The following is a 60,948-nucleotide window of genomic DNA, read 5'->3' on the forward strand; positions in this document are numbered from 1 at the left end:
CGAGCAAGCGGTTTTGTAAGGGCGTCAGCAAATTGATCTTCAGAGGAGACATGAGCAACTCGAAGGGCACCTGATTGTACCTAATCCCGAATGAAATGATAGTCAATTGCTACATGCTTCATTCGTGAGTGAAAGACTGGATTGGAGCAGAGGTAAGTAGCTCCCACATTGTCACAATAGATGACCGGGGAGGTGGGAAGAGTAACACCAAGTTCCGTAAGAAGAGAACAAATCCAATTGATTTCAGAAGCAGTAGCAGCAACTGATCGATATTCAGCTTCGGTTGACGATCAGGCAACTGTACGCTATTTCTTGGATGAACAAGAAATGGGGTGATGACCAAGATAAACAATGTAAGCACTTGTGGAAGTATAGTCATCTTTGTTACCAGCCCAGTTAGCATCGGAGAAGGCATGCAAAGATAGTGGATTTTCCTTAGGAAGAAATAGTCCATGAGCCAATGTACCACACAAATACCGAAGCAATCATTTTGCAACATTCCAGTGTTCAGACATTGGACGATGCATAAATTGGGAGAGCTTGTTGACAGCATAGGCAATGTCCGGGCGCGTTAGACAAAGGTACTAGAGACTGCCAACAATATTCCTGTATTCGCTGGGATCAGTGAGAGTTGTACCGAAGTATAGAGATAGAGTATCATCTGTAGCAAGAGGTGTAGCCACAGGTTTTGCACCGAACATATTTGTCCTAGCAAGAAGGTCAGTGATGTAGCGACGTTGAGTAAGAACCATACCAGAAGAAGTAGTGAGAACCTTAATACCCAGAAAATATGATAAGGCACCAAGATCCTTCATCAAAAACCGTTGTGCCAGTAGATCAATGAAGCATTGAATAGAATGTTGATTGTTACCTGTGACAATAATGTCATCTACATAAATAAGGAAAAATATAGTAGTGTCACCGGAATGGAGAACAAATAGAGAGCTATCAGCATATGAGTTTATGAACCCAGACTGAAGGAGAAATTTACGAAATTCATAGTACCACGCTCGTGGAGATTGCTTAAGTCCATAGATGGCCTTCTTTAATTTTCAGACATGCGTGGGATTGTCTTGATCAACAAATCCTGGAGGTTGAGCCATGTAGACATCTTCCAAAAGATGACCCTGAAGAAAGGCATTATTAACATCCAACTATCGTAATGACCAGCCACGACTGACAGTCAAGCTTAGGACTAGACGGATTGTAGTAGGTTTGACAACTGGACTGAAGGTGTCATGATAATCTACTCCAGGGCGCTGATAAAATCCTTTGGCAACTAATCTGGCTTTGTACCTGTCAACAGAACCATCTGGAAGTCGTTTAGTATGAAAAACCCACTTACATCCTACAAGATTCTGCACAGAAGTAGGAGGAACAAGCTCCCAGGTGCCATTCCGAACAAGAGCATCAAACTCATCATACATAGCCTGTCGCCATTTAGGATCTTTGAGGGCTTGGGTAATGGTACGAGGTTCAAGGTCAGAGGATTGATGAAGAACAGCAGAAAGGTTCATTTTAGTGAGGGGTTTTTGAATGTTGTTTTTGGCTCTAGTGATCATGTGATGTGTGCTTTGGTGGGCGGGTTGAGAAGAAAGGATAGTAGAAGAAGGAGAGGGTGGAATGGTGTTTGGTTCAGGGGAAGAGCGATCAACTACTACAGGTGAGTGGGGACGATTGACTGTTCTAGTGTAGGAAGATGGGTTGTTGCACGAGGAATCTACAGGGGATGGCGTAATAAGTGAGTGGCCTGTCATGGGAAAAATTGTGACTGGTGGAAGCCATTGTGATGGATCATCTTGTGTGGGACACGGGAGATGGGATTGATGAGAGGCAAAGGGAAAGGATTGTTCAATGAACTTGACATGACGGGAAATGTATGTTTTAGAGGTAGACAGATCGTGATAGATATAGGCACTTTGTGTGAGAGAATAGCCAAGAAAAACACACAGAGTGGAACGAGAATCAAGTTTATGTTGAGAGTAAGGGCGAAGCCAAGGATAACACAAACAACCGAATACTCGAAGTTTGGTGTAGTTGGGTGGAGAGCCGAAAAGTGTCTCAAAGGGAGAAGAGAGATTTAAAGTGGGTGTGGGCATATGATTGATGAGATAAACAGCAGTGGCAAAGGCATAGGTCCAGTAAGGCAGAGGCATGGATGCATGAGTGAGGAGAGATAGACCGGTTTCAACAATGTGACGATGACGACGTTCAGAGATACCATTGTGTTCCGGTGTATGTGGTGGCGTGATGAGATGTGAGATGCCGTTGGTGGAGAGAAAGTTTTTAAGAGCTTGATATTCACCACCGTTATCGGAGTAGAGGGTGACAAGCGATGTTTGAATTGGTTTTCGACTAATGCTTTGAAGCGTATGAACACATCATACACATCAGATTTTTGTTTGAGTAGATAATACCACGTGTATCGTGTATAATGGTCAACAAAAATAACATAGTATTTGAAACCATCAATAGAATAAATAGGGGAAGTCCATACATCGGAGAAGATAATTTCAAGAGGATGAGAAGATGTCAAGGTTGAAGAATGAAACGGGAATTTATGACTTTTATTGCATGAACAAGCATTACAATTGCTTGGAGAGGAAAATGAATTTGACAATGGTAGAGAAAACTTAGAAACAATGTTTTTCATAATATCAAACGATGGATGTCCTAATCTAGAGTGCCACTCAGACGAAGTGGTCTTGACACTGGAGAATGCAAGTAACGGTGAGGAAGAGGAAGACGAAGCCAGCCACTCATATATGCCATCTTTAGGTTGACCCGTCAGTAGGATTAACCCCATGTTGAGATCCTTCACATGAAAAGTAGAGGGTGAGAATTCAATGGAAACATGATTATTGATACAAAATTGATAAATAGAAACTAAGTTATTTTTCATGGAGGGAACACAAAGGACATTATGTAATGTAAAAGTACGAGAGGAAGTAGGTATAGTGGTGGAACCGGTGTGGGTGATTTGAAGACCCGAGCCATCGCCGATCATGACGTCATCGGTGCCTTGGTATGGGCTGTGCAGAGAGAGATTACTCAAGTTGAAAGTCACATGGTGAGATGCTCCACTATCTAGCAGCCAGGTAGGAGTAGGATCAGTGCCAAGAGCAGCATGATTGGCACGTGGTTGCCATGGAGTGGATGGGTGAGGTCCTTGGTGGCCTTGTGGATGGGGAGCCGGTGATGGTTGATGAGATACGAGCCGAAACATGGGGCAGTGCTTGGCAGTGTGTCCTTGAACACCACAGGCTTTATAACGACCAAGATAAGGCTTGGGTTGGCGTTGATCAGTGGTGGTGGAATGTTGTGGGGAACCGGAATATGACGAGTTGGGGCACCAATTGTGACGATTCCTCTGTGCCATTGGATTTGTCGTTACCGAAAGGGAAAAAGAAGCAGATTGCTGGGACTGAAGAGAGGCTTCCTTATTGAGTAGTTTTTCGTGGAGTTCGGCAAAGGAGATAGGAGTCTCACGTGGATTGACAGCATCTGTAATGGACTTGTATTCATCACCTAGTTCTTCAAGAACCCGATCAACAAGGTCCTCGTCATCAAGCGGTTTACCGAGTAAAGCAAGTTCATCGGATCGAGTCTTGATAGCCTGCATATATTCATTAATGGATTTGGAGCCCTTGGTGCATCTTTTCAATTGTTCCTTTAATTGTTTGATGTGGCCACGAGATGGTGTTGCATATGTGGTGGCCAAGGTAGTCCATGCTTCACGTGATGTAGTGGTTCAGGCAATGAGTGGTTGCAGGGGAACAAATAGCACCAAAGATTAATTGATCTTGACATTTCCAAGTGGTATGTGCTGGATTTGGGGTTGAAACATCATTGACGGTGATGGTAGGCAGTGGAATCGGTTGCGAGCCATCGATAAAGTGATGAAGATCATACCCCTGTAGAAGGGATTGAATTTGAAGACTCCATGTGAGGTAATTTGTAGAAGAAAGTTTGGTGATGTTGGAAAGATTGATGGTGAGCAAGGGATGTTGAGGATCTTGAGTGTTTTGGATGGTGATGGGATCATTGGTGAAGGAAGAAAACATGTCGTATGCCATTAAAGAAAGAAAAATGATGAAGGCAAGGTTTTCTAAAAAAAAAGAAGGGAGATGGCCCAAGGATGGAGTTAGGCTCTTGATACCATGTTGAGATTGAGAATACAGAGAGGAAGAAATAATGGCTCGACTTTCTCTTTGATTAGGTTAGAAATATATACATGGGAATGGGTATTGGTTAGTTACCCAAAATTACAAAGATAATGGGAAGATTACCTAAAGTTAAGGGATTACAACTAATTACAAGGGATTACAATTGATTACAGAATATATGAAAATATATAGAAAATATTTACTGAAATCTTTCCTCTAATAAAAATTGGATATGTAAATACTAGTTTAAGAGAGGATGAGATATTCCATTGCCTCAGAAAAGTTAAGCACTCCTTTATGGAGGATCTGCAATCACATATTCCCACTGAAACAAATTGGAAATGTAGCATTTGTCAAGAAGAATATGTAGTAAGCTGGCAGTGTTTATAGAACCGTCAGCCTATAGAATGTATGGTGGCAGTCCAAACCACCGGGGCAGGATATGTTGGACGACAGCCTGATTGCCGGCCTAGTTATTGAGCCGGTAGTCATAACCACCGGCTTAGAGCCATTTGCCATTTTAATAAACCGTCGGCTTAGGTAAACCATGTAATCAAATCTTACACTTTTAACCGCCAGCTTAGAATAAATTGTCATCTAATTAAGCCACCGCCATAAATATATTACCCATCGGCTTAAGTGTAATGATCTGTCTAATGTGGTGGTTCCTATGACTGTCTGCATAGATTTTGTTAATTTTTAAATAATAATATCAGTTGACATCTGCTTAAAACTGAAACCTGAAACAAGAATTCAATACAATCATTAAAGAATGTTCACACTTTGCATTGCACACATATTACTATTAGTCTATTACAAGGCCACATCCTCCAACCGCGCTTGTACAAAAAGCTAGCCACATATTGATCAACCAAGGCAATCTTTCCATCAAATATATATAACTAGGATTAGATCAATCATGATATAAACTTGTAGTAGTTGGGTTGCAGTTTGTGGGAGGAGATTCCTTGTTGTTGTCTTGGTTCCTCTTCCTCCGGTCGAATATCTGAAACTTCCTAGTTTTGAATCCTTGATGTTATTTGTGAATCATTTACATTGTCATTTCAACACCTTCAGCTTCACTTATTGGATGAACTCTAGACTCGATTCTTTTGAAAGTATGAGAGCTGAGATCCTTTTGGTCAAAATGAACTCTATACTCTAGACTCAGTTATCTGAAATGCATGACATTGTTGCACGTGTTGGGAACAAAGAACAGAAATTCTAATTTGAAAACAAAGCCACTTCGAATTCAATTTTGTTCATACAAAAAGCATCAGAGGTCCAAATATATAGACTTACAGCTGAACTAACCTTAGCTAAAAATAAGCAACTAAATTAGAAAGTGGAAAAACATTGCTCACTAACTCAAAATAGTGCCTAACAATTTGGAAGTAACTCACCCACTAAGTCCACTAACATAATGCCTAACAATTAGGAAGTAAACCACCCACTAAGTCCACTAACATAATGCCTAACAATTAGGAAGTAAATCACCCACTACGTCCACTTAGTTTGAAGCACTATCAACACTCCCCCTTGCTTCAAAGCTTATTACTCCCATCTGCAGTCTGAAGTACTCATGTTTGGCACGTGGCAGTGACTTGGTAAGAACATCAGCTACTTGCTCATTGGTCCCACAATGCTTCATTGCTATTGTTCCTTCAGCAACCGGATTTCGGATGAAATGATAGCGAATATCAATGTGCTTTGTTCTGCTGTGGAAAGCTGGATTTTTCGCCATAGCAATGGTTGCCTTGTTGTCACAAAACACTTGAGTTGCCCCTTCTTGAACTTGGCAAAAAATCAGCTAACAATATCCTTAGCCAAACTGCTTGACAAATTGATGTCGTTGCAGCAACATATTCTGCTTTTGATGATGACAAGGCCATGATCTCTTGCTTCTTTGAACTCCATGAAATAGCACCCGAACCAAGGGAGAAAACATAGCCGGAGGTGCTTTTTCTATCATCCAAGCAACCTGCCCAGTCACTGTTAGTAAAACCCAAAAGTTTGAAATCTGATACTTTTGAGTACCAAATTCCAAAATCAACAGTTCCAGCAACATAACGAAGGATCCTCTTTGCTGCCCCGAGGTGATGCATTGTTGGAGTATGCATAAACCTAGAGACAACGCTGACAGGGAATGCTATATCAGGCCTTGTGTGAGACAAGTAGTTCAAACCGCCAATCATACTTCTGAAATACTTTGCACTTGCCATTCCAATGCCATCATTAGCTATGAGTGTCTCATTAACATTCATGGGAGTTGGAGCTGCTTTGCAGTTTAACATATTGAACATTTTCAACAAATCATTAGCATATTTTCTTTGGGAAATAAAAATCCCATCTGCACTTTGGTTGACCTCCAAACCAAGAAAATAATGCAAACAAACCCAAATCTGACATCTCGAATTTTTTCATCATGCAAGACTTAAATTCCTCAATAAGAGACTCACAAGATCCCATATAAATTATGTCATCAACATAAAAACACCACCAAAAAATCAGAGTTACCTTGCTTCTTCACATAAAGTGTTGGCTCATTTTTACTCCTTTCAAATCCATTCTCCTTAAAGTAGGAGTCTATTTTGCTATACCATGCTCGCGGGGCTTGCTTTAGGCCATATAAAGCTTTCTTTAACCTGTAAGCTTTGTTGTCATCGTCACTAACAAAACCTTCAGGTTGAGAAACATACACCTCTTCATCAAGTTCTCCATTCAAAAAGGTGGATTTAACATCAAACTGGTACACAACCTAATTTAATTGTGCAACCAAGGCTAGAAAGGTTTTCACCGTTTCAAAGCGAGCAACCGGAGAAAAGGTTTGTGTTTCTGGTACACAAACCTGGTACACAAACTGAGAGTACCTTTCGCCATCAACCGAGCTTTGTGTTTCTGTATAGTACTATCAGCATGATACTTTGTTCTGTACACCCACTTGAGCCCAATAACATTCTTGCCTTTCGGTAGATTGATCAATTCCCAATTTTCATTTCTTTCAATAGTCGACATCTCTTCTTTCATTGCATCCTGCCAAACTTGACTTTCTGCAGCTTCATCATAACAAGTGGGGTTAGAAACATACAAAGCAAAGCTACATGAAGCATAAATATCCCTCAATGATCTGAATTTTTTTGGAGGTGTTTCACTAGAGGAACTTGAAGATGAGGATTGCAAGCTTGTTGGAGTAGATGCGCTACTGTTGCTGGGGGGAGATGAGTAAATGGTTGAGTTGTTGCTACCAGCATATGGAATAGCTGGTTCTGGAGGTTTTGTCACAGGAGTTATACTAGCATCTTCTGTAACTTGTGGTGCTGTAGGTGTTGCATTGTCGTTGTTCTAGGCCCAAGTTTCTTCTTCATTGAACTTAACATCCTTGCTAATAATTACTTTGCCACCCACAGGGTTATACAACCTATATGCTTTGGATTGAGGGCTATAGCCAACAAAAATGCATTTTTTTTCATCAAGTTTGTTGGGGGTTGGAGAAGTAACCAAGGCATAGGCTATATAACCAAAAATTTTCAAGTGGCTTACCCGTGGCTTCCTGCCCTTCCAAGTTTCATATGGGGTCCGGTTCATGATAGCCTTTGTAGATGAGATATTGAGAAGATAAACTGTTGTTGCCACTGCTTCTACCCATAACTGATTTGGAACACCACTTGCCTTCATCATGCTTCTTGCCATTTCAACCACCGTTCGATTTTCCGCTCAGCCACACCATTTTGCTCCGGTGTGTATGGTGCTGTCAACTCCCTATGAATGTCATTTTCCTCACAGAAAACATTAAATTCATTATAGGTAAATTCACCACCCCTATCAGAATGGAGCGCCTTTATACAATGCCCACTTTGCTTCTCCACTAATTCTTTGAATTTCTTGAAAGTTTCAAAAGTTTCTGATTTTAATTTCAAGAAATACACCCAACTTACTTTAGAGACTTCTAACGGAAACATTTTATTTTGTGCCATCAGAATGTTAACTATTTTATGCCCTTTTTCTTATCTTGGACAGAACAACAACCATCATCAAACAAAATAGAGTATCCACCATCCATCAATTGCCCAACACTCAACAAATTATGAGCTAAATTAGGAACATATTGCACATCATGGAGGAGTTTTACATTACCTTGTGAGGTTTTGATGGCAATTGTACATTTTCCTTCAACTTGCATTTGCTTGTTGTCTCCGAGTCGAACTTCACTTTTTTGTGACTCGTCAAGTTCTTTAAAAAGAGACTTTGTTCTGGACATATGGTTGGAGCATCCACTATCCAGAAGCCAAACTCCATTGGAAGCATTATCAATAGGAGAATGAGCCCTGAATAGCTTACTCTCCTCTTCAACTTTCTCTGTAAAATTGGTTTGTTTCTGCTTGGTCCAACAATCTACTTCTTTGTGACCCAATTTCTTGCAATATTGGCATTGGATGGTGCTTTTGTGTTGGCGTTGATCACCAAATTGGCCTCTTCCTCTGCCGCCACCACGACCTTGACAACCTCTGCTCTGTCCCTGGCCTCCAGAATTTTCTGACTTTCCCTTGTAGGAAGACTCCCCCTTAACATGAAAACCCTTCTCCTCAACCTTTTCATAGGATATTCTCAGTCTAGTTTCATGGGTTAATAGAGAACTCATTAATTCATCAAAAGTATAAGTAGACAAGTCCTTAGACTCTTCAATTGCAGCAACTACATGATAGAATTTTGAGGTTAGGCTCCTCAAAACCTTACTCACAACAGTTTCATTGCTAATACTTTCACCATATGACTTCATATGATTAACAATCCTAGACACCTTAGATAAAAATACTTGCACAGATTCTTTTTCTTTCATGGCCAATGTTTCAAAATCATGACCAAGAGTCTGTAATTTAATAGTAATTACGTTCTTGTCGCCCAAGAATTCTTGCTTCAGAATCTCCCATGCTTGAGTGGAGGTGCTAGCTGCTGCAATTCTTGGAAAAATTTCTTCATCAAGGGCTTGTTGAATGAGGAACAGAGCCTTTGCATCCTTCTTACAGGTTTCTCGCAACCGTTGATCAGGCTCAGTTGGATTTGTGTCTTCAAATCCCTTCTCCACCAAGTCTCACAGCTCTTGAGACTTGAACATGGTCTTCATTTTGAGGCTCCAGAAGTGATAATTTCCCCCTTTGAAGACTAGAATTAGGGGCAGAGCAAAAAATTGGTTATGTTGCTTCCCATGACGGAACTCTCTTTTCTCTTACTTTACCCTTTGTCCAGATAAAGACCCAACCTGGCTCTGATACCAAAGAAATTGTTGGGAACAAAGAACAGAATTCTAATTTGAAAACAAAGCCACTTCGAATTCAATTTTCTTCATACAAAAAAACAACATCAGAGGTCCAATATATATAGACTTACAGCTGAATTAACCTTAGCTAAAAATAAGCAACTAAATTAGAAAGTGGAAAAACATGGCTCACTAACTCAAAATAGTGCCTAACAATTTGGAAGTAACTCACCCATTAAGTCCACTAACATAATGCCTAACAATTAGGAAGTAAACCACCCACTAAGTCCACTAACACAATGCCTAACAATTAGGAAGTAAATCACCCACTACGTCCACTTAGTTTGAAGCACTATCAACAGCACGAACCCGGTTGTACTGAACCTGTAATCCCATAGAGTATGTACTTCTGAGCATCCGAGCTTCTTCTCTTGTTCATAACTACCTTGTATTTGACAGCCTGGAACTGCAGACAATAACCATGGAAGTTAAACCATTTCTTATTACACCCTAGAGCTACAGAGTTTGTGAAAACTTGAAAATTTTCAGCTAAAGGAACCCATCTCTAGTAAAGTATTAAACATTACCTTCAGAAATATGGGCAGAGTAGGTACTGTCTTAATTTTCTTCCAACTGCAGGACTTTTTATCCTACTCATAAGATGAAGGGAAGTCATCTACAGCATTCCCATCTGGTGTTGAATGCAATTTTCAGTGCAAATTGGTTCCCAAAAAGTATCTCCATTGGCAAAGATAAAAAAAGGAAAATAGTAAGTAGTAGTGGAAGCACTATAATTAATTGAACACTTGATGCAGGTTTGGTGATTCCATTTTTATTCCAAGGTTTTTCTTCTTTCCTGTTTTATTTCCATCCTCAGGTTCACCATCTACCAGTCCAATTATGCTCTTACTTTTGTTGCTGGCTTTATTTGAGGATATAGGGATAGATTCTTTCATCATCGTCTCCTTGATGCAGTCTTACCAGTATCATTAAAATTAATCCTGCTACTGCTCAGCTTTTGTCACTGCAGCAGATCCTTGTTTCACCTCCATATATATGTGAGTTCTATTAACAGTAGACAGAAGAATGGAAATGATAAATAGATTAAATATAACTAAGTTTTTTTGAATGGTAAATTTTGACTGTATTAAAAGTATTTTCATCTCACAGGAACCAAAACAACTGAATGAAATGTAAATGTTGCCCATGAAATGGTGATGACAACAGCTGCAAACTTTCAAGTGTTTGTGGCTTCCACAAAAGCCCAATATTTTATAATAGACAAACGGGTAGAGGAATTACACAACAAAGAATGGATGCATGCTTATTTCAGTCGAAAGCTGTACAAAAAGCAACAAAGGAGAAACACTGATCCAATACCCATTGGCAGACACTGAGGTTCAAATGATGTCAATCTTAATATTGAGCTGGGCACTTGGCAGCATGGCTGCCGGGCAAGCACTCCAGAAGCCACTGGTTTAAGCAAAACATGTGATAGCTCTAGCTACAATCCAGCTTTCCCATCTCATTATCAGCATCATATTCTTGAATGATTTCCAATCTTAGTATGCTGCTACAGCAGCCATGCAGACAGGGCAAGCATTCTTCTGCAGAAGCCAGCTTATGAATGGCTGGACCAGGTCTCTAGGACGGCGGTCTTTGTCTCTTAGGCTAGCGTTCATGACATAGGGCGGCGCAACTATAGGTGGCGGCCAATGAACCGCTGGCTTAGGCCTATACCGGCAGTTTATAAGTCTATGTCGGTGGTTCAGCTAATGCCGGCTTAGCCGGTTTTTCTTGTAGTGAAAAACACCTGAACTTTTACATTCACTTTGGCTCATTCAGCTATTTAAATTTTTTTCTAATCCCAAACTATGCTATTCTTATTTATTTGAATATGATTCAATTAATTTTCTAATATAACCTTGAAGCCCTCTTGGTTGCTCCAATAGATCTTTACATATTTTTAGCTAGATTCAATTTTCAAATGAATTGGTAGAGATTTTGTTTTCCTAATAAATTTCTAGTTTCCTTTGGTTTTCTTAAATTATTGGGAAAATGAGTGGATAATTTTTATATTTTAAGATGAAGAGAGACATTCATATGAGTGAAATGAATAAAAAAAAACTTTATTTTCTATACCAATGAAATGATTCTTGTTATTTTAAATCGTATTTTTGATCAATTAGGACTTAAGAGAAAAGGATAAGAGAATTAAGAAAGTTTAAGTGGATATTTTGATAATTGGACGAATTCTGTCATTAGACTTAATGGTCAGGGGTATTTGTTGCAGTGTGAATGTTCAAAAAGGTTTTTTTGTTGCAAATGAAAGTTCAAAATCAAAACTATAAGAAAAGAGGATTCTATGAAAATGAAACCTTAATTAGGGGAGGTTTTTATATTTTATCCTATAAATTATTAAAAAAGAACAATGAAGGGGTATTAATCTTTTTCAAGGGTGGGTTGAAGATATTTTTAAGGACAAGTGTCAAAAAAATTTTCAAGTGCTCATTGAACTACTGATGGGATTCAGTCACTGCAACGCCCTTTCTAACAATTATTATAGCCTTGCATTGGAAATATCTCCCAAATAAAAAATGTTTCCAATGCAAGAAAGAAAAGTTTTGCAGTGACTGAAGCCGATTTCTGAACTTACAACGTAATGCTTACCTCATCCGAACCCGTTTCGATGACTCCATATTTCCATCAGCTCATTTGTTTTTGTCGTGAATACTCAAATATGACGTTTGTTAGTTTGTAAAATACTAATGGATACATGTGATTATGATTCAGACTGTTTGCTAGCCCTGGCCACTTAGGATTCGGAACCATCGGATTCGTGAAAAAGAGGGAATCTATGACATGGCAATCCAAATAAGATTATAATCCGACGGTTAACGTAGTGCAGTCCGATGTAACCATTTTCCCAGCGTCTCTGCCATTCTGCTTAATTTAGATTCACGCGGTAATGGTGTCAAATTAACACCAAAGGGAAGAAAACAACTCACATTGTACATACTCAAACAGTCACTGAAGGTGAAGGAAGGGCGAAGGACGAAGGTCCCCCCACTCCTCTCCCTCTCTCGCAAGTCGCATCTCATCTCCTCCGTCGCCCACCCTTTTAAATGTTCCCTACAGACAACATGAGATCAGATTCCAATAGCCCCTCTCCTTTTAAATGGCCTTAAATTCTCTGTGAATTTTCTCAGCCACCCACTATCCCCTCCCCTCTCTCCCTCTCGGACTCCAGACGAAAGAATTAAACCACCCGACCACAAAAAGCGCAACAGAAATCACCAAACACGCAGCAACAACCGATCGAGAACAAAACAAATACAGTCATGGAAGGGATTATCTCTTCACCCACGCGTTCAACCTCGCCATCTTCCTTACTCTTCGTTTGTCAAGAAACCCCACAGAAAACCCTTCAAGAACGACTTCGATTCCTCGTTCAAAGCCGACCGGAGTGGTGGGTTTACGCCATTTTCTGGCGGACTTCTAACGACAACAATGGCCACCTAGTTTTGGCCTGGGCTGATGGCCTTTTCCGAGGCACCAGAGATAGAGCCTCCTCATCTTCTAGATACAGCAACAGACTTCAATGTCAACAACAGAAACTAGAGATTGACTGGGAGCGAAAGAAGGTGATGAAGGGAATTCAAGCCCTTATCAACGACATCCCAGACATCGACGCCTCCGTGGATGGAGATGTCACCGATGCCGAGTGGTTCTACATGGTGTCCATAACCCGGTCATTCAACATCGGCGATGGACTCCCAGGCAAGGCTATTAGTTCCGGCTCTCCGGTCTGGCTGACCGGTGCCCAACAGCTTCGGTTTTGCAATTGTGAGCGTGCTAAAGAAGCTCTGGTGCATGGAATCGAGACTTTGGTGTATATCCCAATTTCATCTGGAGTGCTTGAATTGGGTTCTTCGGACACTATTGCAGAGAACTGGGGTCTTGTGCACCAAGCCAAATCCCTGTTTGGATCTGATGTTATCAGTCCAGTCCCAGTTGCAGTCTCACTCCCAGTCCAGGAACGAAGTCCAAGCCAAGGGGGTTTGATACCGTTTCTCGATCGAGATCTGTCGTTCCCAGATATTGGGATAATCAATGGGGAGAGAGGAGAAGGAATCCACCAAGAGAGACACCGACAAGAAGCGAGGACAAAGAAGAACGGGGAAACCACTACCACTATTACGATGACGACGGCTCCAGCACCACCAGCAACACACTCATCTTCCGTCGAGTCGGAGCATTTCGACTCCGATGCCCTTCTCATCACTTCGGCAGATATGGAGAAGAGGAGACCAAAGAAGAGAGGAAGAAAGCCAGGGAAAGGGCGAGACATGCCGCTGAACCATGTGGAGGCGGAACGACAGCGTCGAGAGAAGCTCAATCACCGCTTCTACGCGCTGCGAAGCGTGGTCCCAAACGTGTCGAGGATGGACAAAGCATCCTTGCTTGCAGACGCGGTTTCCTACATCAATGAGCTCAAGGGAAAAATAGAAGATCTGGAGGGGCGACTGGGTTTGGGAAGACACTCTAAGAAAGTGAAGATGGAAATGGATGATCATCAAAGCACCATTACCACCGCTACCACTGTTTTTGACTACGGCCAAACAAGATCTTCCTCCATTTATGGTAGTGGTGGACTTATAACCTCGATGGATGTAGAGGTGAAGATTCTGGGAACGGACGCATTGATCAGGGTCCAATCGGAAAATGTGAACTACCCGTCGGCAAGACTCATGGATGCACTTCGAGGGCTTAAACTTCAAGTACATCATGCAAGTGTGTCCAGTGTCAAGGAATTGATGCTTCAGGATGTTGTAATTAGACTTCCCGATGGGGTGAAGAGCGAAGAGGGCTTGAAAACAGCCATCCTTAGGAGGTTGGAGAAAGAGTAGCAGTAGTAGATTCTATCCATTAACTTACTGCTTACAGCATCTGTGTTTTCTTTTCCATCAGCCCTTATGTTCATCTTTTCCAACTTCTGTTTCTTCCCCCTTTTCGTGCCTGTTTCTCATCACTGTATATGTATGGACGTGTAATAAATTTAATAATAATTAATTAATTGAGAAAATAGAAATGGCATCTCTTGGATGAGTTCGGCTTGGGTCATTAAAATAACGGTTCGAATACCATTCGACTAGATATCATGGTCCACTGCCTGAACCTTCAATTTATCCCAAACATTTGATTAGATCCTTCCATTTCTCTAAAACATTTATCCCAACTTTTAGACCTAAAGCCCCTAAATCCACCATTAAACTTATCTGATAGCCCTGATCAACCCCTATCTACACTTTTACCCTTAGATCAGACTCAAAACCTCTAGAAATACCTACTTATAAAATTTCAGCTCAAGATTCTTCCGTTTATCCCTTTATCAAGCAAGGATTCCATTTCAATGCTTCTCGTTAGCCTAAACATTCAAAACCCAGATTCCCTGAATTTTAACACATTCGAATCTATCAAACCACACCATTAAACTCTGGGTACAACAGCACACTTGCCCATAAAGTTTCAACCCAAGATTTTTCCGTTTACCCCTTCATCAAACCAAGATTCTATTTTGGACCCTCTCATTGATCCAGATTTCTACGATCTTAACCCTTTAGACCGATCAGACATTACCATCAAATCCCAGACACTCAAAAATACCCACTTATAAAATTTCAATCCACAATACCATTGTTTGCCTTTTGGTCACACATAGATTCTGTTTCGAGGCTCTAGATTGACCGAATCAGATCTGGACCCCTTTGGCCCAGATTCCTTTTCCAGATCTGCCCGATCTGAACCCCTTTGGCCCAATCTAACCCCACCAATCAACTCAAAATGTCAAAAAACCTCACCCTACCAAATTTTAGTAAAAAATACCCTCATCTACCCATCAATCTAGAAAGAAATCCACATATAAACACTGTTGATACATTTCTATAAGTGTGAAATGTGGTGGCTCGTTAAATGGAAGGTGTAGCCAAATGTAATTATTCCTCAATCATATTTAACCCATATTGAATCGAAAGATTGGTGGTGCAGTTTCATGCTTTGGAAGATGAGGCGGAAGAGCATGAAGCCACTACTTAATTAGCATATGTGGAAACTTCACTTAATAGTGCATCACATGAAAATCTACATGTAGTCTAGCCCATACAGCACTGGGACAAGTTAAAAACAAATGATACGCAGTACTTTCATCTTCCATGTTACAAATGATGCATTGGCTATCAATATCCTTTAATATTTTGAGTTTATCTCTTGTAGATAGCCCATCTTTCCGATGAAAATTTGAAATTGAGGGAATCTTAAGATTCTAACTATATATTCGTGGAATTATATGATAAGAGGTAGATGGCAAATCTCTTGTGAAGCTTTTGTAGGAAGATTTTATAGTACAGAAGTGTGAATTATAGTGTTTTCAAAGGAGCTAATCATGACTAAGTTGTAGGATTATCAATGTGTTGGGTTGGGTTAGAACTGATTATTAATTGGGACCAAAAGATAGACCCAAAACCATTCTGATTAATACTTAGGTCAAATCTAACTTCCATCCTTTACTTGCCAATACAATGTCACACTTCAGGAATTTAGCCACAGCTAACGCAACTCAAATGGGGTTTAATCCGAATCTAGTCCATTAAACACCCATAGTTATAGGTATGGGGTATGGGCTCCCCCTATCCCATAGCCCTATCGAAAATAAGTAAAATACTAATTACCTATACTTTGGGGGTTAGTGACACTTTGGTCCTTAAACTTTAATTTGTAATAGGGTGAACTATACTATCCAACACTTTGTTCTTAGCATATTATCATTCCGCTGGTTTTGAACTTCATGAAACCATTTGCCTTCTTTTTTATTATTAGTTAGAACTAAATACTATGGATATAACTCTTTCAAATATCATCGATTTTCTTTTATGTTCTCTCTCTAGGGTATCTAGAGGTTTCCTCGAGTTTCTTCTTATCATCCACCTTCCATTGTCCATCTTCTGCCATTGGTCTCTTTTTGGGGTGGCTCCCTTTGGGGAGTTACCCTTCTCCCCTTTCTTTTCTTCCCACTATCTCCCTCTCTTTTCCTTTCTTTTGATTTTTCATTCTTGTCCCATTGCCCCATCTTTCTTTTCTCTCCATCATTCTTTTCCTTTATTCTTTTTGTTTGATTTTGGTACAAAAGGATGGCTCTTCCTTAATTTGTTTGATTTTGGTACAGTGGTCATCACTGCTGCTCTGGATTTTGCCATCCATGGCTGTTTCCCGATTATATTCCACCAACTTGTTGGTGATTACAGTTTTTTGGTGACAGTTGTAGAGTGGTAAACATGAAAGTACGAGTAGCTCTCAGTGTGGATGAAAGTTCGGGGATCAAATCATTACTACTTTTACAACCCCAAATTACGAGTGGGTGGTTAGTCCTCAGTAGTTTGCCCATTGTTGCCTCAAGAAAAAAAAATCTCGATGTAAGTGTAGTCACAGCATAGGAATATTGTGGTCCTCAGATGGTAATAGTATCTGCTCATCACAAACTGTGCCTCACATCGACCTCACAGGACATTTTCTACTTGTAAAATTTTAATTAGGGGAGATGTTCCAAATGCACGGCTGACACGTTGTGTGAGGTCGGTGTGAGGCACGCCCTGTGACGAACAGATCCGAACTCCCTCAGTTGGACGTAGAGTCATGGCTGAGGATCTACCATTTACCAGCCCCATATCAGTGCGAGTTCGGCTTCAGTCCAAGCAGCTTAAGTCAAGGCATAGTTTGCGCAAAAGGAGGACATGCCACACGTCCTCCAATTTGTGTAAACGTTTTAAGATTGCGGGGGGTTTCATGCCGTTAGCTTGCAAGTTGCAAACAGTCCGCTCCTCTCCTCTCCTCTCCTCTCGCTCAAGTCGCAGGTTCTCTTCTCCCTTTCTCTCCCCCCATCCACCCAACGACGACTTAACATTCTTTAACCCGGAAACCAATCGCTGCTCGGGTACATTCTCCTCTAATCTTGCACAAAGTGGGCAAGGAGGGTCATGTTTCTGTGTCTTCGGCGTTGTCTACTCCAAGCACTCAGCATGAAAAACATGACGGCATGAATGAACTCCAGCAACTGGCATGTCTCCACTTCTAACAACCCTGCAAGAACTCCAAGGTGATCTTTGAGACTCACACAATCCGCATTTGAATCCTTCCTATGGATTGCATGAAGGTGCAAAACATTCGGAATCCAACTACTCAAAAGCATCAGTGAAATCAATGTTGCTGCTAGCAAGGTTCAAAATATCGATGTATCGGGCGTATGGGTGTATCAGGTGAATCGATACTGTTCTTTTTAGTTTTTATTTATTTTTTTTCTGAAATCGGTTCAGGGGGCCGGTTTAGGTCTTCTCCACCCCTGACCGGTCAGACCCCCAATCCACCCACTATAGGGGCGTATCAGAGGGGTCCCAAAAAGATACTTTGAACCTTGACTGCTAGCACTGCTCCATTGAAGTGCTTCTCTTTGGGGAGTTGTAGCACCAAATTCAGAAAAGCCAGAAGTAGAATGAAACTCTGCAAGATTTTGAGCATATTTCATATCAGAATGATGAAACATGCTGTTCTCATGAACAGTTGGCTGATTAACACAGTTTCCAGGGGCAATGGCTCCATAATCTTCCCTACCCAGAGTTAAGGTCGAAAAAGATAGAGTGAACAGGCTTGGACATGAAAGAATAACGACGATGTGAAGAAGCATGTGCCTTGGTAATGGGCTCATATTCACTACCATCTGAATAGGTTGAAGTGGATCCTGCACTATACGGGATAGCTGAAGATCCTTCCATTTAACGGTGTAAAAGTTAAGGGCCCCTATGTTGGCTTTTGTTATACCTCTCAGTGTCACAAATACATAATCATCAGCACTGGCTCTTTGCACTGGTAGTGGTGTCCACTGTTCGGTCTGAAAACTATCTGATGGACTACTAAAATATGATCCAAAACCATCAGATGCAGAATAATGATGATGAGAAAATTGGTCACTTCTCATCCACTCTGCTTTTACTGTTAGATGAGATAGAAGACCCATATAGCTGAACAACATTATTTGATCCATATGGAAGACCTTCAGATTGGAACCTGTGATCCCATCTTCTGGATAAGGGTGGTGAAAAACTTGTATTAGTTCACCAATACGGTTCATTGGGACCAATGGACCATTCTCCACTGGCTGCATTGGATCCATGTGGCCTTGCAACCACACAACAAAGCGACCCCATCTTCATCAGGCATACCCTTACACCAGGTCTCATTGATCAGAGGACACTGAGTGTCGGTAATTAAACAGAGTCGAAGGAGATGGTGCTATGCAACAGCCGAAACTTTGAAGACACAAAGGGCTAACTAATGGGCTAGCTATGGGGTGAGGAGTAATCTTTAGGAAACTTTGATCTTTTTAATTAATTTCATCCAAGGAGTGAAGGACCAATTACTGCACGTACCTCTTGATAGTGGTCAGTAGTTCAAATGTCTCATAGTCTGGTTCAAATTGAAGGTTGATAGCGCATTGGACTTGGGTGGGAGGGAGACGGAGACCACATGGCATGACGGGCCCTGCATGCCTGAAATATGCAAAGCCCCGTCTTACAAGTTCAAACTTCAAAGGACTCTGATTAAGAAAATGCTTTGAGTAGTTGGATTCTGAATGTTTTGCACTTTAATGCAATCCATAGGAAGGATTCAAATGGGGATTGTGTGAGTCTCAAAGATCACCTTGGAGTTCTCGCAGGATTGCTAGAAGTGGAGATATGCCGGTTGCTGGAGTTCATTCATACTGAGTGCTTGAAGCAGATAACGTCGAAGACACAGAAACATGACCCTCCTTGCCCACTTTGTGCAAGATTAGAGTTGAATGTACCCGAGCAGCGGTTGGTTTCCAGGTTAAAGAATGTTTTTCATGCTGAGTGTTTGTCGCCGGCGGTAATAGTTGTTAAGTTGCCATCGGGTGGATGGGGGAAGAGAGAGAGGGAGAAGAGAACTTGCGACTCGAGCGAGAGGAGAGGAGCGGACTATTTGCAACTTGCAACCTAACGGCGTAAAGCTCCCCCGCATGCTTCAAATGTTTACACGAATTGAAAGACGCACGCGTGGCGCGTCCTTACGCGCGAACGGTGCATTGACTGAAACTGCCTGGACTGAAGCCGAACTCTATCAGTGCAGTCAAGTGGGGTTCAAAGTCCCACAGCACATCCCCGCCGTGTATTGCGGGGGGCTGATTTGAACTCAAATAGTGGAACGGGACGGGAGCCTCGTCCCACGTCCGATTGATTTCCCTCTCGCTCCCGATGGGCGAAAGGCGATAGCCGATAAACCATTTTTTTTGTTTGTTCTCTCCCTCTAATTAAGACTAATCTTATAATTGAATTCTTATTCTTGAAAGCAAGGCGACGCGAATTCTCTCTCTCATTCCCATCTATTTCTCCCCCCCCTTGTCAGCGTATTTTTTGTACTTCCCTTCAAATGCCCTTGCAATCGTAAGAAATCTCCCCAAACTGAGTGAAAGAAAAGTAGGCATCTCTCTCCTTCGGCAGTCAAAATTAGGTTATTCGCCTTCGTATTCTCAAGTCTCAGTCCTTTCTCTATTTCGTTTTATTTTCACGTTCAATCTCATTGAAGTAGCTTTACCGGTAAATGCTCTGGTTCTAGGGTTTCTGCAAAACTTGTATAAAAGAACAGTAGGGTTTTCAATTCGCAGGAAGCGCATCGCGTTACCAATTATATCCAACCTCAACTTAAAATTCGTCGAGGAAAACAGAAATAGATAGAGAGAGATAGAGGAGTTTCTGATTTGATGGAAGCTGCGGCCGGAGTTGCCGCAGGGCGTGGCAGTTCGCTATCAATGCCTTCTTCTCAGTCTGCCAGGAAGGAATGGCGGGCCGTTTCCGATCATCATTCTGTTCGGAATGTCGCAAATGAGGTTAATATTCCTTTCGTTCTACCTCTCCATTTTCCTGCTTTCTGTTTTCGTTCTTTTGTTGTTAAGTTGGACGTGATTATTGGACAGGAGTTGGAGCGGTCGAAGATGGGGCAATCCGATGAGAGAACAATATATGAGGTAAGGTTCATGTTCTAAGTACTAGGTTGCAATTTGTGATTCCTTTTTCTCTGTGTCTATGTGTCTGTGTATGCATGTTTAGGACTGAGCGCAATCATGTGTTATGCAAGGTGCAGCAGGGAACAGGGCCACTTGATGTTGACTTCTGTTCGATTACCGTGGATGGAAGCTTGGACAATGACATATTGCAGAAACGTCTTCATGGTGTTTCCAGACAGAGGGAACAACTGCAACAGATGGAAATCGAGCTTAGAGCTCAGCTAATAGCTAGATCCGAGATAACGGAGGTGCAGACTAGCTTTGATGCTCGGATCAAAGAACATACTAATGTTGCCGCCAAACTAAAGGTATTAGTTGTTAACTTGTTATAGACCCATTTATTTGCCGTCTACATGTGGAGATATTTATAAACCATTTCCCCGAAAGTTGGACTCAATTGGATAACTTGTTGCTTCTTACTTCTTAGCATTCTACATCACTCATTGAGGGAAAATCGACTACATATTTTATGCTGTTCTCCTTTCTTATTTTAAGTGCTATAGGTTCACGAACGATTTTTCTTGCTTTTATGCTACTTCCATGGACCTCTAAAATCATCTAAATGCAAGTCCAGTGCTGTTTATAATGGCTGTTGTTATTATCGTTGTTTCTGCCACTATTGTGACTTCATGAGTGAAGTTGTTCAAATTTTGTAAACGACTTGCAAAATGATATTCAGGGATTCTTATGCTTCTGTCACCAACTCAAATCTTGCCTTCATATACTATCTTATTTTCCTGCGAGAGGGAATATTATCATTCATTCCTCCCGTCTAATGTGACTTATTTTGATTGTGTAGGATCAACTACAAGAAAGGGAACAAACCATACATGAATTGCAAATGAAGTTGGAAGAGAAGGATAGAGAGTTACAGGCAATTAAAATTGACAATGAAGCGGTTTGTTGAGCATCTGATTATTTACTCCCTTGATTAACTTCCTGTCTGCTTCGAAGATTGATTTCTTATTTCCTGTCATTTTCTTATTTTTGACAGGCCTGGGCTAAGGAGGACCTTCTTAGAGAGCAAAACAAGGAGTTGGCAACCTTCCGGTATGAACTTGTGACTTTATGATGGCATAATTTCATTTCTACATTCACCAAAACCCACAGAAGCATGTCTTCAGCAGTTGCATAGCCCCCTGCCCCATCCCAAATGTTAAGGTCATGTTATGAAGTAAAATTATTTTCAAGATGATTTTCTTATATAGCGTACATTTTGATATGAAGTGGGATCATTATATTTGTTTGCAGGAGAGAGCGTGATAACTCTGAAGCTGAAAGAGTTCAACATCTCAAACAGATACATGACCTCAAAGAGCATATTGAACAAAAAGAGAGGCAGTTCTTTGAATTGGAGGAACAGGTTTTTTTACTTAGCTTTTTTGGATGCACTTCTGTTATGCTCTTTGGAATTCAATTTAACACGTTACATCAAGTGAGCTGTGCTTAGTGTTCCTTGCCATCCTTCATTGGTTAAACAATTAGGGATGCAAACTGATCAAATTGAATTGGGATAGGGGTATAGCAGGATTTGATTTGATAAGAAATGCATGGTGTCTGGATCGATTAGAATCCGGTGGATATACATATTTTCTATTCAAATTCAATTCGATTTGACAACGGAGATTCAATGCTTAACTGCAACTAGACAGACTAGATACATATTCAATTCTTTTTAACATTTCAAGTCAATACTCAAAAACTGCACCCAATGAAGTCACACAGAAGAAAACTCTGTTTTGCAGAAACCTAAAACAGAAAAATAATGCTTTTGAAACAAAAATACAGTAACAGCATCCAATTAACTCACTCAGAAGAAAACTCTGTATGCAGAAATCTAAAAGACTATAGCAGAAAAATAGTTTCACTGGTGCAAGAGATATGAGAGAGGGGGGGTGAGGGGGTGGGGGGGGGGGGGGGGGGGGGGGGGGGGGGAGAGGGAGAGGAGAGTGGAACCTGGCAACTTGCAGCCTGTGCTACATCCGGCGCCAGCGGTTCTATGCCTCCATTGTCATTTCTAAGAATTAATGAAAGCGAAGGGGAAAGATAATCAAAAGAAGTCTGATTAATTAACAGATCAAATTTATTTGATCTGATTCAATTTGTTTAGCATAAATGGATTCAAATCTGGCAAGTATCAGATTAAATTCGAATTTGAATCAGATCAAATCCAATTCATTTGCATCCATAAAAAATGCAATGGATGTGTCACTTAAGTTTAAGATACCTTTGTATGGCATTGTTTGGTTGGCTTTGTCAGGGATGGTGCAGGCATAGTTCTCAAGGTGATGCCTAGGCAACAAGGCACGCTTGGAGGCTCACCTCACCGAATTGCCAAAAAGTTTTGTAAATTGTGTTATAAAACGCCTTTACATTCTTAATTTTTTGAGATTATATTTGTAAGATAGACATTATTAACCTGAAATATTCATTTTTTGTGTTTATATACTAATTTCTTTTTATTATTTTTTATTTGTTAGGGTTTAATCAACACAAACATTGCTAAATGCTGTTTTGAACCCTCAAAGACTTCAAAACCTGAACCAATAAGTAAGGAGCAACTTAAAATTTTGTCTAATCAACACATTTTCTTCTTCCACATCTTCTTCTTCTTCTTCTTCCATCTCTTCTTTTTTTCTTTTCCTATAACAAAAATAGGGGTTCAACCGCTATATTTTTTGAAATTTCTTTTCTTTCTTCTTGTAAATATGTTGATTTTCTATACTTTAGCATGAAGTTTATACTTTCTCATGAAAATTATGGATAATTATTAAGGAAGTAATTGATCAAAAAAATTATTAAGGAAATATGGTTATTGAACCTAGGGAACTACCCTACGATATATGTTGTTTACTTGAAAAATCCATCGCCTAGGTGACTAGGTGACTAGGCACCCCCTGTCACCTAGCCTCACCTTGGCACCTAGAAAACAATGGATGCAGGGAATAGGTTCTCCCTTTAGTGCACCAGGGTATGAAAGTTAATTTCTCTTGAATGCATATATAGATGGATAGGCTTAAGATATCAGTTATATTTACATGTTCTGGCAAACTAGGGGCATCTTTCCCAATGAGAGCTATTTCTCGGAAAATTTCTTTTTCTTTAAAAAAGACTGCACATTGAAGCATTTTAACTACATTTTGGAATTCAACTTTTATCATTGCCTTTTTATCTGAATATGTGATTGTCTTTTCATAAGAAAACTTTTTGTAATCAAGCATCAGCCTGAATTCAGGTTCTAAAAATGTTATACATCTCATTTTATGTTTAATACTTTTATAATTTCTTAAACTTTTTTCTTTTATCAGATTGTTTATTTCTTAACTGAAGAGGTACACTGTCTTTAACTGTTTAACATTGACCCATTTTACAGCATAGGGTTGCACAGGAAACTATACTATACAAGGATGAGCAAATCAGGGAGGCAAATGCTTGGATTGCACGCGTTCAGGAAATGGATGCCTTGCAATCAACAACCAATCATTCATTACAAGCTGAGTTACAAGAACGTACAGAACAATTTAATCAGTTTTGGCTTGGTTGTCAAAGACAGGTTGCTTTTATGTTCATCTTTGAACTCATTAAAGCATTCTCTCCCCCAGTTTGTGTAATATATGCATGCCCTTAGGTTTTGATGGGGATGAAATTGTGTCATTTACTTGTTCTTTTACACTTATGTCCTATTCTGGTTAAATGTTGGTTTATACTAAAAGTGGCTGACTTTTTTTTATGTTATGTTTGCTAGTTTGCAGAAATGGAGAGGCTTCATTTGCATACCATACAACAGCTTCAGTTAGAGTTGGCTGAAGCAAGAGAAAAGAGTGGAGTATATAAAGATGAGTCACACATTACTCATGCAAATTCAAAGGATGTATCTCAATTTGGACAGAAGAAGGGGGGGAACCAGCTCAATGTAATTGAAGGTGGCACTGCAAATGGCAACTGTAGTGGCCTGCCAAATGGAAATGTAGAAAACTTTCCTCCTTTTGTTACATCTGGAAATGCATCAACCAAGGTAGATTCAAGTCAATACACTGTTGAAGATTACTCTCTGATTTGTTTTTGACATTCTTATTGTCTCTCCTGAATTGTATACATCAGTTGGCATGTGCAAATCTCTAGGATATTGATACTTATCCTTTTTTACAAGTAACAGGTGATGTGCATATTGCAATACTTGTGAAATCTGGAAGCTTGTCAAATGATTTTTAATATTTATGGATGAACTATCAAATCTAATCTTAATATTTATGTAAAAAATTATTTTTATTTTTTAATAATTTATAAAATAAAATGCTAAAAATAAAATATTTGTCTTAGTAATTAAAATTTTACGGATATGCATATGAAACATATTTTAGAAATTCTAATGGATCTGAATTATTTTTAAATTAAGATTATATATTTCCATAAATTATTAATTAATACTTTAATTTATAATAACACCAATATATTTACTATTTACAATAAATAAAAATCATTTACAAAATTAACTTGTTTTTATTAGTGAATTTTAAGAAGGTAAATAGTCGTTAGCTAGCATAGTAAGAGGTTAAGATTAACTTGACTTGTTTATCTGTTAATATACAAAAGTAAAGATCATAAGTAGAAAATAATTTATTTATTAATTAAAATATAATGGTTTTATATCAACTACTATAATATGACCTGTCATATTGATTGTAAGTAGAAAATAATTTAATATGACCTGTCATATTGATTGTAATGTATTTCTTCATATAAACTACTATAATATGCAGTTTCCTCTAACCTCTATGTATCCAAACATATCCATATCTTTCCACCATATTCATGCGTATCCTGATATGTATCCATATCCAAGCTTCCTGATGCAATAGACAATACCGATACTTTGAACCTTGCTCCAAGTGTACAAGATTTTTCCCTTTGAATGATGAAACACAGTCATTGATCAACTTGGAATCCTAACATTTTAGTAGCTTTTCCAAAATTTTTTGAGTTGTAGTTGTTTAGATGGTTTACTAAATCATATACATTGGTTTCTTAGTTTTCTTGCAAGTTGCAACAAGTGAAGTTGGTGGCACACCTTTCTCTTGCTATGCAAGGTTTTAAAAACCGACCCGGAAACGGAACCACTTTGGCCTCCGGTTTCTGGGTCAGCAGTTCAACCATCTGGGTTGAATGGGTCAATGACCCATGATGTCATAACTATGATAATAAATAAACATATATTTAATATATATTAAAAAGTAGAAAATAAAATAGAATATACATTACATCTGCCTCTGGTTGTCGGCTTCAATGGAGGTTTCTGCCACTGATCAATACTTGATGGCCTGCGCAAGAAAACCCCAATGTTGCAAAAAAAAATGAGATACTAAAATGCAGAATTTGAGAATGAATCGGAAAAAAAAAACAGAAATCAAATGATTACCTGCTATTGGCACTGCAATCCCTTCCATTGTGGTCACCGGTAGCTGCTGCAAATTGTGGTCATCGGTGGTTGTTTCGAAAAGTAAATTCAGGTGGTTGCCGCCGTTAAAACTTAAGAAGACAAAAAATGAGATTCCACCTCTGGTTGTTGGCATTGCTGCAGAGGTTTGTCCGCCATTTAAACTTAAAACAGATTCTACCTCTATTCAATGGTTTTTGACTAAGTACTGGTTCAGGGTAAGAACAGAACCGGTAGAGTGACTGGTTTCCGGTTCAAACGGTCTGACCGTTTGGGTCAACGGTGGTTTGAAAACATTGTTGCTATGTGTAACCTTTTAATTTGAGTTAGCTGTCACTCAACCATTATCATCCATGTTCTTGTTATCAATATAAAGAAAATGGATCCATGTTTTTTTTCCTATTATTGGCTGTTGTTTCTTGTTTTATATAAATTACGTTTGATGTTATGGGATTTAAGATTGATGGATGCTATTGTATTCAGTGACATGGTTGATGCTCTTTAACATGTAAGAACTTTTTGTTCAGAGGTTTTATTTTTTTATTTGTATGTTTTGATTAATGTTGTAATTTTGTGTTTTTATTAGACTGATCATGCCCCTGGAGTTCCAGTTGTTCAATCATCCATGATTGGCATGGGTGCTTACTTTCCACCTGGACAAGTGACTGCTCTTCATCCTTTTGTTATGCATCAACAAGGTGTACCACACTCCATGTCAGCAGTCAGTTCACATGTTCCTCAGTCTCAAGTGGGCCATTTTCAGCCAATCACTGCAATTTCATCCCAGCAGCATTGGCAAAATCAGCAGGTGATAATAGGTGCAGACCCAGAAGGAATGCTATATGCAATGTTGACAGTTTTCTAATTACTTGTTTTTTCCCTCTCTTTCTTTAGACTGTATCAGAGGGTTCACAAGTATCAAATCAAAATCAACATCAACCTTCCGAAACCGATCAGAACCTTTTGAGGTCTGATGGACATTATGACTATGAGCTTTCTACAGACGGGCAGGTTCTTCCTCCAGATTATCTGGATGCTCACATCAGCCAAAATCGGGAGCCTGGTTCTTTAGTTAATACACCCACTGAAGAAGAGCAGGTGATACAATTACTGCATTCTTTACATATTATGAATTCCTATTCTTAGTGAATGACATGACCCATGAATCCTTTTGTGTATCAGGTTGTTGAGTCAAATGATAGAGGGTATTTGGTTTCCCGACAACCACATCAGAACCTTCAAGATGGCTCTTCTCAAATTCATGACTCATTGAGATTGAATCATCATGAAGAAAAAAGTCAGGTCAAGGTTTGTAATTTGCTGGTGCAGAATACCTGAATTATGTTTTGTTTCACTCCCATGTACAACCACCCACCACCCACCACCCTGAAAAAAAAAAAGAAAGATAAAGACAAAACAGAAATGAGAAAAGGTTTGCTTGTTTTTATAGGGTTGGTTCAAAGAGGGTCCATCTGAATTCTTCGAGATCCATAAATTTTAAGCTAATCTGGTCTTTGCAGGGACAAGATGAGAGCATTGTCTCATCAGTTAACCATCCAAAAGAAGGGCAGAGTCTGTCAATTGAACAACCATGGAACCTTGTGAAAGCATCGGTATCTGATATACCTACCTATCCAGTTGATTCCAGTGAAGCCTTGAATTGCACTGTCAGTGGTGTGGTTGAAGGTTCCACTTCAGCTGGGCAGACTACAAATTTATTGACACCTGCAAAGGTACCAGAGCATACTCTGCTGGATGAAAGATCCCTATTGGCTTGCATTGTTCGTGCCATTCCAGCTGGTTCTGGTGGCAGAATCAGAATTAGTTCAACTGTAAGTTAATTGACTTAATTCACAAATGTTGGCATTACATTTATTTTTTGCTATGAAATCTTATTTATTTCAGAGTTTAATCAGGACTTTTATCTTCGTTGAGCACAGCTCCCTAATAGACTGGGGAAAATGCTTGCACCTCTTCATTGGCATGATTATAAGAAAAAATATGGAAAACTTGATGACTTTGTGGCTGGTCATCCTGAAGTAAGTCTTTGTGTAGCATCCAGTACTTTTTTATGTAATCTTTATTGCATTGGAATCTGACATTGTACTTTCAGTTATTTGTGATTCAAGGGGACTTTATTCAGCTTCGTGAAGGAGCACAGGAAATTATCTCAGCAACAGCAGCAGTTGCAAAAGTTGCTGCTGCAGCATCTGCCCCTTATTCATCATTAATGCCATCTGTTGCTGTTACTCCTATGGCACAGTCTAATCGCCTTAAGAAAGCTCCTTCAATTGATACCAAATCTGTGATAAGTGTTTCAACAGAACATTCTAATACCACTCGTACAGATGTATCTAATAAATCTTCACAATTTCCAGTTGTGGAGAATCAACATCTGAATGGTGTATCTCTTGACATTGTTCAAGGTCTCTCAAATGTAACAGTATTGAGCAAACCTAGAGATGTGTCTGAATCAAATGGTTTGCAATCTGAAGTTATACATGGCAATTCTTCTGTAAATATGTCAGTTGGAAATGGATCAAATCCTGATAAAACAGTTTTGGGTGCTATTCAAAGCAAAGTGTCAAGTAATGGGAGACATGGCATGTATTTTGGAGGGAAGCAGCAGGCAAGGTATTTGGTGATTTTTCATATGATCTCAATGTTTGCAACCTGAGTCTTCAATGTCTTGGGTTTATACTGCAATTCCTTTTAAATTTGCATATAAGGAATCTTAAGTAACTTTGTATTCCTTTGACAGGACCTCTGGAGCTGCCTCAACATCTAGAAGATAGTATGTTCACCGTTTCTCTGCAATTTGTTTTCCATTAAATTTTTGCATGATGACCTCTAGTATTTACTATTGCAGTCTATGTTTTTGCCTTTGTTTTGGTGGATGTGTTACTATGCTGCCCAACTCCCATGTTTTTTGAATCTGCCATTTGATTCTTAATTATTGTTGATAAGTCGAACCATGTTTTTTGAATCTGCCATTTGATTCTTGATTATTGTTGATAGTCAAATGCTGCAGTTATCTTTATGGAGACTCCAGGAAATACATACTGTTCTTTTATTTTGTAGTTTCATTGTTCAATACTTTTAAGGGTAAATTACAAAGACCCCCCTTGTACTATGGCCTATGGGGCATAGTTGTCAAGGCAACGCCTATGCTGGCGCCTAGGCAACAAGGTGCCCTTGGAGGCTCGCCTCGCCCAGTCGCTAAGCAGTTTTGCATACTGTGTAATAAAATTCTTTTATATTGTTATTTTTTTTGAGATTATAATTATAAAATAGACATTATTAAAGAAAAGTATTCATTTATTGTGTTTATAAACTAATTTCTTTTTATTATTTTCTTATTTGTTAGGGTTTAATCAACACAAACATTGCTAACTGCTGTATTGAACCCTCAATGACTTCAAAATCTGAACCATCAAGTAAGGGAAGAACTTAAAATTTTGTCTAGTCCACACATTTCTTCTTCCACATCTTCTTCTTCTTCTTCTTCCACCTTTTCTTTTCTTCTTTTTCTATATCAAAAATAGGGGTTCAGCCCCTATATTTTTTGATATTCTTTCCTTCTTTTTCTTCTCATAAATATGTTGATTTTCTAGACTTAAACATGAAGTTTATAATTTTCTTATGAAAATTATGGATAGATATTAAAGAAAGTTGGTTATGGAACCTAGGGAACTACCCTAGGATATGTGATTTTTACTTCAAAAAATCGCCCACCTAGGCGACAAGGCGCCTCCTGTCACTAAGCCTCACCTTGGTGCCTTGAAAACTATGCTATGGGGTCAGTGACAAAGATCCCCCTGCACTTTTTTTTTGACAGACCCCCCCTGAACCTTGGCTATTAGACAAAGACCCCCTAGTTAAGTCAATGGAATGTGTTAAATTACCAAAATACCCATTTGAACTTTCTTTATTTTCTTTTTATTGCCCTTTTCTCTTAAGCATACCTTCATGCATCAAATCCACATTTTACTCTTCTTTTTTTTTGTTTTTTTCTTTCTTTTCTTTTCTCCCCACAGTCCCTCTCTTCTTTTGTTGGAAAATGTTTTCTTAGCTAAAGTTAGAAGATAACTTCTGTAATAGTGGTCATCCTCCTCATCGTTGGATTGGCTGTTGCTTACCACGGGTCAACCACAAGCTAACCCATGAAACTGGTCTGTGCAAAGGGTGGAAAATGATGACAAACAGGATTTATCGGAGCTGCCATTGGTTTTCCGGCAATGGAAGAACGACAGTCGTGATGAGGCTCCAACCTTTCCATCACTTCTCTTATGGGTCGTGACAAGGACACAAGGTTCCTACCAGGTAATGGTATTATTGGTCATACTCGATGTATTGCTGGGTGAAGTAACATGACATGTAGACAGAACCCTATTGACAATCTGACCGTTTAACATAGATAGTTAAGTTCAGATTAGTGGACCCAACACCTCAATTCTGCTTACAATTCCTATTCCCATTGTCCAATTGTTTCCCTAAAAAAGAGAAACCACTCTCTGAATTTGTAACCAGTGAGATAAAAAGGAAAGAAACCATTCATCTGTACTTGCGGGTACGTTGTGCCTTCTCTATCTTGCATTGGCGGAAGTGAACATCTAGACGAGATGTTCATCTAAGAAGATGAACGGAACTTGATTCCACTGCCCAGAAAATCAAAGCTCTTGAATCTATGATGGGAGATGACAATGTTATAGCAGAGGATGAAACTGAATCACAAAGATTAGATGCAGAAGAAGAAACAGTGACAAGGGAATTTCTTCAGATGCTTGAGGACGAAGAGGATAAGGAGTTTCAACTTGATCAATCTGATATTCCACATTTCAAATTAGGGGGAGCTGAAGAAGATAGTCAGGCTGAATCCTAGGTTTCTTGCATGATCTTGGAAAGGGCCTGGGTTCTGTGGTTCAAACAAGAGACAGTGGTTACTTGGCTGCCGTGAACCCTCTAGACATTTAAGTGTCAAGAAAAGAAACCCCAAAACTTGCAAGGCAGATCTCAAAACCAATGATTCTTCCCTCACAAAAATCCTTGAGTGGGTTTGAGTTCTTTCAGAGGATGGCAACCATTGGTGTTGAAGAACCAAGCTCTGAAATCTTATCTTCAATGCAAATGGATGAATTGATTGGTAAAACTGCAGAACAGGTAGCTTTTCAAGACATTGCTTCAGCAATCATCCATGGGAGGAATAAAGAGAGAATTGCAACAGGGATTTGGAATATGAATGAGGAGCTAGTGACTGTGGATGAGATTCTAGCATTTTCAATGCAAAAGATTGAGGCTATGACAGTTGAAGCTCTAAAGGTTCAGGCAAAGATGACATTTTTTTTTATCAAACTGAAATAACTTTATAAAATGTAGCATAAAATTTTCTACCCAAGAACACAACCCCTGGGTTCCTTGTTTCAACTTCAATACTCGTCTAGCCACAAAATAGGAAATAGGAACTCACAAGACATCCTAGATGGTTACACAAGTGCTAAAACCAAAAAGCAAACAAAAATGCAATTACCCAAACAACACCATTGCCTACCATCGGTTCAATGTCCATATTAGACCTTGATGACATACTTCCTCATTGGATAATACATCTCCCTCTCGGTCTTCAATAAAGCTATGAGACAGTGCCTGATTGCTCGAGTCTTCTTTGACCGGAGATCTAATGTCACATACTTCTTCTTGTATGCTTCTCTTAATGCAGCTTTGTGCTTCTTGGAAATAACGGTAAGCACACGAGCAATGGACAACCTAAAAACCTTAACGTTTAGCCACTCGGAGCAATGGACAACCTAAAAACCTTAACGTTTAGCCACTCGGAGCAATGGACAACCTAAAAACCTTAACGTTTAGCCACTCGGAGCAATGCAAGCTCAGCCTTGAGCAATCTGAGCTGGTTCAGAAGCTCAGTTTTCGATTTCGTTTGGAACTCATGAACCTTAATCTTCACCATTTGATGCAATTTGTAATGGCGAAGAAAGCCTCCCCGCATTGCTCTTATGGCAGAATGTAGGCAGAGATGGCATTTTCAATCGCATCAGTGGGATTTAATTATCAAAAGGGCAGTTTGGGGATTTAAAACTCTTGTAACAATGAAATGAGTTTTTTCCGCTGATAACTGACGGAATGCTAAGCGAAGGGGGTCTTTGTCTAATGGTCAAAGTTCAAAGGGGTCTTTGTCGCAAAAAAAGTATAAGGGGGTCTTTGTCACTAACCCCATTGTATAGGGAGGGTCCTTGTAATTTACCTTATAAGTAGGGCTACAAGTTGGGCTGGCCCCACCTGTGCCTAACCTGACCAGCAGGAGTTGTTGCTTGGGTTGGGCTTGAATTTTTGTGCTCGAATCTGGTCTTAGGTTTTATCCCATTTTATATGTGCATTACTGTTTAAAAAAAGTTGTAGTTCTCGTTATTGTTCATTTATGCCATGTTTTTGGTCAATAATAGCAGTTGAGGTTGAAGTCTGCTTGATAATTGTGATGTTGTTGTAGTGAGAGAGATGAGTGCGGCCAGTGGGGATAGCTGGTGGTCTAATTAGAGTAGGACCCATACTTGATAACATGCTAGAGGATAGCATTCCTATCAATTGTGGACAATCGACCAATGATTTAAAAGGCGCGCCTAGGCGCAAAAGCGAGGTGTATTATAGGGTAGACGCCTCGCCCAGGTCTTAGGCACAACCCTTTCAAAAGGCGTACGCCTAGTGTGCCTAGGCGTGTGCCTAGTACGTCTTGCGCCTCAGCCCAAGCATGTGCCTTTTTGAAAATTTGACGCTTTTTTGCTTTTTTTTGTGTCTAGCGGCTGGTAATGTTGTTCATTCATTACCAGGCGTGCGCCTTTTGGTAATGTTGTTCATTCATTAATCCTAATAAAATATCTTCTTAGAAAGCAATTAAAACTATAAAATCATTATTTTTTTTTGTGTGAGAACTAAGAATCTAAGACTTAACGTGGACTTGTTTGGGCTTGCCTCGAGGGGCGTGGCACAAAGGCAGCTTGTAGAATTAGGAATGTAATATGTTTTACATCACATTAGCTACTTGAAGTAATGCAATTGAGAGAAAAAGAGATTGTGGGTTTTATATCTTTGATTTTATTTTTAAATTCTCATTTGAATATGCTTTACATGTTATATTTATGTATTTTAATTTTAGATAATAGGTTTTTTTAAACATTTATTTTAAAATTTGAGTTTATATTTTTATTAATATTATGCCTAATATTTTTTTATTTTTATTTTTGAAAATTTGGCATTTTTTAATTTTTAGCCTTTTTTTTATTTTATGCGCCTTACTTAAAAAGGCGCATGCCTCGCCTTTGGTTCCTCATGCAGCATCTATCAAAATTTTAGCTTTAAGATGTCCTTTGGGTGGGGTGTGGACATGATGGGAGTTGTATTTCCATGAGTTGAAGAAGTTGAAATATTTGTCCATGCCCTGATTATGTCATCAATGCCTGAACTGTGCGAAAGTCTATCTCTTCTTGAGTCTTGTCTATATTTTGGACACCCTTATATTGTGTTCTTCCCATAGAGACTAAGGGATTGCTACTCTAGTGGACCTCCATACAAATCTTCCCCCTTGGGTCTTGGAGAGAAGGCTATTCTTACAAGAGCATCAATCTCTGTTGACAATGTTTGTGTGCCTATCATCAAAAAGAAATGCTGCCAAATTTTGACACAAGCACCGGAGTTGGCAACAATGCTTTAAATTGTAGAGAAAGCTGAAATGAGTTGAATTGTGAATGTAAATTTATTTTTATTTTTGCAAACTTGCCAAACAATTAAATATTGATATACTAAAAGCTAAATATATATGAGAAAGTGATGTTACCTTATTTTTAATTCATATCCATCATATATGTAACTAAAACAAAAGAATTTACCATTTCTACTATAAGATGTGCCTTAGATTCCTGTTTTTGTGCCCTGCTCCATGACCTGACTTGACATTTGTGTAGAAGAACTTGAAGGGGAAAATTCATTGAGGGTGGATGCAGAGGACTTGCTCCACCCAACCCATTTTCGAATATGGGTCCCATCGAGGGTTTGTGAGACAGTAGACATTGAGAGAGTTTTTTTTTTTTTTTTTTTTCCGGGTGCACAGTGCACTGGGCACTAGGGTTTGTGGGAGGCTGCTCAAGTTTTGTATTCCATTTCTTGATATGGTGGATTTCTTCTCCTCCCTTGGATGTAGGCTACAGGTCCACATAATCTTTGTGTGCTCTTGAGTTACTTTGTTTTCTGTTTCTCTATTTGCCAATCGTTCTAGATCATTGGTTTGATACAACATGCACAGGAGAAGCCTAAAATGATATAATCAACTTTGAATTGAAAGTCAAATAATTCACATACAATGGGCATATGATGGAAAATAAACTCAATGCCGGGTCACAAATAACATAAATAAAACACTTTCTAGTAAGGGGTTTAAAACAAGTCAAGTCTCCTTGACAAAGCTTAGTATAAACAAAGAAAATGATAACATAGAAAACTAATTCTTAATTGAATTCAACACATATCTTGTTATATTGAGATGACTCAAGGAAATTTGTTCTGTCCTGTTTAATGGTAGTAATTTATGAATTAGGATTACCTCCAAATAATCCATGGTTGCCCAATGTCAAACTCCCTTCGCTTGTGCTGTCTCAGTTTCTCTAGAGGTCTCTAGCTGCCAGAACGACAAATTTAACCTATCAGATTTTCATGAATATCACAGGCATCAATTGGCAGTCCCCAATATGCTCCTGTTTTTTATCATTAGCTTATAAGAGAGTATGCATTTTATATGCAGAGTAATACATGTTTTGTTGTTCAAATCTTAGAGCCAGCCCAGTGTTGCTCAGCCCATTCTTATCTAGCTTAGACTTACAACCAAATTGTTTAGAAGGGTAAGTTAGCCAAACCAGCTTCTGTCTGCTAACTCCTTAAACTAGTGTGTTAGCAGTTGTGATAGAAGACTGAGGGTTCCAGTTATTTTTCTTTCTTTTAAAGGTAAGGAGTGCATTTTATTACTAAAATATCAAAATACAGTATGTAGCCAATTCTGTACCCCGAGACTGTACATCGGTCTATGATCTTCACAAAAAAAGAAAAAAGAAGCCGTCAAAAAGACTCCTTTGAGACTATTAACATTCCAAATAATCACAACGGGTATGATCTCCCATATGCATCCTCCCCTTCATGTTTAGACCAACCAGGTTACAGCATCTTAACAGATCTAGCAGATTCGCTGGTAAGGAGTGCATTTTATTACTAAAATATCAAAATACAGTATGTAGCCAATTATGTACCCTGAGACTGCACATCAGTCTTTGATCTTCACAAAATCTCAGTCCCCAAGCACAGTACGTGTACACTGAGATGATCGCTTGTTTTAACCCATATATAATCTCCAGAGTTTGTTTTCTAGATGGAATTATGGTTCAAATTTGATATTGGTTGGTGAATTAAAACTTATAACTTGTCAGTAGTACATGACATACCTTTAAATGTTTTTTCTACTTTTGGTTCAGCATCATGATTAATTCCCCCTCCCTCTTTTGGCAGGATTTAGAGTGGTTTTCACGAAGACATTTTTTTTGCCAAAATGATTTACTTCGATATCTGGTACCTATATTGGCAACAACATTGGTTGTATCTCGAATGAATGCGAAGATGCAACAGAATGTGGAATGTGGAATGTGGATGGAAATCTTCCTTAAGTTAATTAATCAAGGTATATAATTCTTCCATTGGGATATGGATTTGGTTTTATAATTTTCAATTTCATTGGAAAAAAATATTTTTGTTTCTTTTTGCTTTTTCTTTTTGGCCCTGTTCGCTTTTCGGTAAGTTACTTACCCAGGTAAATGCAGTTACCTGGGTAACACTTACCCGGTAGTGCATTTACCCATGTTCTTTAATTTCTCATGTAAATAAGGTAATGACCATTGTAGCCATAAAAATCCATTATTAAAAGGGGCATTTTTGTCCCATCAAGTGTTGGCAACTTCCCCTAGGTGGGAAAGTTATTTACCCACGTAGGAGATGGGTATCACTTACCCGAGAAAATAAAGTTTCCCTGGTCCCCACATAAATATGAAAAAATAGCATGGGATTCTTGGTCAATGGGAACTAAAATCCCATTGACCAACTCTCCCCTCTCTCAAAATCCAAAAAAAGAACACCCATTTTATGTTCTTAGTCCTCTCTCAATTTCTTAGATTGTATGTTATATTACCAAGAGAGTGAACATACAGTCACAAAGTATGCATGTTGGTCATACATGATATATTATACTTGCTTCCGAGTCTTTTAACCAATTACAGAAACTCCACTTTTCAAGTCCAAGCTGGTTGATTTGAAGATTATGACTTTAGCGTTCTAGAACCCCCTTTCCCCTTGTTCTCAGTTTTCTTGTTCCCTTTTTATATGCTCTTCAAATTGAGTTTTGAATAGAAGGGAGTAGGTGGCAGATCAGGTTCTCTGCCTCCACATTCATAGAAAGTCTTTCCACCATTCGTCAAATCAAGGTCCAAAATATCGATAGGTGATGTGCCGGTAGGGTGTATCGGCCTGTATCGCTACTGTTTTTTTGTGTTTTATTTTTTTATTTTTTTCGAAACTGGTCCAGAGGGACCGGTTTAAGGCTGGTCTACCATCTGAACCACTTGCCGATCCGAAACACTCCCTGTAGGGGCGTATCGGGAAGGCTCCGATATGATATGTATCAGCCGATACGTGAAGAAATTTTGATCCTTATGCCAACCTAACCTAACCCACCCAATTGGGAGTATTTTATCAGTTCACTAAATTTGTTTCGCATTAAACTCCTTAATCTAACTGTGTACCAGTAGTTTGAATGATATAAAATTTACAAGATTCCAACTTGGGTCAATAACAAGCTTGGGGGTCCATTTGTGATGCGACTGTCTCTTCCTCTAGCAATTACACTGATGCAACCCATATGTAATCTCTTTGGCTAAGCATCACTTTTTAAATAATGTGAACCAATTTTTATCTCAGTTGAGCGCTTTTCTGTATGGCTAAATCTTAAGCTTTTGAATTCTTTTTTGTAAAGAAATCATAATGCATTATGATAAGTTTGCTGCTATTTTTGGATTTGCTTGTGGATAGAGCCATCACTTTTTTTTTGTCTTTTAGATTTAAATTTTAAATAAGACAAAAGATATTCTCAACAAAATGGGGATGGTGAAACATCATTTATGCAGGCCGATTCTATATAATTGGTATATATATATTAGAGAGATGAATGAAAAAAAGGTGGAATCTTTATTGGGCCTGTTCGTACTTTTCCGTTGAAATTAAGCTCATCATGGTTCAACAGGAGGAACTCGGCCCCTCATTGGTTCAGTGCTATTTTTGAGTGGGTCGTCCAACAGTAACACCGTGGACGTTTTCGGTGGTAAAAGGTGGAATCTCAAGTGGTGGGTATTGAGGTGGCAAATCATAAGCTGATAAAATCTTCTTATACAGAACAAAAAAAAACAGCTTTCATGAAACTACAACGTCTAATTTTTTATTTGAAAATCTGGCAATCAGGGAGATTGCAGCATTTTTAGGCTGTCAGTTGTTTTAGGTGTATCAGTGTAAAACTCTAATTCCAGTCGGTCATTATTTGTGGGCCTTTGTTTTGAATGTAAGTTATACATGGAAGTAACCCGCCCAATTAACGTGACGCAAGTGTTGAATGACTTTCAACGACTTAAAAAATTGGCAAGTTCACTCGTTATGATCATATGGATACAGATACGCAGTTTTAACTTGAAAATTAACGACTTGAATATTTCCAAATTTGTTCAAGTTCCCTAGCAAAAGTCTTCTGTCTTCCCACAACAATGGTAATATGATCTTTCTTGTCGATCACCATAACGTCAGCTCGGGGAATCCTTTTTCTAATGTCGTAGCTACAGTGAAGAGAGACAAGTTCATCATCTTTGCCGTGGAATATGGTGACTTGGCACGTTAACTGATCCCGGACGGCGTCCAAATATTCATCAATCTTGCCGGCACTACCACAAATGATATTGTGTAAAGTATGCCATGCAGCGTTATGGGTGTGGCAGCAGAACCCATCCAACATGAATGTTCTCATCCTGCAGCCATGGATTTATTTATTTATTTTCTTTTTTGGAATGAATTGATATATATATATATATATATATATATATATATATATATATATATATTATATTCAAACTATTACAGAACCTAAAACATAAAGTTGATGAACAGAAAAGCACATCAAACTAGGGAATCCAATTTAATTATTTTATATTTTTTTTGCTAATAAGTTTAGGGTGTTCACGGGTTGGGTGTAGGTTTTTTGCTCAACTGAACCGACCTGGTCAGTTTGATAAACAAATAACTCAAAACCGACCGGTTATAAGGAAAAACCGGCCCAAACATAAAGGGTGATTTATTGATTTTCAATCTCCTATACCTATTTTGTATATGGCTCTTTTTGGCTGATTTGACTCATTGAGTCAAACATCATCTTTTTCTAAGTCATATAGGCTGCTAAGTAAAGTAACCCCAAATCGAGATCAAATCAACCCCCCACAGGATTGTCCCCCCCAATGTCCCATAACACATCCTTGCCGTGGAACATCTCCCGATGATAATATCAAAAATGATGATGTCATAATCGGGAGATGTTTCCAATACACGGCTGGGATGTGCTGTGGGGGGCAATTTTGTGGGAACTGATTTGAACTCCCCCAAACCCATTTGTGTAAGCTTCTTCAACTTCAAGGCTATTACAAAAAAGTAATGAATGAAGGGGAGTCCAATTTTCTCCAACTTCAAGACTAATATAAAAAAAGTAATAAATAAAGTCGAATCTAACTGTCTATATTTATAAAAAGTATTGTGTAAAGTCTTAAAAGTGGAAGGAGTCATTATTTCTATTCCAAAACCAGAAGTGTTAGACTTTTATAAAATATGACCGACCAAAAGTTTCAAAAAACCAACCAGATTGATTGGTTTGGTCGGTTTTATCAGTTTGGTTATTCTCCTGAACACCTTTTCTAATTAAGTTGGAGCTAGCTAGATATACTAAGCCAATCATTTTAATTATAATCGATTAAGAATTCATCAAAGGCAGTAGGCCAGACCCATGATCAATTCCTCTCTAACAAAAACACAGAAATTAAGAAATTAAACACAACAAGTTGGATATATAGTGGAGAACGCCCTGGATGAAGGATGCTTGCCCACAGACTTAATGCCAATCAAAATAGAAAAGAACCCTAGGATCAAGCTCCATTAAAGACGTACCCCTTTAATCGAGTGATCAATATTATGGTCCGAATGGCTATGTCCCATGTGCATGGTATGTGCTGAGACTGATCAACCTCTTGTAAATGAGAGTTGGACTTGTTTTTTTTTTTCTTCGTAAGATCCCTTTAATTAATTCACTGTGAGGTTTAATTATTTATGTAACTTAAGGCTTGATTAAACTATAAGTCCTCTTCTCTCCTTCCTCTCCTTTTTTCTTTTCTTTGTCTTGGATCTTCCAACCGAAGACGGAGCAGCTCCTCTCTCTCTCTCTCACCCTATGTTTCCCTCGCCTCATACAACCATAAAGATGAACAAGAATTCATCTCCTAGAAACACAAAATCGATTTGTTTCCTAGCTTATCATCTCCAATTAAGCTTCTTGAAAACCTACTAAGATCTATCTCTTCATGTTGTACTTTCCACCTCCTACCATCAAGGTCCAAGGTGTTTCACCCAATATTCGTGTGACCGCGCGCACTGACCAGTTGCAAGCTATACCTTGGTAGCTAGCTAGCTACTGGACTCAACCTGCAATTCCACGTAGTATCAAACCAGTCTTCAATCTCACTCAAAACTACACTTGATCAGGCTTCTAGCTCACTGACCAGACACCTCTGTAACTCGATCCACTTCTCATTCAGCAACCTCGCAGTGTATATTATTTTTATTGTTATTAATGGGCATCCAGATCCAGTCAATTATCAATTAGCTAGGTTAAAATTTGTCACAAAATATCAATAATAAGACCGCCACGACGGAAGTAATTAAGTGGGGTTTCACTTTCAAGGTTGGGTTACCTCTTACCTGTTTCTTGTGACGATTTTGGCGAGCCATTCCCAGAAGCGATGGTTCTTGCAAATAAGCAGGCAAATGGTCCGGCTTATATGTTCGTACCAGCAAGCAATCGATGCACCGAATGCTATCAACGGCCATACTCGCCGGGGCGCCACCTTTCTCAGCACGTACTGATTCGCTTGTTCCCCCTTTGGTACCGGAAAATATGGCTGCATGCCTCGTTTTTTTTTTTTAAATATAATCTTAATCATCAATGATATATATATAATAATAAGCCTCTTAAATCTTAATTATGACATATTTAAAACTTACCGGTGCAATTAACGTTAAGGACTTGACAGCTCCGGGATGTTTAACGGCGATGGCCAGGGCTAAGATGCAGCCCAGTGAGTGGGCCACCATGTGGAATGACTTTACTTTATACGGGTTCAATACTGAACGTTCGATCATTTCTATGTGCTCCCTCAGAGTGTAAAGGGAATCCGTTGGCTTGGGACTCCGTCCGAATCCAAGCAGATCTACCGCCATCAACCGATATGAGGAATTCGTAGCGCCAGAAAAGTTCGGAAATAGCGTTTCCGTCCAAAATGCAGAAGATGAAATGAAGCCATGAATGAACAATACGTCTTCTCGCGCCTTATTACCTGATGTTATTATTTCAGTTCAGACTTCAGACCCAAAAATGAAAAAAAAAAAAAAAAAAAACCACCAAATTCATCCGGACTGTATTGCATTAATTACCTTTAGGTCCTTCGACTCGGACGTATAGAGTTTCTTTGCAGGAAGAAATCCAGGAAGTGCAGGTACTGCAATGACAATCAGACCATCGAGGGATGGGATGCGATTGTTGGCCTCCGATTTTGCCTTGTAACATCTCAATAATAGTGGAGTTAATCGTGAACGTTGATCTCAGGGTCCCGTTCTTGATCCTCTCGGAGTGGGAGGACCGGCTCGTCGTTCCTTCCACTTTCAGCCGTTTTAGCTCCTTTAAAGTGGATTTCGAGACCTCCGACACCAAAGACGGACGCGAGTAGAGGGTTTCTGAGACGTCGTCCAGCTGTAACTTATTGGAACGAAGGCAAACGACTTTCGACTCGCCGGGTTCGGAGAGCAAGAAGGTAGCGATTCTCATAATGGCTTCCTTGGCGGAGGAGCAGTAACACGGTTTCCATTCGGCTTCGATTAAGAAATCAACAACCTTGTAAACAATACAGAGGATGACATCAAAAAGGTCAAGAAAACAGAAGACAATGAAGCTCACAACGTTGTTGATGACCCTTCCTGTTAAAGTTAACACGGGTCTAGTCGCGACCATTATACCCATTTCACACTCCACGAACGAAGGAGGTTGAAAGCTTCAGTGTCGCCGGATACATGAGAGAGAGAGAGAGAGAGAGAGAGGGAGAGAGTTTTACATACAGTATTATCACTCAATCTACTCTCGTATATATAAGTCCCGCGCGCGCATTGACGCAGCAGCAATGCAGCTCTTTCAGTTCGGAGCATCTACACAGTAGTAGGCATTAAAGAAAACAAAAAGAGAAAAGTGATTTTTTGGGACGGGTGTGTGCAAAATGGGTGATAGAGATTATTAGAGACAACCAACTCGCCATGAAGAAAGCATAAACATGCGCAACCCCTTTTAACACTTAACGTGTAAGAGAGCATGACACGTACTTGAATATTGGGTGCAGATAGGATTCATCGTTCATTAAAGTTGTTGGTTGAGAGCTCACATCTCGGTCAACGTTGTGCCACGCCATTCCTATTCTCCATTTTCAAAATTAAAGGAGTCTACTGTCTACCCTTTAACGCCAGTGCCAGTGCTGTGGTGGACTCCAAAAACAAATATTTTTTTTTTATTTATTTCATCTAATGTCTGGTTCTAAACTTTTCTTCTCCCGCATGGAATCTTAGAGGCTCCATAGAAGTGGGAGCACCAGTAGCGAGTTCTTCATCCGGTATTGTGTTCTGGCGAGTAGTCAACTTTGACCAACCGATGAATCACAACGCCATGGCTCTCCAAGATCTCATTACAAATCTGGGCTCCTATTTATTTCTACAATCCTTTTCTGTACCTTCCATGGTGGAACTACGCACATTCGTTCTTCACAACCCCTTGGCTTCGATTTCGAGCATAAACCGCTGTCTGATTGCCGTTAAGTCTCACTCCCATGTTGAGAAGACGTGATAAAAAATGATTGAAGACATAATAGATTTCTGTCTGTGTCAACTAAAAAGCCTTCTAATGAATATTAATTTGAAGATTTTTTTTTAAAAATTCCATATATATATGTGTTCCACAATATAATCCACAAACTCGTCGGTTGTGGGATTCTTTTGTCTTTTCAAGCATGCATGTGCTTCTTTCACAATTTCAGTTCTCAACTCTGATGAGCTCCTTTGTGTATCAAAGATGCATGGGAGGAGTCCAATAAATTAAATTAGTTTTGTTCATATTGTATGTATATGTATATGCCCGTCCCTTGTATTATATGATCATGTATGCTATTGGCCCAACGTCCAACACATATATACTACAGGAGTGGTAGTGGCGCTACTGTAATGTTTGTGTTCTCGATTAAGCCCATGCACCAGTCGGACTGTCGGTGGCTTATCACCAGTTGAGGTTTAAATATTTAACGTGATCCCAAAGTTAAATGTTAATAGTAGTAATCATACAGAAAGAAAGGCTTGATGAAGTGAAACAACCAACTGATATGATATATTAGAGCATGAAATGGAAGTAATTAAGATCGACTGCAACTGTCCTTACTTGCTTCAAGACGACTAATCTAACGTTTGTGTAAATAAATAATTAGCAGCAGCATCCCAATTCCCAACCTTAATTGGTGGGGTGGGTTGACTGAAATATATAAATAGTAGTCATTTCCAATTCCAATGTTTGGTTCCTTGTGTCAGCTGGTGCGCAAAAACATGAAATCACATTAGTTTCTTGTTTAGTGGTTACGGGTGACTTGTGTGCAAGCAGTTTCAGACGTCTCAGAAACATTAAACACAGATGCAGACTACTGTAAATTAGTCATTGTTCATTCTTAAAACAACGCCTCGACTGAAATCAATAATCATGTTTAATTTCCTCTAATTAATAAACATACAATCTATACGTACATTGACTTCCACCCCTCTCAGACTCAACAGCGTAACTGCAATAAGTAAGAAACAAAAGAGAGAGTAGAGCATTTAAGCTTTGCAAACTAAAATGGTGACACATCTCAAATGACCTTCAACTTCAAGCATTGCACTTGGAAGGCAGTCAGAAGAATTATATAGTTGACTTTATCAGCCAACTGGTTTGTGTGGTTCTCGATCGTAAATTACACCGGCAAACAGACAGTTTGACTCAGACGCAGTTTCTTTCCTGTCCTCGGGAAGCCGCATTTGGAATCATTGAATGACGTGCCAACCTCAGGTCAACCCCCACATACAATACAATACAGGAGTCACAGAATAAATGAATTGACATTAATTAGTGGTTGGAGTGCTGTTCCAAGTAGACCTGTTGGTGGGCCGGGCTTTGAAAATGTGTAGGTCGGATCCGAACCCGGCATGACCATTATGCCTAGATTTTGAGTCCAAACCCATATATAAAGCCCCTAAGTCTGACCTGTATACAAAATGTTTTATTTTCAGTATATTTTTATAAATTAATATTATATTAATAAATTAATTTGTATTTTCTAATAGTAAATTAATATTTATTAATAATGTAAGAAATAAATATACATTATATATAGCATAAATGTTTTTCTATTATATATAATAGTATCAGGCCGGGCTTATTTGAGAAAGCTCAAGCCCGGCCTGAAAAATGATCGGGTCTAGTATTTAAAGCCTGAGTTCAAATTTGCGGGTCTGAAGTTTTGTCCAAACCCGAAAAATAACGGTCAGACCATTGAATTACCCGGCACATGAATAGGTCTAGTTACAAAACATGGTTTTTGGTTTCATCCTCTTTAGTCTATTATTGGAGAAGGAGACAAGACAGGATACCCTATTAAGATTAGGCTTAATTTGTTGAACAAACAGAACTAATCGGGCAGCTTTGCATATTGCATCAATTCCTGTTTTCCACAAACAAACTAAGCATCTGGATATTGATTGCCACTTTGTTCGCGAACATCTTCAGCAGCACCGCATTCAGACTTTCTATATTCCCACAGCGAAGCAACCTGCTGACTTATTTATTAAATTAAACCTGTAGGCGTTGCACAGTTCACTTTATTAGTTGGCAAGTTGGGTCTTGTTTCCCCTGCCCAACTTGACGGGGGTAATAGAGAATAAAGGAAAACAGTTGAGCTCAACCGTAGTTGAGCAAGTTGCATAAAATGGTTAGCCAAGCTGGCATTTGGATGTATTAATCATATTTATAGCCCACGGCAGTAAATGAAAATTTACCTTTTCGTCTCTAGCCTTCGATTCATTTTTCTCTCCGAATTCTTGTTTTTCAAATATAACCTAAATCAACGTAAAGGTAGATGCCGGAGGCTCCCGAAGCATAAGGTGGTGGAAACTTCTTCGCTCCACATATTCACAAAACAAATTAAGAAATTATATATCTAGCACGAACCATTTATTAATTAATTTGTGTGTCAAGAACTATACTGTCAATTAAGACAGAAAAAGAAAAGAAAAAAGGAGCTGGCAATTGATGATCAGGTTTAATTACCTATTATATATTATGTCGAATTGTCGGATATGGTTCGGCCATCGGTGAATCTTCCGGAAGGTGCAAAGCCATTGACGTAAGGCGGAGAGTCAACTTTTGATAGGGTGAAGAAGTAGTCGTGTTATTTCCTGAGACTTGGAGCGCAACATAAAGAGAACAGAAAGAAGACTTGATCAACATCAACTCATATCCATTTGTGTCTCGAGACTTGGAGAGAGTAAGTGTCGAGTGTCGACGACCGAGGGAGCTATTACTATTTATAATAAAAGATTAGTTGAAACGGAGAAAATTTCTTCTTTCTAGCTGTTTGTTTGATGACAGCAGCAGTAGGAAAGGAGAAGCCCAGTTTGCATGGTCTGTGGAGATTCGAGAAGGAGGTAGGAATATATTCTGAAGCAGTCCGTCTCCGACGAAAAGAAAGAAACTGTTCCAAATCTTTCTACATGATAATAACACATAACAAAGAAGAAATGGAAAGAAACAAAGAGAAATTTCCACGTGGGATATGGCATACGTCAATAAGCTCTTTCTCATTGCTACAAATTCTTCATTTTCCTATTTATCGGTGAGCCCAAGGGTTGGTGTATAAAATAAGGCTGGACCGCTGCCGCTGGGTCGGTCCCCGCTTGCAACTTGGATGGTTGGACCGTCCCTAATCGAGTCGTTAGGACCTACTTTAATTCTGCTCCGAGACTGGACGGTCCGAATCTGCCCCCCCCCCCCCCCCGAGATTTCCGTCGCAGTATCATCAGGAGTCTAGCTACCTGCCTACTTGAACAGTTGAACTTCTATAGTTCTATCGTTTTATTTCTATGGCCGGGTCAACAAGGAGTCAAGAACGAATTAGCTACGTAATAATAATAATAATAATCAAATTTAAACAGTTTGAGTTCTATGGCCGAATGGTCTTAGTTGGACGGTGGGCGATGTGGGCCCTTTTTTCGGTGTTGGCATATGGGCCTTTAACTCAGCAAAAATATGTTTTCGCTCCGTTACAAACGATATCGGAAATGCTTACACCTCCTATTCAACTGTATCATAAAAGAGCTGGTTTTCATCAAAATTCACCTTAGTGATTTAATTGGTCAAAGGCCTCCTATATTATATCTGTTAGGCTGCGTTTGGTTTAAAGGAATAAATAGGAAAAGGTAGGAAAACTTTTACAAACCTTGTATGGGTTTTTTTACCTTTTCCTTCAAAGCAAACATAGCCTTAGGTACCATAGATTTTTTCAAATTAAAAATTAAAATATTTAATATATAAACTAGGGAAATTGTCTAAAACTCACCACTGAGTTTTCAGCATTTCTCTTAAACTCACCACAAAAATTAAAAAAAAAAACATAGGAAATTATAACAAAACACTAAAAATGCAAAAAAAAACAAGAAAATTGAAAATTGAAAAAGACAATTTTTCCTCTAACTTGTCATTCAAGGGTAATTTGGTCATAAAAAATGTTATTTATGCTGACATGGACACCTTTGTTAAGAAGCATTAATATGCACTAACAGAAGGTGAATTTTGGAAAATAAAAACTTAAAACTCATGGTGAGTTTTAGACAATTTTCCTATAAACTAAGAGATGTTTACCGTCTAATTTGGCGTGGTTGGAGAATATCTCAAATCAAATCAATAATTACGAATTAAGAATTGGCAAAGGTGGAGTGGTAATGGGCCTATGGCTGGTGGTCAGTGGTTGAGAAGAAAGGTATATAGAGGGGTAGTTTTCGGTTGAAGGCAGCTAGGGCAAGGCACTGAAGAGTTAGAAGAGTGAGGTTAGTTAAAAGTTAAAACTAAAACTTAAAATTAAAACTCTCTATTATTTTTTATAAAATAAAATCTTTTATTAAATATTTATATATTTATAATTTTAAGTCTAAAATATTATATATTATATAATATTAATATATATAATTTACAAATTTGATTTGGTTTGGTTTATTAATTTAATGAGACCAAATCAGAATTTTTTTTTTTATTCACACCAAACTAAACCACAAATTCAGTTTAATTTAGTTCGATTTTACAGTTTGAACCACACAATGAACACCCCTCACAAAGAGTAGATTTTTGGGAGAGATAGAAAACGGCCTGTCCTTTCACAATATAAAGGACTAGATTGTGTATTCTATCAACAAGCTTGAAAATGGATATGTATTGATGTGCTTTGGATACATGTAGATATAATGAAAAGGCATGGATACATTTGGATATATTGGGGAAACTTCAGCAAACACATTGGTAAAACTAAGGCCTTGTTCTTTTGGTCTATTTTAAGTTAACCCCTAATGTCTTAAAATCAAGACTTCAAATATCAGGCTATTTTTTTAATACCTCTTATGTTTTAAACATCAAACATTAGATTTTACAACAGTTTTATTATTTATCCCCAAAATGTTCTATGTGTATTTTATTCATTATTTATTATTAATAATACGCTCTTACTGTACTAAAATTTATTAACATAGTAATATTTATAATATATTATTAGGGCTTAGAGGTAACTTTTCACTCTTAATGTCTTTGAATGCTTCTTTGAAAATGTCGGCTTTAAGGCATCTTTTACAAAGAAATATCAGATATGGGCACTGATATATGACGTGTATTCACTTTTATGACATACACGTTGAATTTATATCATAGAATATAAAATTACCCTCTCCATTAAAAACCTCCTCCTCCTCTGGACTGTTCTTAGAAATTAGGAAATATACTTTGCTGTGTTCATTGATGAAGGTGGTAATCGCCGGTTGCTTTCTAATGGCTTCCCGAGATGGGTCTCTGCTGCAAACCGGAAGCTTCTTCAGTCACCCAGTGCAGCTTTACGAGCTGATGTTGTGGTGGCCGCAGATGGGTCAGGTAATTACAAGACCATCTCTCAGGCGGTGGATGCTGCTCCAAGGAGATCTTAGACAACGCAGAACTGTGCTGACAACAGAGGGCTCACCAACGATCAAGCAAAGGCTCGAAATAGCAAACCCAGCAGTACTGAAGATGGCGCAGGAAGCAAGCCTTGCCTGCATCAAGGAATGGGGGAGACCAGTAGGAGACATCACCCACATCGTTTATGTCTCCTCCAGCGAAATCAGATTACCAGGAGGAGACCTCTACTTGGTGAGCGAGCTCGGCCTGCGCAGTGACGCCGGTCGTGTAATGCTATACTTTTTTGGCTGTTACGGCGGCGGTACCGGCCTTCCCGTGGCCAAGGCTGATGTAACAAGCAACAAAAAGTAGGCAGGTTTTTACATCATGAGCAAGGCTGACGCCCAAAAATTCACCGTCGGGAGCTTCTTGGGAGGAAGTACTTGGATTGCAGCTGCCGGAGTTTATTAGTAACAAAAAGATGAACAGAGTTTCATATGAAGAATGAAGGCTACAATAGGGTTTATTTTCAATTTTAGAGAGAGGACTAGGATTTCAAAAGCTCCAGTGATTAACAGGAAGAGAAAGGCGGAGAGCTTTCTTTGGCTTTTCGATACATTTTGCAAAAAGAAGAAGAGGGGCAGTTTTGTCATAAAAAATACATCAAAGGCATTTCTCATACAACGGATGCACCTAATGTTTGACTGCCCTTTTGTAATATTACCTTGCAAAAGATGCCTTGTCTACGATATTTTATAAAATAACTACTTTTTATTGCTAATAGAAGTCAAAAGTTACCTCTTTAGAATCCCTAATAATAATAATAATAATAATTTATGATTATTCTATAATTTTATTATTTTATTATATATTTATTATATTTCGTTATGAATTTATGACTTTTATTATTTTATTAAATTATCCTTAAGGTTTAGGAAATTGACTAATTATATCTTTACTGTTTCAGTATTGTCTTAAAGTTCGGACAATTGTTACCATCATTAAATCGTAACGAAAAAATAAAATGTCAAATTTATTCTCAACTATATCTCAAAATTTCAAAATAATATCCAACTGCTAAAAAGGAAAAGATAACAACAATTGCTCCACCTCCACAAACGGTTCTGCCTATCTTTGTCACTGTAAACAAGGTTACTAAAGAACAGCGAATCTGGGGATGGAGGAAGGACCCCTACTCTTTACATATTGGAATTCCCCAAACAAACACTAAAGACAGAAGAGAATAAACTCACCCTTCAGTACCTTAAACGTTCTTAGCTTAGACTAATCCACCCTCTTAGAATACTCCAACGGATTTTCGGAGTTTAAATTTCAAAATACCTTCCTCTGAACTTAAGACTACTGGATCTACTATCAGAAATTTCAGCAATTTTTTTTCCAAAACTCGTCCTCTGAAACATCAACCAAAAACCTTAAGAGCCAAAGTTTTGAACAGTAACTGAAATCCAAGCCCGATCATGTCAATTGTTTTCTCTCATTCCTTTAGATAAGTTTCAGAGGAAGCATCACCGATAGTCTTTAATCAGTTGTTTTATTTTTATTCTCGGTGGTGATTTTGTGTTTTCATCAGTTGGTTGGGAAGAGATTAATAGTTCCAACTTCCAACAAAAGGCTAAATTTGGTGATCCAAAGTATAACAGCATATGCATATCCATCCATCGTCAAAATTTAAAGTAATTAAACTACAATATTTAATTAGTGATGCTCCATGCAAGGAAATTCATGATCACCAAACGTAGCACCAAATTATAGAGAACAAAATCGGCAAATGCACGTTCTGGTGGCAAGTCTTTGATTTCCTTGTTCTCTTTGTTAACCTGAATGTGAAGGCAAACAGCTAGGATTGCTGTCCCCACACAAGAAAGGACTTATGAAAGTAACGAATTGAATGGGAAAAATCCAACAATTGCCACGCAAACAACCTGAATTAATGCTGTGAAAATCGCAAAAATCACGTAGAGATCAATTATCTTGAGATTTTCGGGTGTAGTGGTGTAGGCCAAGTGAAGAGACTAGAAGAGGGTTTGGATATTGATGAGGGCGGATTTGGCCCTCCAATGATATTGTGACACATAGCACCTCAGAACAACTAAGTGACACCTGGAACCACTATGGCAACAACTTGCCTTAGCCAAGTTGATGGTGTCCCACCACAAGCACGAGCTGGCAACCTGGCATTGGCGCGACCTGGCGGACTGGCCCTGGTGCGACCTGGCCCTGGCGCAAGCTGGCAGTCTAGCACAGGCACAAGATGGTGGCCTGCGAGACGCCGACCTGGTGACCTATGAGACGTGCTCACTGACAAATTCAGCATGCATATCCTAACACTCCCACAATCTTTGGAAGTTGGCCCATGTGCCGAACAATCCGGAGGGTGGTCAACGTGCATGGCGGTTACCTCCAGGAATCTCGAACCACTTAAACGACCTCGCAGAAATCTCGGATATGGTGCGTGAAGCCCACGCCAAACAATGCCTATATAAAGGCACCAACCCCAATGGCAAGGGGGGGGGGGGGGAAAGCAAGCAAATAAGCAAGTTCTAGCTCTCAGACTTTGTGATTTTTAGCTCACAGTCTACTATGACAATACTGACTTAAGCATCGGAGCGACCTCGTCGGGTTAGCCACTCCGGGTCCTTTGACATTTGGTTCCTTGCAGGTCTCTAAAGAGCAACGAAGCTCATCAATCCAGCTCGCCACTAGGCAGCTTGCCACCTGGTCAGCCCGGCACCTCATAGGCAGATCGGCACCTGGGCAGCTCGGCACCTAGTCAGCCCGCACCTCACAAGCAGCTCGCCACCTGGTCAGTCGGCACCTCATAGGCAGCTCGGCACTATAGTCAACTCGCCACCTAGCCTGCCCAACTCGATTCCGCTCGGCAGCCAAAGTTCTCCACTTCGGCCTGAGTCATCAGCCACTTGGAAGCAGACCAAATGATGATGTACTTAGCCAAAAATTCTATACATCAATAAAAATTGATTCATCAATTGGTGCCGTCTGTGGAAAACGCTACAAAAAGCTAAGTTCTCATCCTCCGAAAGGCTAAGTCCTCTTCTTTCAGAAAGCTAAGTTCTCACCTTTTAGAAACTAAAAGCTCTCACTTTCTAGTTTCCATTTTTATGAACTCAAAGACTGCAAAAAGTTGATGGCCAATAGACTAACAGCTCTACCAACTTTATTTCAACTTGGATAAAGCCTCATCAGTCCTCTTCGCAAGGTACCCTCTACAAAGATGAACTCTTCGTGGCTTCCGCGGGAGTAGGTGGCCAACACTGCATGGACGACCCTGCCAATCGAACCTTCCAAGGCTCCCGTGCGAGCTGGTGACCTAAAGTCAGTAGTGCTGCCCCCGTAGGTCGAGCTCCTAGTAGCTTCTTGTAGGAGTGGGTAACCAACGTCACTAACGAGGCTGATGTAGCGCAGCCATAGCCTAGGCGTGGCCTGGCCCTGGCGCGACCTAGCAGCCTGGCACAGGGGCGACCTGGCGGCCTGGCCCAGGCGCCGACCTGGCGACCTGGCCCAGGCGCGAACTAGCAAGCTGATAAAAGACTTCGGCTCCACATAAGACCCAATCGCCTCTTCGGCATGGGAAAAATCAAAGATCAACGAGAGTGGACTACGAGTCGCTCCTAGAGCCTAAGGGCTAAAATACCACATAAGACCCAGTCGCCTCTTCGGCATGGGCAAGATCAAGGAGAATGGACTACGAGCCGCTCCTAGAGCCTAAGGACCAAAATACCGAAACTAGCGAAGACCTCCTCACCATATAAGACCTAGTCGCCTCTTCAGCATGGGCAAAATCAAGGAGCGGACTACGAGTCGCTCCCAGAGCCTAAGGAATTGAATCGACGCTTACGAGCTCATCGAATTATTCATTCCGGGCCAAAAGAAGAAATCTACTCCCTCTGCCGAGTTACTTTCGGCTCGGGAGTGGGGGGGCAAATGATGAGGGCGGATTTGGCCCTCCAATGATATTGTGACACATGGCACCTCAGAACAACTAGGTGACACCTGTAACCACTTTGGCAACAACTTGCCTTAGCCAAGTTGATGGTGTCCCACCACAGGCACAAGCTAGCAGCCTAGCACTGGCGCGACCTGACGGCCTGGCCCTGGTGCAACCTGGCAGCCTGGCACAGACACGAACTGGCAGCCTGGCCCAGGCGCGACCTGGCGGCCTGGCCCAGGCGCGACCTAGCGGCCTGGCACAGGCGCCGACCTAGCGACCTGCAAGACGTGCTCACTGACAAATTCAACATGCATATCCTAACACTCCCACAATCTTTGGAAGTTGGCCCACGTGCCGAACGATCCGGAGGGTGGTCAACATGCATGGCGATTACCTCCAGGAATCTCGAACCACTTAAATGACCTCGCAGAAATCTCGGATATGGTGCGTGAAGCCCACACCAAACAATGCCTATATAAAGGCACCAACCCCAATGGTAAGGGGGGGGGGGGGGGGGGGGGAAGCAAGCAAGTAAGCAAGTTCTAGCTCTCAGACTTTGTGATTTTTAGCTCGCAGTCTAATATGAGAGTACTGACTTAAGCATCGGAGCGACCTCGCCGGATTAGCCACCCTGGGTCCTCTGACATTTGGTTCCTTGCAGGTCTCTAAAGAGCAACGAAACTCATCAATCCAGCTCGCCACCTGGTCAGCCCGACACCTCACAAGCAACCTGACACCTCACAGGTAGCTCGGCAGCTCACGGGCAGCTCACCACCTCACGGGCAACTCGCCACCTGGTCAGCCCGGCACCTCACAAGCAGCCCGGCACCTCACAGGCAGCTCGGCACCTTACAAGCAGCTCAACACCTCACAGGTAGCTCGGCACTTCACAGGTAGCTCGCCACCTGGTCAGTTCGACACTATAGTCAACTCGCTACCTAGCCTGCCCAATTCGATTCCGCTCGGCAGCCAAAGTTGTCCACTTCGGCCTGAGTCATCGGCCACTTAGAAGTAGACCAAATGACGAGGTACTTAGCCAAAAAATTGATACATCAATAAAAATTGATTCATCAGGTATCCTTGAAGCAAGTATTGAACTTCAAAGTAGAGGGAGCAGAGGAACTTCGAAGTAGTGAGGTGATTTTTTGAAGATTGAACTTCATTTTTGGTTAACAAGGAACTGCGAATTTGCAAAGAGAAGGGAGGGGTTCTTGACTGTGTTGGGTGTGTGGAATGATGCTTCAGTCATATTTCCTGTCGGTGGTGTTGTTGTCAAAGAAGAGAAGGCTGAAGAGAAGGAATAGGGGAAGTGAAGAGAAGAGGGATGGAGGGTAGTATTGGGTTTTAAAAATATTTATGCATCATATGTGTACAGATTTTGACGGAACATTAACGAATGTTAACGACAATGGTAGATCTAGTTAATTGTCAGAAATAGTAGGGGTACTTTAAGACAATAGTCAAACAGTAAGGGTTGAGTTAGTCAATTAACTAAATCTTAGGAGTATTTTAAGAAATTTGTCCTTATTATTTTCACTATTTTTTATTATTTTTATTTTTATTTTGAAATATAATTATCATACTTTTATATATTATTTTATGATTTTAGTTATTTTTAATTACCATAGTGATTTTTTATTATTTTACTTATACATGGGTCTTGGTGAGTCGTTGCAATTGTTGTCTACTTCAAAGGATTGGGTTGTTTCTCCTCTTTTGTGTTCATATGTTGTTTTTGAATAAAAAATTATTTTTAATAAAAAATATATAAATACATAAGAAATTCATACTATATTACAATTAATATAGTGGGACGATATATGGGTACCATACAATTTCATTAATAATGAATTAATCAAGAGTCCAATACATATACAATATTTATGAAATACCGATATCATTTTTCTAAATTCAGCTACATGAATCCTGTTTTGTCATTACATTAAAATTCAAGTTAAATAAAACTTGTACTATCTTAGATATCTCCATAACGTTGAAAAATGATTTAGGTTCAGCATAATTAATAAGAAGTGGGATTTAATAATCATTTTGAGAAAAATATAATTTAACATGGATAAAAAGGCTTGTTGAATTCGTAATCGACTCAATTTTGTTGAGTCTCAGGGCCCAGTAATTGGACTGTCATGTGGGTTTGGAGATCAGTAATTGGGCTTCATTTATACAGAACGGAAAGGCTTCATAAATAGATAATAAACAAGATCCATCCCATTGACATTGCTATTCCCAAGGCCTGGACTCTCTATTCCTTATTTAATGAACAACCTATGAAGAATCAGTTGTTACTCGTTAAACATGATGTTTTGTGGAGTTTTCAGTTTTTTTTTTCAGAGAAAATAAATGCAAAAAACTAATTCCTCTTGCTCTCGAGCCTAATTATGCTCTTATGCAGAGGAATATATGGTCTCTTGTGGTCCTGCACAAGAGTTCATTGGGAATGCTGGGGATTCATCGGAAAAATAAGGTACTACCAAAAATCATATAAGAAGAAGCAAGGTTGACACCCCTACTCAAATGAAAAATCTCCCTCGTAGTTGTATAAGTGCAAAATCTTGTATTTTATATTATTTTGTATGTATTCTTTTTTAGGCTTAATTTGGGAAGAGTAAAGGCTTAATTTGGAAAGAGTATAAATGTAAATATGTACAGTGCAAAATACATACAAAATATAAGATTTTGCACTTTACATATTTGCATTTGTACTCCTTCCAAATTAAGCCATAAATACAAATATGTACAATACAAATATAGGTTTAGAAATACAAAATGCAAGTCTTTCCACCGTAGACTATTATATTTACATTTTCTCCAAATTGAGAGTATAAATATAAATATGATAGTGCAAATACATACAAAATAATATAAAATATAAGGTTATACATTCTACATATTTGCATTAGTACTCCTTCCAGACTGAGCCTTAGGCTGCATTTGTTTGCAGTGTAAATACAAAATTACATCAAAGAGTTTAACAATGGTCAGATTTTTTTGAGTGTAAATTGTGAACTGGATTCTATACCCATTTACACTCTACGGTGTTTGGATGATGGATGTAAAATTAACGTCACGCTTTTGTATGTTTTGGAGAATACCATGGATGTAAATCTCCTCCCAAAGTCGCAACTCTCTCAATAAAACAAAACACCTAGAGAGTAGTAGTAACATAACCAAAAAGAGCGAGAATAATTTCTTACCGACTGTGGAAGAAAACCCAGAGAGTAACAAAATGTAGGAGATGGGAATCATGATGGAAGAAAACCTAGATTCAAAAATACACTAGAACGCTAGCTTCTCCATCCACCTCTTTGTGTCTGCTTTCGTATCTTACCGATTGTGATAAAACCCTCTCCATCACGAGTGGTGAAGTTGTAGAAGAAGCAAAAGAAAATGGGATTCCTGAAACCATTCGCAACCTTGAGAAGCAGCGAAGGAGGAGCCAAAGCCTTGAATACCTCAAATTTCATTTCCTTTCTCAACTCTGTTTCCATCTCACTATTCCCGCAAAATCAGTCCCCAAAGAATCAAAATCTCTTCAGATTCTCGTCTCTTTTCTTTGTAGTCTTTTGCTTTTCACACCTTGCACTGCGTTTAGGTATGTGTTGCTCTCATCATCACTCTGTTTGTGAAATCCGTCCAGTTCTCCGGCCAAAATGCTTTCGCAAACAACTCCAGCACTGATCTCTACAATGAGTTCGGAAGAGTAGCGAAACTGTCATAGGATCCGATCAGAATGTCCCGAGACGACGCTAGAGGTCATCGTATATGAAGTCAAGGAGACTGTAGCGAAGAAAGAACAATTTCTTCGACATATTGAGACGAAGCAGTTCGGAGATGGAGAAGAGAGAGACATTACTGTTGAGAGTAGATTTACTTCGATGGACCCGGACTGATTGGATTGGTTCTAGTTCCAAAACTTGTCTCGATGGGTTGGTTCTGGATCCACCCTATCCCGAACTGGTTAGGACCCGGCCCAAGTTTATATGATTGTATACATATATTATTAAATATATACACATACATGTAATATTTAAACAAAAGATGTCTAAAATGGCCATTTGCACAGGGTTTCATTCAAAATCCTACCGAAATGCCCTTTGCCCCTTTCATTTCCTTCAATTCAAAAGGCAAATTGAAAAACACAAAACAGGAAAATTCCATCCGTTTCTCACTGTCCATCGTCATGTACATCTGCTGATCTGCACCTGCATCTGCAAACTTGAAAGCAATAACGAAAGAGGGGCTGTTAGCTGCATCTGCTTCTACGTATACAAGACTGCAACTCCGTCCATCGTCCATTTGTCTGCCCGTTTGTTTCCCACCATCTGTCTGTTTTCTCTCACCGTTGTTTTCTCTTCATAGGTATATTCTCTCTCTGCCATTGTTCATACCAGTTGATAATGAAGAAGAATCTTTATTTATACCTATCTCTCTTTCTGGATTGAATCTTTCTGATGAAAGGTGAATTGGCCTACCAATCGTGAAGTGCCATGTGGCATGTCAAAACTGTTAGATTGCACCTCGACGCCATGTGGGGGCAAGTCGAGTGGAGCTGAGACAACTTAGACCGACCTACCTGGCTTACACCCTGACATGAGAGAGACTAGCAGGTCACTCCATGACAAGGTAGACCATACCACCTCAGGAAGACAAGCCGATGGCCTCGGAGGCTGGCATGATCTCCCAACCCAGGAAGACAAAGACTTGAGTAATGAGTAGGACTTCCAAGGTACCGATCCTTCAACCTACGTGGTAGGAGATTCTTATATAGAATGGCATGCCTATCGGTTTCGAGTCAGGCAGCTGCACATCGCCTACCCAGTATGTATATCCCTGGTTCCCACACGATTTAGATGGTTCAGATGTGGATTATCACTATCGTGGAATGAACACACCTTGAAAATAATGGACCGATAAGGCTGGTTGTTCCTGAACATCTTGGACACAGACCATGGACCCCAATATGAGCAATCTGTGCAATTTACTCACTCTTTGTTTTCTCAAGCTCTCTACTCTCAACACTCACATCGCTAACTTAAGCATTGGAGTGCCCAGCCCGGGTTCATCACCCTTGGTACTCTGATCCTTTTTCTTCTTGCAGTTCGGTAGATCAACCTCATCAACCCGTTTGTCTTATCTGTCCTCCAGTAGGGAGATCAACAAATTCTTGTAACATCAATTGGCACCACCTATGGGAACCCCACCGTTCCTATGCCAAAGACCCCTCCTCAGCACGGACACCCCTCTGGTCCTCTCCCTTTGACGAACCACCCGACAATGATAAATTAAAGGAAAGAAAGAGGGAAGACAAAAAACTTACTGAACTAGGAAAGAATGACTAAGACCGACCTCACAGGTGTAAATGGTCCCCTAGGGGCCCCTTTTTATAGGCAAAGGACTCAAGCGACCAACGATTGAGATGAATCCATATCCGACGGTCTGGAGGGGCGTGACGTTTTGTTTCTCAAGGCTCGAAACCAGTTAAGCGCGTTTTTGACATCCGTAGAGCCTAATTTCCATGTGGCGTCTGCATGTACCTCATATGCAACCTATTAGAGGACCCCATTCAGTAAATCAGATCGACCCAAACCACGAACCGGGGAAGAACCAACCTTCAGGGCTTCGTTCTGTAATAATCTAGGATTAAGCTACTCCCTTTGTCGAGCCGAGCAACTCGAGCTCAGGAGTGGGGGCAATTGATGAAGGGTGATTTGGTCCACCAATCGTAAAGCACCATGTGGCATGTTTGAACCAATAGATTGCACCTCGGCGCCACATGGGGATAGGTCAGGTGGAGCTTAGATGACTTAGGCCGACCTACTTGACCTACACCTCGATCTGAGAGAGACTAGCAGGTCACTCCGTGATAAGGCAACACATACCACCTCGGGAAGACAAGCCAATGGCGGCACATACCACCTCGAGAAGGCAAGTTGATGGCCTCGGAAGCCGACACAATCTCCCTGACCCGGACAAACAAAGACTCGAGTGATGAGTAGGATTTCTAGGGTACCAATCCTCTAACTTACGTGGCAGGATGTCCTTATCTAGAATGACATGCCTATTGGTTCCGAGTCAAACAGCTGCACGTCGCCTACCCGGTACGTATATTCTCGGTTCCCACACAATTTGGAGGGTTCGGGTGTGGATCACTACCAACGTAGAATGAACGTGCTTCGAAGATAATGGACTGGTAAGGCCACCGGTTCCTAGGTATCTTGGGCACAGAACACAGACCTCGATGTCTATAAAAGGACCTCACTATTCCATGAGAAGGTACGTGCAATCTGTGCAATTTACTCACTCTCTGTTCTCTCAAGCTCTTTGCTTTCAACACTCTCATCGCTAACTTAAGCATCAAAGTGCCCAGCTTGGGTTCATACCCTAGGTACTCTGATCCTTTGTCTTCTTGCATTTCGGTGGACCGACCTCATCAGCCCGTTCGTTTGAGTTGTCCTCTAGTAGGGAGATCGAAAAATTCCTGCAACATCACTTTCTGTTGGATTTCTTCATCAGGAACCATGGTGTTCTCTGCATTTTTGTCCAGTTATAGTCGAGTTTGTCGGGTTGGACCTGATTGATTCAACAATCGGTTAGTTAAATTTTGGTTCCAAATTTACAAACCCTATAGGATCTAGGTTAGTACCAGGTCCATGGTTTTCCTTGTCAGTTCGGGACCGATTCTACCAGGTCTCGACCCAGAATTGACCCATTGACAGCCCTAGACCCATACCTTACATAGTGGAAGCCCATGAATTTATTATTGGATCGTTCCATAGCCCGCTAAGCATCCATCACATTTAGCTAATCCGAAAGCACAGGATCCAAGTTCGATTACCTTGAACTGTTCATTGATTCTGTCTAGGGATGTTCATGGTCCGGTTTAGAGAATATCTCAGACCAAACCAGTAAATTACAGTTTGGGAAATTCTCCCAAACCATTTTGCCATAGAAGCCAAACCAAACCAATTTGTTTTCTTTATGGTTTGGTGCGGTTTCTAATATGGTTTGGGGACTTTTAACCCTTCTATGAAGAGAAATATTTGGTGCAAAGTGTCACCGGTTTGGGCTGTTAATAATGGAATATATTAACAAGTATGAAATTATAAGCATTTGAACAAAGAACAATGCAATATATTTTACATATAAATCTATTTATAAAATTGCAATAAAAGATAAATCAGTTTATTGTTGACAAGTTAAATATGTACAATGTATAACAAAACCAAAAAGCTTAGGCTCAGTTTGAAAAGAGTAGAAATACAAATTTGTAGAGTGCAAAACCATGTATTTTGTATGTGTTTGCACTGTACATATTTGTATTTGTACTCCTTCCAAACTGAACCTTAAGAACAATGTAAAATAATCAATTGAATAAATACAGTAAAAATATCGAAACATGAATAAAAATATTCTCATGTAAAACATATAATTTAACATTCTACTACTAAAAACATGCATACATAAACATATAATTAAAAATAATAAATCCTAAATTTTTTTGTCCAAAATTCTAAAAATGGTTGATATTTTACCTATCTCCTGAGTCCGAATTCGTGTCCTTGTTTGGTTGTTCTTGTACTTCCAATTCCTTAATGTTTAGTGTTCACATTTGAACATAGGTTAGAGTCCAAAGATAGAGATAATGGGGTTAGGGCTTTTCTTTTTCAAAGAATAGAAGGAATGAGATGGGAAGATGAGAGAGAGATTCTAGCAGCAGTCAGCGGCAAGTCGGTGACAATTGTGGGAATGGGGCGGATATGGTTTGGTTGAATAGAGGAAGAGGGTTTCAGGTTTCTTGGGTTAGGGCTTTTGTAAGGGTTGGAACATTGGAGAGAGAGAGAGAGAGAGAGAGAGGAACAACGATGATGGTGGAGTGGATAGTGGTGAGTCGATGAAAATGGTGGGGCGACATTGTTTTGGGGTTTTGTTTTCTTAGATGATGAGAGAGAGAGAGAGGGCGAATGGATGCAGAGTGACTGACAGTCGACGACGATATAACGACATGTGAGTTATAGATTTTTTAGAATTCCTAAAATAACCTTTTTTATGATTTTAGTATAAAACTGTAAAAGACAAAGAAAACCCACATCACGCTAAGAGGGTTGTTTGTGAGATTGCCCGAGACTTCAAGACAAGTTTAAGGTTCCAAAGTAGAACCATGGCGGCTTATTTGGTTGGTTTGTTTCAGGAACCTATGTGTTGTTCACGCTAAGAGAATTACTATTATGTCCAAAGATATTCAACCGGCTCGAAGAGCTAGAGGAGAGAGAGCTTGGTTTTTCTCATTGGTCTCAGTTTCTTCCTTTGCAATATGGCTTTGTATATTTCTATCTTGAATTTAGATTTATCTATTAACATCAAATGAAGAATATATTGATTTGTAATTCCGTTTTGTTAGTTATTATTCTCCTTCGTTGCCAAACCTACGTATCGTGCTTAATTGGGATTTTTCTTTTCCCTTTCTCTATTGATCTGTAATTTCAGAATCTATTAGCTTCTGTAATTGAGTCCAACTTTTTCCTCTCTAAGTGTCTATTCATCTGAAATTTGCATTCCCCCTATACTTCTATATCATGTTGACGTTGAGTACTTAAATCAAGATCTTGCTCATTAGTAAATGCAGTCTAATTAATCTAGACAGTTGAAATGGCAACAACTGAAGTAATAGTGCATTGCCACCTGAGAAAGACAAAAGAAAGATAGCTGGAACCATTCACTAGCCTCAAGCTCCGCATTAGCAATAGCTGCAAAATAGAGATAGATAGAGGCCAAGGCTGTTGGGTTTGGTAATGGCAGAGGCCTTGGTCATCCTCTATATTTGACTTCATCTACATTTGCGTGGCAGCCTTTGTAGATGATTGATGATTCCCACAAAAGTCAACATGTTCAATGATTCTATTTCCAATGTAGTGCAAACCTGAATTTGAAGTTTTGACCTTCAATGACATGGGAAAAGGAAGTATCTTATATATATATATATATATAGGGAAAGGGGTGGTCTGTCTCCTCTTTCGCCAAATGGCAGTATTTCTTTTTTAATATAAAAGATTTTTCATTGAAAAATTTTAAATTACAAAAAGGAATCTTATATATCTTATATGTCACTCGGTTTTTGGGTTGACTGTTTGACCATTTGGTTCGAACGGATGGCCCGTTTTGACAACAAAAATTACAAGCAAAAAATTATAGAACTATTCTGGTCACTGGTTTTTGGGTCGACGGTTCGACCGTCCGGTTTGAACGAATGATCCGTTCTAACAACAAAAATAAAAAAAGGTCAAAAACCATTGAACGGGTCAACGGGTCGATGGTTCGACCACCCGGGTCAATGGGTCATT

The 60,948-nt window shown here is 39.6% G+C and overlaps 4 protein-coding genes, 1 long non-coding RNA gene and 1 pseudogene across 15 annotated transcripts; 2 read left to right on the forward strand and 4 right to left on the reverse strand.

Annotated features, from left to right (window-relative positions):
- Positions 1 to 8,151: 8,151 nt before the first annotated feature.
- Positions 8,152 to 12,027, reverse strand: LOC104604813 (uncharacterized). The gene is made up of 2 exons (XM_088896167.1): positions 10,008 to 12,027; positions 8,152 to 9,886 (listed from the first exon to the last, which is right to left on the reverse strand). Exon 2 carries the CDS (start codon positions 9,001 to 9,003, stop codon positions 8,152 to 8,154), a length of 852 nt encoding a protein of 283 aa, XP_088752293.1. The 5' UTR covers positions 9,004 to 9,886; positions 10,008 to 12,027.
- A 379-nt stretch (positions 12,028 to 12,406) lies between these two features.
- Positions 12,407 to 14,506, forward strand: LOC104604676 (transcription factor bHLH14). The gene has a single exon (XM_010269138.3). It carries the CDS (start codon positions 12,762 to 12,764, stop codon positions 14,328 to 14,330), a length of 1,569 nt encoding a protein of 522 aa, XP_010267440.1. The 5' UTR covers positions 12,407 to 12,761; the 3' UTR covers positions 14,331 to 14,506.
- Positions 14,507 to 19,673: 5,167 nt separating this feature from the next.
- LOC104604674 (uncharacterized) lies at positions 19,674 to 35,787 on the forward strand. 9 transcript variants are annotated; one of them, XR_016081078.1, is made up of 18 exons: positions 19,674 to 20,371; positions 20,459 to 20,509; positions 20,620 to 20,856; positions 21,348 to 21,446; positions 21,543 to 21,598; positions 21,800 to 21,911; positions 23,922 to 24,101; positions 24,294 to 24,563; positions 26,569 to 26,790; positions 26,877 to 27,080; positions 27,165 to 27,290; positions 27,503 to 27,814; positions 27,923 to 28,021; positions 28,096 to 28,616; positions 28,744 to 28,776; positions 29,350 to 29,419; positions 30,167 to 30,305; positions 35,541 to 35,787. XR_016081078.1 is itself a non-coding variant. In XM_010269133.3 (17 exons), coding segments are annotated over exons 2-17 (2,649 nt in total). In that variant the 5' UTR covers positions 19,675 to 19,995; positions 20,101 to 20,245; the 3' UTR covers positions 35,542 to 35,787. The 9 variants fall into 9 exon arrangements, 6 of the variants coding, with proteins under 6 accessions (XP_010267437.1, XP_010267435.1, XP_010267434.1 ...); XR_016081080.1 differs by lacking the exon at positions 29,350 to 29,419 and having other exon boundaries at positions 19,675 to 19,995; positions 20,150 to 20,371; positions 20,626 to 20,856; XR_016081079.1 differs by lacking the exon at positions 29,350 to 29,419.
- Positions 31,550 to 31,986, reverse strand: LOC148804498 (large ribosomal subunit protein uL29 pseudogene; annotated as a pseudogene).
- On the reverse strand, positions 31,588 to 41,654 carry LOC104604673 (putative lysophospholipase BODYGUARD 3). Of its 2 annotated transcripts, none has more exons than XM_088896169.1 (4): positions 40,812 to 41,654; positions 40,383 to 40,714; positions 40,080 to 40,279; positions 31,588 to 34,662 (listed from the first exon to the last, which is right to left on the reverse strand). In XM_088896169.1, exons 1-4 carry the CDS (start codon positions 41,392 to 41,394, stop codon positions 34,659 to 34,661), a joined length of 1,119 nt encoding a protein of 372 aa, XP_088752295.1. In that variant the 5' UTR covers positions 41,395 to 41,654; the 3' UTR covers positions 31,588 to 34,658. The 2 variants fall into 2 exon arrangements, with proteins under 2 accessions (XP_088752295.1, XP_010267432.1); XM_010269130.3 differs by lacking the exon at positions 31,588 to 34,662 and adding an exon at positions 37,325 to 38,089.
- A 5,611-nt stretch (positions 41,655 to 47,265) lies between these two features.
- Positions 47,266 to 60,302, reverse strand: LOC148804499 (uncharacterized). Of its 2 annotated transcripts, none has more exons than XR_016081081.1 (2): positions 59,143 to 60,302; positions 47,266 to 48,076 (listed from the first exon to the last, which is right to left on the reverse strand). It is a non-coding gene; the product is annotated as an uncharacterized LOC148804499 (long non-coding RNA). The 2 variants fall into 2 exon arrangements; XR_016081082.1 differs by having other exon boundaries at positions 47,266 to 58,180.
- Between the last annotated feature and the right edge of the window lie 646 nt (positions 60,303 to 60,948).

Source organism: Nelumbo nucifera, chromosome 1 (genome assembly GCF_055504915.1).
Source record: "Nelumbo nucifera cultivar China Antique chromosome 1, China Antique-T2T, whole genome shotgun sequence".
NCBI lineage: Eukaryota > Viridiplantae > Streptophyta > Magnoliopsida > Proteales > Nelumbonaceae > Nelumbo > Nelumbo nucifera.

Bases quoted from the DNA above. Each gene is read 5' to 3' on its own strand.
- LOC104604676 (XM_010269138.3), top strand. From the start codon at position 12,762: ATGGAAGGGATTATCTCTTCACCCACGCGTTCAACCTCGCCATCTTCC.
- LOC104604813 (XM_088896167.1), bottom strand. From the start codon at position 9,003: ATGAAAGAAAAAGAATCTGTGCAAGTATTTTTATCTAAGGTGTCTAGG.
- LOC104604674 (XM_010269133.3), top strand. From the start codon at position 20,246: ATGGAAGCTGCGGCCGGAGTTGCCGCAGGGCGTGGCAGTTCGCTATCA. The intron at 20,372-20,458 runs GTTAATATTCCT...ATTATTGGACAG, and splicing joins TTCGGAATGTCGCAAATGAG to GAGTTGGAGCGGTCGAAGAT. The intron at 21,599-21,799 runs GTATGAACTTGT...ATTTGTTTGCAG, and splicing joins AAGGAGTTGGCAACCTTCCG to GAGAGAGCGTGATAACTCTG.
- LOC104604673 (XM_010269130.3), bottom strand. From the start codon at position 41,394: ATGGGTATAATGGTCGCGACTAGACCCGTGTTAACTTTAACAGGAAGG. The intron at 40,715-40,811 runs GTAATTAATGCA...TAATAACATCAG, and splicing joins CCGAGTCGAAGGACCTAAAG to GTAATAAGGCGCGAGAAGAC. The intron at 40,280-40,382 runs GTAAGTTTTAAA...CGAGGCATGCAG, and splicing joins CCTTAACGTTAATTGCACCG to CCATATTTTCCGGTACCAAA.